The sequence below is a fragment of the Symsagittifera roscoffensis genome, chromosome 9 (assembly GCF_963678635.1).
Source record: "Symsagittifera roscoffensis chromosome 9, txSymRosc1.1, whole genome shotgun sequence".
In the NCBI taxonomy this organism is placed as follows: domain Eukaryota; kingdom Metazoa; phylum Xenacoelomorpha; order Acoela; family Convolutidae; genus Symsagittifera; species Symsagittifera roscoffensis.
The window spans coordinates 38,284,806-38,356,894 of record NC_087070.1 but is presented as its reverse complement, the minus strand read 5'-3'; the positions used below and the strand labels follow the sequence as shown (position 1 = coordinate 38,356,894).

Here is a 72,089-nt window from a genome sequence, read left to right as displayed (position 1 = left end):
CCAAATTGAATGGAGGCTAGCTTATCGGATCGGTCGTATTAATTTCATCCGACTCAACATTTCACATTTTGATATTGTTGAACACTTATAGGTTTTTAATTTTTTTCCTAAAACTATTCGATATGAATTAAGGGACAATCGGAACATTCAGGGCGTTGCCCTGATATACCAGCAGTCTTGTTGTCGTTTGAAATTGATTAGCGAAGGATTCAGGTCGACCAGTCCTCTAAGTCAACGTACAATTAAAAGTGTTTTTAATTTTTTATTTTCCTTTTTATTTCAATTTTCAAACGCAAGATAACCGAATTTTTTTTCTGAGCTTGAATCCACTATAAGCCAGCATAATCCTTATTTCCGATTACTTCTCTAATAAAAAATCCGAAACAATCAGATTGTGTGCTTTTTAAAGGCTACTTTCAATTCGTAACCCATTTGAGAACTCAATTTTAAAAAAGCACGCAAAAGATTCAAAAATCAAATGACAACATGACTGTTTGTATATCAGGGCAAAACTCGACTGAAATTTAAGGCCAATTAAAAAAATTTTTCTGTTTAAAAGTTGACGAAATTGTTGAAAAAATGCTAATTTTCCTTTTGTTCTTCCATTTATACCCACATGCTTATGTAAAGTATAAAGGGCTGTCTTTAGCGTATTGTATTCTAATAATACGACCAAATGACTTGCCTCAATTCAATCAATTCAAACTGGAATGCATTAAACCTCCGCTCACGCTTGTTATAAGAACGCAATATCTTGATTATATATACGAAAATTAATTACAGGTAAAATATCTTTTTAATTTTGAGCTCAAGACAACAACATCTTTCGTCAAAAATTCGTTAAAAATGCTTAGTTAAAAAGTCGAAAAATGCCTGAAAAAAAAACCACCCCAAGCTTAAATAATCATCACTTTCTTGAAAAATCGGAGGAACAGTTAAAACAAAATGATTACGTTGAGATAAATACTTTAAAAAAATTTAGTTCACGACGTTTCCCCCCAAGATGATTCCTTATATCCTCTATTTTTGATTGCAAGTGTCCTCAGCTCTCCCTTTCCCCCGAATGATCAATAATGGAATCCCATTTCCCCATCGAGCTGATTGCACCTGAGCCCCCAGTTTTTGTGATGATTGAGTTTTGGATCGCGGGGTTCAACTCGGCTGGGAGGTCAGGCAGAGCCGTATACTCATCCGCTGGAAATCCAAAGCAAATTCTTTTATGTTAGGCATTTTATGTTATTTGTTTTATATTTTATTGAAAAAGAATGTTATTGCTCCGTAAAAATAGTAAAAACGCAATCCATTTTTTTAGTGAAAAACAAAGTTGCTCGCATCAAGGAGAAGCCCTGAAAGTTCCAACTGCCGTTTAAGCTCTATGCGGAGACGAATTCGCTTTTGATTTTTTTCAAGTTGTTTGGAAAACCATCCCCAACACGCTATTTAAAGTACAAAGTGATTTAATTAAATCAAATACTATTAAATCAAAGGGATTAAATCGAATACTAAATAGACCAAATAGCATGCCTCAATGTTATTGGAACAATTTCTGAGACAAACAAAACTGCTCGTACATCAGATTAAGGCCCTGAATTTTTCGACTGCACCTTAATTGGTATCGAATAATTGTTTGAAAAACCGCAATATAAAGCATCATAAGTCAGAAATTGATTAGTACAAAATTATCACGGCCAATTAGCTGGCTTCAATTCAGTTTCAAAAAAATTTGTAGAGCGAGATATCGCCAAACTTTTTCAGCATTAGTAAAAAAACTTTCGCAGTGCAAATAAATTAGACACGGCTGAATTGGCAATTTCAAGAACTAAGAAGTCGCACAAAATGATCAAACGTAAATTTTTTCTACTTTCGATTTCAGAGAGTCGATATATTTAATGGAGTAGAAAAAGTGTTGGTAAAAACAAATAACTCAATCGCTCAAAGTTGACAAAAAACTCAATCGCCAAGAATTGCTTGTATCAAAGCTAAGCAAGGAAAGTTTTGCTTGCTTTTTGAGGTTTGTGGAGTTTAGTTGAATTTTTAATAGATGAACTTTAAAAAAAGAGAGAATAACTTTGCATATAGCAAAGTATTAAGTAGACTAAATAGCATTCCTTAATTCATTAAGGAACAATTTTTGAGACGGATTAAATACCTGTTTATATTCAATCTCCAAATGATATAAAAAATTTGTCACAAAGGCTTAATTTGAAAGCTGAAACTCGTCTGAATAAAAAAACAACCCGAGCACAAAACTTTTGTCAATTTCTTCAAAAACCACCTAAAGCATAGCAAGACTACTCGTATATCACTGCGAAACCATGAATGTTTCGACTGTTTTGTTTTGATTTCAATGAGTTAGTGTTTGTTTTAAAAAAAACGACGCAAGCTTCAAAGAAAACTGAATAATTATATAAATTTTTTGAATTTCAAAAAGATTCCCCCACACGCTATTTAAAATACAAAAAAAAAATTTTTTTCGCAGATTGCTAACTTTCAAATAGACTAAATTGCTTTTCTCAATTCAATTGACAACAAATTTCAAAACGGAGTAAGTAAAAGCTTTTAACAAATCTCCGAATACTATAAAAATTCGTCGAAAATGAATAATTATAATACCCAATTTTGTCTGGAGAGGAAAACAACCACAGGCCCAAAAATTTTGTTAATTTGTCGAAATTCAAAAGAAAACCCACCCCAAGGATAGCAAGATTGCTCGTATATCAGGATGCAACCCAGAACGTTCCAACTGCTTTTTAAGTCCAATTGAGAAAAATTTAGTTCGAATAATTGAATAAATAATTGAAAAAAATTAAAATAAATTTTAAAAAAATTCTTCAATTTATCCCCCACATTCTTTTTAAAAAAATAACGGGTGTGTTTTCAGTCTCGTATGATTTTGATGCGACTAAAGTGTTCGCCTCACTTAAATTTGGAACGAAATGATTTGCCTCTTGCCAGTGTTTTAAGAAGTAATCACCAGTTAACTTTTTTAATTTGAGCTCAAGACAATTTTTGCGCAATCTTTTTCAATATTTTTTTACAAAAATGAATCTCTCAAAAAATGAAAATCACCCCAAGCACTTATAAGCAAGACTGCTCGTATGTCAAAGCATAACCCTGAATGTTCCGACTGTCCTTTAGCAGGTCTCCAATACTTTTTGTGTATTAATAATTTGATGAATTAAAAATTTTGGACTTTCAATACCAAATATAAAGTGCTAAAATTTGAGTCAATTTAAATTGACCAATTAGTTTGCCTTAATTCAGACAGGAACAATTATGTGTGAATGATAATTTGCCTTATTAAATCGCGCGTTGAAACTATTAACTACAATTAGAGCATGTCCATTGGCATTTAGGCTAGTATAAGCATACACGCTGGGCAATTCAGAGAGTTCTGTATCGATGCCCATTTGCCGTCAATTTTTGTAAAATTGGTCGGAATAAAAAACAATCAACTTAAACATATATATTTCTCGCGTTCTTAGAAAGTCGGAACAATAATCCGCACTTTTTTCGAAAGTCAGAACGTTTAATCTCCGCTTACGCAATGAAAGCGCTGACGCAATAAAATCTCTGCTTACCCGTTAATGATGCTAAATATATCGCTAGTTAATTGTCCCATATTTGCCAAATTTGCACTTTTAAGCCCCCCGAAACTGATCAGAGGCAAAATATTGTTTTACACTTGAAATTAGGACAAGTATACTTTTCCGATGGTATTAAGCGGTTTAGAATTCAAAATTTGATGGGTAAGAACCACCCCGAGACATATTCCCTCACTTTCCTTCTAAAGTCGGAACAATAATGGATTATTTCTTAGTTTCAGAGAGACATGTATAAAATTCTAGAATATTATATAACTGATTATTGCCCAAGAAAAATTCTTTTTGGGAAAACCGCGTGCTGCGTTTTTTGATGTGTCGCTCTGTTAACATCCTGTCAGAGTGGGGAAAAGATAATTGATTCTATTGACGTCTGTGACCCTGAATGTTCCGACTGTCCTTTAGCAGGTCTCCAATACTTTTTGTGTATTAATAATTTGATGAATTATAAATTTTGGACTTTCAATACCAAATATAAAGTGCTAAAATTTGAGTCAATTTAAATTGACCAATTAGCTTGCCTTAATTCAGACAGGAACAATTATGTGTGAATGATAATTTGCCTTATTAAATCGCGCGTTGAAAGTATTAACTACAATTAGAGCATGTCCATTGGCATTTAGGCTAGTATAAGCATACACGCTGGGCAATTCAGAGAGTTCTGTATCGATGCCCATTTGCCGTCAATTTTTGTAAAATTGGTCGGAATAAAAAACAATCAACTCAAACATATATATTTCTCGCGTTCTTAGAAAGTCGGAACAATAATCCGCACTTTTTTCGAAAGTCAGAACGTTTAATCTCCGCTTACGCAATGAAAGCGCTGACGCAATAAAATCTCTGCTTACCCGTTAATGATGCTAAATATATCGCTAGTTAATTGTCCCATATTTGCCAAATTTGCACTTTTAAGCCCCCCGAAACTGATCAGAGGCAAAATATTGTTGTCAAAAAACCCCAACTAATGTATTTTGGACTTCTGTTTCATCGCTGTCTTGTATTTTTTGGATGGTAATTTGAAGTAGTGCATCATTATCTGTGGGCGGAAAAAACCACAAAAAAGCAAATCATTTGCGTTCATAAAAGTGTCGAATAAGTAAAACTAGTGATTCACACGATTTGTTAAAGCTAAGGAAAACTGCCCAATTGCAGTGATAACCTAGAGTGAATAGCTCATCGAGTGAAAAAAATGGAGCTTTTTGGACAAAAATGCAATGAAACTTTTAAATTCTAACGCGCGAAGCAAATTTTGAAGTTTCGCGGAACAAAAAGTTCTTTGGTGTATCAATTTTTCTACTACAAACCGCAAATTTTTGCAAGACGCCTATTATTTTATTAATTGTGAGAAAAAGTGTCTCTAAAAAACGCAACTTTAGTCAGAATCTTACCAAAAATTATATGATTAGGAAAAGCTGTTGTTGAATACGATCTGATCTGCTCGGTTTATAGGAGAGCTCGGAAACACATTTTGGCATGTCAACAAAACTGGTGTGAGACATGAAGACATTTAAAAAAAGTGTTTTTGTTTTAAATTCGTCTGAGTGACTATCGATATTCCAAATGAATTGATTTCACGCATTTTGTTTATCTCCGATAAATTATTTCCTAATTTTGCTCTTTAAACCGGGGTATTTTCCTATGATTAGAAGAAAATTATTCTAGGTAAGAGTCTTTGGGGATAGATTAGTAACACATTAAAAGGAAATTGATACCACTGCTTGCCCTTACATTACCCTTTTGTAATGAGGCAATACCTTGGGTTTGATTTTAGATAAATCGAAATTTTTCCTTATGCATTTCAACCTCAAACAAAAAGGCTCAAATACGCATGTCGAAAACATGATACTCTAAAGCGGCAGTATTTTTCTATTTCTTCATTTTTGAATAATTTTTAATATAAAACTAGAAAAATCCGAGCTAAGTATGCATCTTATAAAGGCCAGTGGTATAAGAAGCAGAATAAAAGCAACATCACCCGCATATCAGGCGAACCCGCGAAACTTCCTTTCCGAAAATCCACTTTTTACTATTGTTGTGCAATGTTTTTTTAGGGCCTAGATTTTTTCGAAAGACAGCCACGGTATTATTCCGCATATGCTAATTCTTAGGAAAAAATAAATTCATTTAAGCTGTTCACAAAAAGAAAATCACTTCTGGTATCTCAAGGTTACTCACTATATGCTAATTCAAACAGACAAATTTCAATTTATCTACCCTTGAAAATCAGCAACTCTGAACAGAATTCTTGAAAAAAAAACTTTACCATCTAAAAAGCCGCTCTAAGGGGCATGTTAACCTGCTTAGAACTTTTACTTTCCACAGGAAAAATGCTATGACATTGAGTAGCGCTTCCTGCAAAAAGAAACAAGTTCAACCTACGATTATTCAGCCTCCGTAAGCAAAACAAAATTTCCCTTATCAGGGCAAAGCCCTAAGTGTTGAGACTGCACTTTAAAATCTATGGAGTAAGTGATCGCATTAAAAAATGGATGACATTTCTTAAAAAAAAACTCTTTTTTTTCGAAAACTCACGAAGTTTTATCTTTATTGATTTAATATGCATAATATTTTTTGCCATACTTTTTTTATTGTTCCGAATTTTTTCGAAAAAAAAGACAAAATAGATGCGCTTGGGGCGTTTCTTTGTCAGAGAATTTTTGACGGATGATTTTTTTGTCGTTCGAAAAGTATTGATGTCTGAGTTCAAATTAGGGTTTTGACAATTTTTGATATCATCCACAATTTGAATTTAAAGTACAAAGGTTCAAAAGTTGCCTCTCGCTTTTTCAGATAATTATTCTGAGTTATATTTCTGGGTTCGACGTAACCGCATAGTTTAGACAGTGAATTTATTCGTCTTGCAAAGCAACCTAAACTAAATTGGGACACGCTAACTTTTCCAAATAGTTCGTTGAGAAATATCCATTTTAAAGTTGACATTGAGCGTATGCAATTTTTCATTTTCAAAGTAATTTTATGAAAATTTTTCAATCAAAATTTTTTTTAGATAAAACCAAGTGCTTTTATATAGAAAGTTGAGTATTTACCTGATTTTTGTAATCTTAATCTTTGATTATGCAAAATTGCGATGAAAGCCGAGTAGTCCCTAAGCCCAACGAGGATACTAACTCACATAGTCGAAATGTTATAGAAGTTTGTACTTGCGACTACTTTTCATGAAGCATGGGAGCTTGAAAATTACCAGTTGAACCGAATTATTGAACTGAAGTAAGCAAATTTTCAGAAGTCATTTTGGATGCTCAAAGTGTAACGCTAATTATTAATGCGTAACAAATTATTCTATGAAACTATGAAAATTATTTATAAAACACAATTTTATAACTTTTGTTTCATGGTTCACCCTGATTAGCTTTAAATTACAAGTCTTCGACGATTTAGGAAATATTTTGTCAGAAAGTCGAGGTTTTGAATCAAAAATCTTAGGCTTTTATCTATGGTTGTTCGATTATATAACAAAAAAACTTGAAGTTTCAAAAAGTGAGTTAACCTTTTGTAAGCTGGCAGAATCAAATTTTGAAGCATACCAAACAAAAACCAAGAATGGCTGGCTGCTGTGCAAGTAGCACAGAATGATCCGACCACAGTAAGAAGACATTTTAAAACATTTTTTGATTCTGTGTCGTTATCCATTCGTGGTGTGATTGGAGAATCTAAATAAAAGCCTAGAACTTAGGCAGATTCGATACTAATGCTAAGCAAGACTGCTCGAAGCCTGGAATGTTCCCACTGCCTTTAAAGGTCTATGGAGCAGTAATAACACAAAAAAATCAAATGTAAAAAAATTAAAACTAATTTTTTTTTCTAAATTGAGAGTTTCGTGAAAATTATCACCCCACACGGTATATAAAGTAAAAAGTGATAAATTTCGCTCCTATTAACAAATCAATTATGGCACATAAGCTTCCTTGAACCAATTTGGAACGATTTAGAAGACCCCTCATCCAGTTTCAAGCGTTAATAATCGATTATATTGTGATTTTAGTACCAGTCTTACAAAAATTGAGAAAAAAATTGATTTTAATCAATTAATAATCGATTATAATCTCTCTTTTTGTCATAATCATTTGCAATACCTTATAATCAATTATAATCGATTACTTCTATCCGAATTTCTCAGTCATTTGTTTTGCAGAAAAATTCTATTATAATCGTTTATAATTGTTTATAATCCCTTTTGTTTTCGACCTTCCACCTGTGTTGCTTATATTTTATGCTTTAGTAGACGTTGGCTTATTTGAAAAATGGGAAAATTTTTTAAACAGTTCTCAAATCAATTCAAATTTATAAAGATTTTTCTTTCAATTCTTCTTGATTATAGTTGCTTCATTATGCACATTTTAAGTTTTCTTGAGCCGCAAAATATCAGCACATTGCTTAAGGTTCATGATTTATATAGAAGTTTCATATTTCACTTACCGCGGGATTCTTTTGACTAATTTGAAGGGATTCCTATGATACGTTAGTTTCGTGGTAAGACTTTGTGTTCAGATGAACCAAAGAGTGACAAACTATCTCACTTTTAGAGATTTTCGACAAAAAAGATTAAAATCTATTAGAACAGATTATAACAGATTATAAGAAATTATAAGATATTACAAAAAAGTGAAATGTATAATCAATCATAATTTATTACAATTTATTAAAATGCCACAAAAAATTATCAATAAAATGGATTATAAATCGTTTAAATATCTAAATTTGGCGCTTATAATTAATTATAGTTTTGATTAAAAAAAACAATTATAATTGTAATTTAATCGATTATTTTCTCTTTTTACTGAGTGTGGGACGCGTTTATAGCGTTTATAGCGTTTATAGTGCGGGACGCGCTTAAAGCGCAAATTATATCGCGCGTTAATTGTCCAAAATTGGCCTAAACGGCAATATTTAAACCCCCATAACTTCACGAAAAATGAACACAGGTAAAATATCTTCCAAATTTAGGCTAAGGACAACAATACCTTTCTAAATGATTTTTAAAAAAAGCTACTTAAAAATTCGAAACTTTTCTGAAGAAAAAACCTTTTCCGAGCACAAATATTATGTTGCTTCGTTACGAAAGTCGGAATAATAAGGCATGCTCAATCAGTCTTCCTTGACATAAATAACACTTTAATTGCCTCAAGAAGCAAAATTGACAAATTTCATGTCCTTTTAATTTTAGAACAAAAAATCAGAGAAAAACTGATAATTGTATTTCGAACTTGTGACGTCATTGTGATTCAATATTGGTGAAAGAGTCAAAAAAATTTCTGGAATAGAAAAAATCACGCCCAGGCAGCACAAATTTTCCATTCCTTATTTGGAAAACAATTTGTCGAATCAGCAGTTTGTTTCATTCGCCAGTTTGTCGCAATTTGTTCAAAATTTTAATTTAACCAAAAGGCAATTTATTTTCTACCATACATTTGGTATTGAATCCCCCAACTAACCGCTAAGGCAAGATGGTTTTGCGCTTTGCATTGGGTAATCAACTACTTTTGATTTAATTATCTTTCCAAATTCCAAATTGCTCTGTTGTGGTAAATTGCGCTTGTCGCCATAAAAAGCAAGGTAATTTTAGCTTACTTCTAGTTGCTCCTAAGGAAAAATCGGTACCAGTCAATCATCACACTTTTTCAGAAATCAGTTTGCACTGAAAACACAACTGACAGCTTTCTGGCGAACAAAAAACATCTATTTTCTAGCAACATCAAGTTTTCGAGAAAAATGCTTCATGAATTTACCCCATGTTGCAACAAAAAAACCATATAATAAGGAAACATGTTTCCTAGCAGTAATTTCCTCAAATTTTGAGGTAAAAGTTTACAATTTTTATCAAAACGATCATCCCTGATTGGTGTTTGGGATTAATTTGTTTCCTTTCTTTTCTGTTCTTTTTTTGGTTGGGTTGAGTGCTCATTTAATTACTAAGGGATGACAAAAAGCATAACCATGTATTTGTTTGCCGGTATGTATATTTTCAAAGCTTCCCCAGAATAATTTTTCTCATACCAGCTCGCAGTAATTAACAATTTGGGGAACTGGCTCGAAGCTTAAGACTGAGGCTCTTTTCCACTTGCCCCCAAATTTTCTCCCAAAATTGATACTTCGTAAATTCACGCATTTACTCATAATAACTCGCAAAACATCTAAGAAACAAAAACTTGAAACAAAAGGAACGTAGAAAAAATGTCAATTAAAGATTCGCACTAAACCGAAAAGTTCTGGTGTTGGATACAAAATCAACTGCTCTTATCATTTTTAATATTATTAATAATAAATTAGTTTTCAAGAAGGGGCCAGACTTGGTTATTATTTACATAATTCAAACAATAATAATAAAAAATTTCCAACATGGTAGAAATCCAAAAATTCCAGTGAGCTGCCTATCGAGTGGTGTCATTCCGAGCAAACAGCAAAGAACATAATTAATTTCCGATTACCAAAAAACATTCATCAAAAAACTCGTTATCAGAAATGCATAGATCCGGTTATCAAATGCAGAACTGAATTTAGTTGATTATTTTGACAGTTCAATAAGTCCTCAATTAACTTTTTGTCTAGGGAATGAAGATGATCAAATACTGAACAAACCCTATTTTTCAGTTTTTTCTTGTTGTGGCTCGTCATTTCTCTGTGTTTCGTAACCTGAATTGACGTTTGTTATTTGAAAATGCGTCAAGAGTTTCCTGATCGGTGATTATTTAGAAAGCCTGATTGCTGCTTCTTTATGATTTTAGTCATTAACTTAATAGTTCCTATATATGCAACTCCCTGATGTAACAGAACTTAAACTTGTCTTTTAGTTCCCGGAGATTGTCTCTTTTTCGCAAATTGAAGCAACTTCGAAGTATCAGCTTCTGTGGTTTCTCAATTTTCACTAATTGTTCCGATTTTTGTAACGAAAGTAACGAAATATTTGTGCTCGGGGTGGGTTTTTCTCTTCAGACAAATTTCGACTTTTTAATTGGCCAATTTTGGCAAAAATTTCTGATATCATTAGAGGGCTAATGTTGCCCTGAGCTTAAATTTGAAAAATTTTTACCTGTGATTGTTTTTTGTAAAGTTATGGGGGTTTACAGATTGCCATTTTGGCCAGTTTGGGACTATCGTCGCGCGATGTATTTCGCACTATTAAAGTGTAAGCTGAGGTTTAATCCCTCACAGAAATCGTTCCAAATTGGTTCAAGGAAGCTTATATGCCATAATTGATTTGTTAATAGGAGCAAAATCTATCACTTTGTACTTAATATGTCGTGTAGGGGAAAGTTTTCGTATTTTTTACATTTAAACTTTTCATGTTAATACTGCTCCATATACTCTAAAAGGCAGTCGAAACATTCAGAGCTTCACCCTGATACGAGCAGTCTTGTTCGGTTTTTGTAATCGTTCTATATATCAGTACAGCATACTGATATATTGGTTGATCATAAGTTTTGTAAAGAATAAGAAGTTGGTTTTAACATTTTTTTCACATATCGTGTATAAGACACTCAGAATAAAGTTAAAACAGTGATGCTTTATCAATTTGAAACCTTGAATGATCTGAGCGCGCTTAAAGATCCAAGAAACAATAAATTTTTCCCATTGTAGCCCCTCCTTTTTTCACTCAGCCAAATAAATAACCATACTCAGTGTAATAGCACAGTGTTCCTTGCAGGGGCGGATCTAGGATTTTCTCGAGGGGGGCGGATTTTCAAAAAATTTCCAAAATTTTGACGACCTTTTTTTTAGGTCGACCAAATTGATTTTTTGAGCTCTCCCAAAGCACTATTTTGCCCCTTTTTGGCTAAATTTTCTGCGCCGCAGGCAAATTTTGAAAAAAAAACAGTCAAAAAAGCCGTTTTTGGGCACTTTTTGAAAAATTTTGACAAAAAAACGCGTTTTTTTTTGGCTCCCGCTCCCCCTCAAAGTTAGTACATATTGGCGCCAAAGGCGCCCTTAGAAAAACTTTAGGGTCGATCGGCCAAAAATGGATTTCTGAAAAAGTATCAAAGGGGGGACCCTTTGGGTCGGCAGGGGGTCGTCAGGGGGTTTTAAACTTGCTTTTGAAAAACTTGTCAATTCGGAACATTGAATTATTTCGATGTTTTCTTTATTTTGAATTAAATGTCCTCACGGCTTCTTTGAAGCATTTGGCCTAGCGGTAATATCAATGCCTTGGAAAACAAAGGTCTTGAGTTTAATCCAGCCATTGCCTGTTTTTTTGCAAAAAAAATTTATCTAAAACAAAACTGTCACCTAGTTGTTCCTCGATTAAATTTTCTGAATGCCTGATTAACATTAGTGAAATGTTTTCCTCGGTGCATCTACAAAACATTTTCATACAAAACAGTCCAATACAAAATAGTCCGAAAATTCATGTAATGGAGAAAAAAACAGTCCGGTTTAAGGTTGCCGGTGCGTGCGTCGCCGCTTCGCGGCGATAACCGGCTCTAAATTTCGTATTAAATCCTACCCTCTGTTGGCAAGCTCAAAACGTTGGCGCGACGCGGCGGTCACTATTTTGTTCATTATGTTTGTTGAACAAAAGACAATTCTCGGCCTGCCGGCTTGTTAAAACAATTTTTACTTGGGACTGTTTTTCGGGCTGTTTTGTATCGGACTGTTTTTAGTTCATTTTCATACTTTTCCGGACTGTTTTGTATTAGACTCTTTTGTATGGGACTGTTTTGTACAGACACGGTTTTCCTTGAATTGAGGCAAAGGTATGAATTTTTCTACAGCTATAGTTATGTCATTCCGCTAGCTTACAATGCTGCTTTTGTTTTGTATCTCAAGTTGAGCGAAACTTCGTATTTGTATATCAGTATGCATCTAAAAAGAAAATTTTCCTTTCTGTTACAGTTCTTAAATTTAACTCGAAAGGAATTTTTCAGCATCCGATTTTCGGTAATGGTAAAGAAAAGAACAGTTTTTCTCGAGTTTTACTGTACAGTAACAATAACAAGACAACTCGTATCAGGGCAAAGCCCTGAATCTTATTACTGTCCATAAACTGGTCTCGAATGGTTTTTGATTAATTAAATATTGACAAACTATGAATTTTTAAGCTGAATGTTGAAAATTGTGTTTGGAATTATAAGACCAAGTAGCCTGCCGTGACTGGATTCGCAATAATTTTGTGGTGCGGGAGAATTCGCCACTCATAAATAATGCGGGTTAGACTTTCAGTATCAAAGTATCACAGCGATCTTTTTGTAACGTTAGTCTATTAGTGAGCGTATAGTCAGTCAATCTTTCAGACAGGAAAGTCTAGTAGAGGTGAGCGCGCCCTTTCTGGGTACGCGAAGATCCACGGATCGATCATCCGAGAGAAAATTATTCCTAAGTTAGTCTGAATAAAAAAACACCCCGAGCAAATATTTTCTTAACTTCTTCAAAAACAGGAGCAATAACAACTTTATTAATGAAAACGAAGTAGCTATCTTCAAATCGGTTTGAAATCCTTTTGAATTGTATCAAATGTAGCTTTTCAACAGTTAGTAGCTTGATATTGCAGCTTGTTTTCAATTATGCCTTACTGGCCATTTTGCATTGTTTCGAAAAATTGGATGAAACTTGGGGTTTTCCATTAAAGCCCTATATCAAAATAATAGCCCCATTATCGTTGAAGTTAAAATGTGGGGGCTATAATTTGTTGTTATTAGGCTGTTTGGAAGCCTAATCATGAAAAACATTCGAAATTGATAATGAGGGATAAATCTTTTTAATTTCGAGCTGCTCAATATATGGATTTCGTCTCTTTTTATCTCCCCATACTTCATATTTGCAATAGTTTAATGATATAACGAGTAATTTTACGAAATTAGATATGCAAACCAAACATAATTGCAATAATTGTTTCCGCATGTTAATTTTATTAACAATCGGTCAATGTGGACAAACAATTACTCGCAAAAACTTGCAGGAGGAGAGGGAGGAGAGGGGGATAGAAAGTCTATAAATTATTTCAGATGCTTCGAAAAATAAAATTTCTGCCAAAATTGGATAAAAGTATATTGTTTTCTGCAGAAAAAGTCCACTAAACAAAAAGCCACTAAAATTTTTTCAGGCTTTTTCATGCAAAAGGAAGCAATATTTTAAGTGAAGTTTGGGCGATAATTTTCCGACGTAAATCGCAGTGAAGCTTATGAGCAAATACATGGTTGCCAGCTTGGAGTTCGCTCGTGTGGTACAACTGCAAGTCGGCTGTTAACTAACTTACGGTTCAGGGGTTCTATTGTGCTTCCCTTTTTAAGTTGAAAAAATTTAGGTTATCATAATGTAAAAGAATGCATGATGATAAAGCTACCTAATGGGAGCATATTTTTTCTTTGTATTGACATCGTAACATCACTCAGTCAGCCAAAAAGAAACAACAAAAAATTGAAAATTCAACATGTGATAAGCTTGAAAAAACTCGGGTCAGGCCTCGAGCTGCTTAGCTTAATAATATACTTTATAAAACAAATATATGGACATTAAAACTTCAAAGTGACCAAATTGAAGTACTTGATAATCACCAAGTTTTGTTCTAATAAAAATTATACAAGAAAGCTAACAGCAAATTTAATTAAGCAGTGCTTTGTTCTCTTTTTTGTTTGTCTCACTGACCTCTGATCTTCAATAGTCGATAATTTTTGGCAAAAAAAAACATTTTGAATTTTTTTTCAATTATCTTTGTTCAACTTTCTCATCGATACGCATTGTCAAATAAAAAGTTTTTTTGCCCATTAGTGTGTATTCTGATAAAGGAATTTATCTCAATTCATTTCTAATGAAAAACCAAGTAGTGAGATTCAAATCAAATATAGATAAATGTTGAGTTGAATTGCTTGGCTGTTAATCAGTTAATAGCGCGATAGAGCTGCTTAACTTTAATTACCCTGAATTGACCATATTACAGAAAAACTGTAAGAAAAAAGGGTATTGATTTTAATTTTTTTTCTCCACGCCCTAAATTTACCACTTTTTTTTGATGTAACGATGCACTTTACAGGAGCAATTACTACCAAAACACATAACTTTACGCTTACCAATTAACACACCGTCAATAAGAAAAACGTGAGCTCGTGAAAAATTGCAAGTGTTGCGGGGAATGAAATAGAAACATCCATAAATTTTTTCAAAAATGGGTAGATAAAAAATTGATTTAATCTGTGGGAAAAAGCAATTAAACACAAATGATGTTTCTGTTTTTTTTCAAAATCAGAACAAAAATTTAACTATGGTTAGGGCAATAAATGTCCATTTTAAAGGGTAGTGAAGCTTGTGAACATAATGTTTTGAAGTAAATATGTGGAAAATAAAATTTTAAAGTTACCAATTTGAAATAACTGTTTACCCCGAAGATTTTGCGAAGTTAGTAGCTGGTGAAATAGTTTTTCACTGATTTTAAGATAATATTTTGATTTTTCTGTTTAAGAAGTGTTTATTCAAATGATTTACAACTTCTTTTATTAATTTATCTCGATACAAACTCTTAAATCTTCCCAAAACTAAGCTAAGGACAACAATAAATTTTGAATGAAATTTAAAAAAAATTCCGTCAAAATGGCTAGTTAAAAGGTTGAAAATTGTCTACGCTCTCCGCATTATGAATAAACGCATCAATGTGCGCATAATTTAGTTCAGAACTTGGCAAATTTGGCAATTTTCAAACCCCCAGAACTCTACAAAAAATAATCGGAGGTGAAATATCTTTTTAGAGTTGAACTCATGAAGTCAATATCTTGAATGGGGTTAAAAAAATTGTTGAAAATTTTTATTTCGATCGGTGAAAATTGACTGAAGGAAAAAACCACACCGAGCATAAATATTCCGTTTTCTTCGAAAGTCGGAACTACAAGATTAAATTACATAGTGTTCGAAAAAAAAGGAAAAAACAACGCTCTTCTTCCATGTTTCTCACTGACCTCTGACCTTGAATGTTTCCAAAGTTTTTGACTATAGAAAAGAATAAAGGGCTCTTGAACGTTCTGAAAACTCAAAATTGTTAAAATTCATGTGCTCAATTGTCTACATAATAGACGTTGTCAATTGAAAACTAAAATTTTTGCCTAATAACATATATTCCGATCAGTCAGATTAATTTTTATGAATTCTCTTTGGAATAATTTTTCAGCCTAATTAAATTACCAGGAACGCTACAAGTAAACAAAAATATAGAAAAGAGCTGTTTTAAATCCTCATAACACATTACAAAATTGACTGCAGATTTTTTTTCAATTTGCGCTAAAATCTAAAGGGACAACTTCTTCGAAACTTCTTCGCCGATTAGTCAAAAAAGCATATCCTAAAAGAGAAACAAAGGGCGGTGCTTCCTCAGAGATTCGAAGCACCGCCCTTTGTTTCTCTTTTAGGATATGCTGAAATTAATTTTCCCATCTGCAATTCATCGGCAAAATTATGTCACGTTTTGTATACTGGGTAATATTGTGGGGTTTTATGAGGTGTCATTTTCGGGTTGCTCCCTCAGGATATTTTCTGGCTGGCTCCGGATATTTGCAGTTGTTCTGCTCAGTTCTTGACGTCTTCCAGATTGTTAATGGCTTATACTCCATTGTTTAGTGGTCTTTACAATAAAAAAAAACTGGTATTTTTATAATTTTCACAAGACAAATACACTAAAAAGATGATAAATGTCGAATAAAAACAATATAGAAGTCTTTGAAAGGATAATACGAGCACGCAAATATTTTGTTTTCAGATCATTCAAACATTTTTTGTTTGCATCAGTACTTTGAAAAATTTTTCATAAAGAGTAAAAAAAAAGTTGAATAGGAAAAAATGTAAATGCTGGAATAAGAGAGGGAATCTAAAACTTTTAAAGAAAAGATTTGCAACAACATCATGGTGATGACTTTTTGAATTGTATGGTACACGCTTGCAACTATAGGAGCTTAACAATCATATGGTTGTCATTGCGCATAGTGTTTTGATCTTAGATGTTTCGACTCAATGTCTGTCGGCTTTTGTTTCATCAGTTCCTCTCATTGTAGACTCTACTAATTTCCAGTTCAATTAGGGGGTAAGTTTTTACCCGGGTTGCTGAAGTAGAAGAAAATGATATACTTGAAGACAATGTTCAGTCATGCAATTTTCATTGTATGAAATTGAGTGACTACTGTTTTTTTTTTTCATTAGCTCTATTTGTGAAATTGTATGACTAGCAATTTTCTTGTGTAGAGGTCAAGCCGGGTAGTTAATTGTGAACTTTCAAAATGAAAAGACGCGATGTTCCAAAATGATTGCCCGGACAAAAATGATAGGCTTTTTGAACAAAAGCGAAAACAAACAGAATAATCTTTGAAAAAGTTTTTTGTATTTGGGGCTTTCATGAAACTCAAAATTGATCACATCGTTGCGTTCTAAAAATATCCAGATTATGAGTAAAACATAAAATTCACTGTAGATACGTTTTACTGTATGTATGGTCTATTTATTATTTCAAAATAAAAATTTTTCAAAAAGTTTTTTCAAATCAGTAGTTTTCGTTTCATAATAAAGTTTTTTTACTTTGAATAATACTCTCTAATTCGATTCATGAAATTGCTTAAATATGAAATGAAAATGTTATAAAATTGAAGTATGAAAAATTCTCAATATAAAGTTCTATGATATCTTTTAAGTTTTACAATTACCTAAGTTTTCTTACAAATTTCTGGCCTAATTCCGGTGGTTTTCCTAATTTTCTTTTGGTTTGGCAATTAATTTTTTTTGCTTGTTTTCAGTGCATTTTGCTTCAGGTGTCATAATTATACTTGAACGGATTTCCTCCTAGTAGTTTCCTACTAGTTATTTTGTTTCAATAGACGTTGAGTGGCATAAAAAAAAATGATATTTGCAAAGACTATCGTTGTGGACCAGGTCAATTCAATTCTCAGAAGTACCAGCCAAATTGAATTTCTGAGCAAACCAAGGTTTCAAGAACATTTTATCTACTGTTTTTATTCTTTTTTTGTTTTCATATAAGGTTAATCCGGAAAAAACATTGCTATCAGAGATTAAACACTTAGCAGCTCAATCACCTATGTTTTTTGGGCATGGGAAATCAAAAATATTTATCTAAGTATTTTTCTCATAGTCATCTTTTAGTTTCTTGCGATTTTGATGCTCCAGGATCGTGTGATTTCTAACTCACCAATGGAGACCGTAACTGTAGCATAAAGATAAAATAGCTTAAAAATTTGAAATTTTTGAAAAGAGTTCAATTACACATTAGTCAATCAGATTTCATGATACTACCGCTATCCGGAACATTCCGGCCATCAATCTCATTATTTTAAAAACGAAAACTGGTTGTACTGGATAGTTTTTCTATTCAACGGGCACTGGAATTCTCTGGATAAGAATGAATAAAAATGAGTTTCTTTTCAGCGTCTATACAATTGAAAACTAATCAATCTTGATCATCTAAAGTGGATTGTTTACTGTTCTTCAAAGAAGCTTCAAAATCCATTGCAAATCATTTATAATCGAATCTTGTTCACTTTCAAAGAAAATATCAATAAAATTCCATTATAATTGATTTTTTTTTTCATTTATTGAGATGCGAATTTCAACGCACACAAAGTTGTTGGCATGTTTTAATATAAAATTGGTTACCTGTTGTTCGATTTTTTCTTCGATTATGAAGACAAACTGTCATCTTGGTTGTCTATTGAGGATACTTATGGACTCCCTATTGTTTACTTCAACTAAATGCTTAACAATTCTCTAGACAAAACTTTTTCTTGTTTGTGATATTTTTTCGTTAAGTTATAGGGGGTTCAAATTGCCATTTTGCGAAAGCCTTTGCGAAAGCCTTTGCGAAAGCCTTTGCGAAAGCCTTATTGGATTTTACAAAAGCCCTGATTTTACATGTAATTTCTTACATACAAGCTAAAAATCCGAACACAAAATAAAATTTCTCATTAAAGACATCTTGTTTCCTGGAGATTTTAGCACTTTAAGATACTCTATACTTTGTCTGGAAGTTGATGCCATCTTCGCTTTTTACATTATCTGATCACTTGTTTTTTTTTTGTTTTCCACGCAGAATCATGTACCACAAATAATTATTGGACTGAGTTGAGTGATATATCATTTTGAAGCCCTTTCAGTCGTAATTCACACGACATCAAAAAATTCTAATTTTGAGCTAATAAGGTGACCGTATATGCTTACAAAAGCTTATACAAGCTTAATTTTAGCCCTGAAAGCTTAGTTTTAATCAAGTAAAGGTATTTTCTGAAGTTTTTAAGCAAAATTTTAGGAATAAAAACTTTTTGCAAAAAAAATTGAAACAATTTCTGAACATTTTTTTTGAAATTTTTTTTTGTTTTTCTTGTCATGTTTCTTTAAAAACTATTTTCCAATAGACCTTTTTTTATTTTACTTGACTCAAATATGTCTAATTTCTGCAGAAAAAAACGACACCAATTTGTAAAAAAAAAGGTTTTTGTGTTTTGTCTAAGACTGTGGTCGGAACTTTCTTTTCTACTTGCGCAATAACCGGCTATCCTTGTTTTATTTTTCTAACTAGCATAATTGTATCAGTTATTTTACTGTTTTTTCAATGTAAATAGTAGGTTTTTGTTGATGTATTTTCGATGAAAATGAACGTTCATTATTGATGTATTTTGATGCAAATAAACGGTCAATTTTTTTTTGTAGTAAAATAGCACTCTTGCATGAATTGTATGAATTGTATTTTGCAGCAAAAACTTGCTGGTTTTTAAGAAAAAAAAGCAAAAAATAATGCAGCTAGTATGTGTCTAGTGTCTTAGGATTTAACTACAAAGCGAAAGCCGATTGTCGATGTAAATTCACCGATGAATTCGGGTCCGCGACAAATACCGGCTGTTTTTTTGGCATCTACTCTTCGTTGACGGGTGGTATTTTGTTAAAAGTTTTTGGTCAAAGTCCACGATAGTCGGTGCTTCTGGTTTTGTGTTGCCGCCGTTTCTATAGAAAAAACATTTTGATGTTTACAATGTTTTCAATAAAATGCTTTTGAAGTAGCGATAAAAAATTGAAAATATGCCTGAATTTTTTTTTAATTTGGAAAATTAACTCTTCAAGAAAAGTTTGTCCGTTTTGGCAAAAAAAATGGCAAAGAGTAAAACTAAAAAGAAAAAGTGATAAAATTAGTTATTCGAACAGAACGAGGCACTGAAGATGCCACCCGGTTCACTCATCAGTAGCGTTGTATCACAGAACCCGAGAGCCTTTTTTGTCCTCTCGTTTCTTTTTAAGTTTAAAGAGTTTTTTAATTTCTTTTTTTATTTGGCCCTTCCTCCTACGACTTTATCACGGGGAAAAATAGTTCTTGTCAAATAATGAGCGCCTGGTTTTTAAATGATCAGGTCTTAAAATTCAGTCCCGCTTTTATTGTCAATTCATATACACTTGAGCTGTTTCAATTATTATGCGACTTTTTTCATCAGTGTAGTTAAGAAATGTTCAGAAACAATCCTTTTCGTCGGTTTTCTACACTTTCTTTGTTTTTCTATTTTTTTGTTGATTGTTTTTTTCGGACTTTTTAAAGGCGTTAATTTGATTAGACGATAATAACTTTTTCACAGAAAAGCATGAAAGCTGAGCTACTCGGTCCAATTAATCTCTAAACCTAACTCTATTCACAATTGGGGGAGCGCATTAGACAAAGTATTCCAAACGATTTAATTTGAAAGAGAAAGATGTCCATCAATTTTAAGCTGATGGATTGAAGAACACTTCAAACTATGATTAACGCACTTTTATTGTGCGTCCGGAATGAAAATAGCTCGGGTTTGAATTAGGCGGCAATTGTTTTTCAGTTCAGGTTATCCTGGTCCATTCATTGCAAAACTATTCAAAGAGAAACATTGTTGTTTAAATTCAACCTTACATGAAAAGTCTCATAGTCAGAATTTCAAAATAATATGTAATTACCAATAGACTGGCAGCTCGCTTCTTTTAAATATGCCATTTTTTTAATTCATGAAACTTTTCCGACTTGGACCCGGATTTTTTTTAAAATTGGGTAAATAATTTCGGGTAATTAAATGTAGCTAGACTTCACATGAAAAGTTTAAATACAGCATACAATTAGGAAATTTTATCCTCGGGAAAAAAAGAAATGTAAGGCTTATGATGCGAAGCTGATTGATTGATGGTTACTTCAGACTATGATTAGCAAGTGATTGTTTTCATATTTTCATAAAACATATCAACGAATTCCAGAATTATTCTGAAAACATTGATCAAACTTTTCAATTTTAAGGACATCACATACCTGTTTTTCTATGAAATAAAATCAAATATTTTTTCAAAAACTGTACACAAAGTACCTTAGAGTCTATCGAGCCATTATTTTTTTGCTGAAGTTATCAAAACTGGTATTTGTCATAACTCACGCTTGAAAACACAAATTGAAATTCATGTTTAATGCTTTCGAAACTCATATGCGATCAAAGTTAACATTCATTTGTTTCAGAAACTTTAGAATGTGATAATCCCTAAATCTTATCTGAAAACTAGACTAATAATACAGTTGAATTAATAGTAAAGTTTAATAAGCAAGTATGGATCATAGAATAGAAGATATTTATAATCTCTCAATAGTTAACACAGAGTGAGTTTCAGTCTTTAGCACCATCAAGTTGTTAGAACAATCAACGTGATTGACAGGTCTTTATTTAGTGTTATTCAAATGATCTCTAACATTAATAATAATAAGTTATAACGTCCTCTATCTTAGGTGGTCTACTCACTACCACCACATTTCCCCCTCTAGAAAATTTCAACAACGTTTGAAATTCTCTTACAAGATCACAATAAACAAAATTCAGTCAATGAGTTTAAAAGTTTTTGGGATTAAGTTTTCTTTCCTTGTAGAACCATTTTACTAGTCGAGAATGTTGGTCTCCTAAGTTTCCTTCTCGGTGATAGTGACCTTGTATCTTCTGATGATAACGGAATTTCCCCTGGCGAAATTGGAATAGTTTGTGACCCTTGTTTCTCTTCTACGTTTTTGACCGAATGTTTTAATGGGCTTCCAAAGAATTGTGTCTGCCGCTTGCTTCTGCCCGACGACCTTGAGTTGTTCGACACCTGTTAATCGTTATCGCCTTCTCCGTTTCTTTTCTCCCTTTTCTTCTCTGGTTTCCTTCTATCTGCTGATTTGTCTTCCTCCGATTTCTTTTCCGTCGTTTCTGATGTTATTCCCATCTTTCCGTCTAATTTTTCTTCCTCGTTCTGTGAAGTATTTGACTTCTCTGTTGCCGTCTTACTCTGGGTCCCCTCCATATTGTCTTGCGACTTCTCCTTCTCTGTTGTCGGTACTGAGGGAATTGGACAGTTTATGCTTTCTTTCGATTGATTCTCAATTTGCATTTCTTTTGTTCCGGCTGGTATTATGGAGATTGGACATTCTTCTGTCGACTGTGCCTCTAATCTATTTTCTGCTGATTGTAGTACTTGCACCTCGTGTCTGGGGAGCTGCTTGATGACATGGTTAGGTCTATTACTCCTCCACTCGGTACTTCTTTAAGTACATTTGGCGATGCTACATATCTGGAAGCTAACGTTGGCGGGTTCTTTCTCGCTGTCTTCGTCAGCGTGGAATATAGTTTCATCGTCTTCGCATGTAGTCTATCCAGTTTCTCGAATAGTCTGAATTTTCTGTTGACGTTGAAACCGGTGAGACGTCTGGTCTCGGCAGGATATGAACCGGTCTATTTGGTCCACTTGAGCTGCACTGATGTAATGATTTCCTCGGCGTGCTTGCGGCTGGTGTCTTCTTTCCTAAAACTGAACAATATACTGACTTGAATTTCGGTTTAATTGATATGTGGTTTTTTCTAATTACTTTCCCATTATTGGTAATGTAAGTATTCTTAGTGACTTTAACAATTTTCCCATTAAACCGCTTGAATAAAGGACGTCCCGATTTCCTGTCTAATATTTTCCGGTATACCACTACTTTCTCCGGATAGTGAATAAGATTGAATTCTAGATTACTTGTTTTCGTCCTGTGCTCTGGCACCTCCGGTTCTACTCTAAATCTTAGAGTTCCTTGATTCAAGTGGCTTCTGAGGATTGCTGCTGATAATGGGTTTCTTTCAGTCAGTTTTCTCAGTGCCTCAGATCCCTCCTTGTGTGAAAGATGTCTCATGTGCAATTTCCAGTCCGATGCTGCCTTAACCAGATTTTCCAATGCCCTGATACTCTCTGGTTCTTCTCCAGTCCTCTTCATTTTTGGTGACACGTCTCTGCTTTCCATCCTTTTCTTCACCACCTTTAATCTAGTCCTTGAGTCCGCCGATTCTCGCATCTCCTCCGGCTTTAATAGTGATCTCTCCAGTCTCTGTTGAGCTAGATTTAATGAACATTTTAGTTTATCCCTGAAATTAGACCATTCCGTATTCGGTTTCCGTCCAAAATGAAGTTCGAAAGGTGACTTCTTAAGGATGCTGTGACGTGATACTCGAATATCTTCCAAAATTGGCTTGACTGCCGTCTGTATATCCTCAAAATTTGGGTCCAATTGCATTGTGCCTAGTTTTCTTTTTATGGTTTGAACACATCTTTCTACTAATCCACACCCCGGTGGTCTCCTACTGGGCAAAAGCTTTGATTTATTCCCTTCGATTTAAAAAATTCTGCTACTTTCGCTTTTTTGAATCCCGAATATTGATCTGTCCTTAAATTCTTTGGTCTGGTATATTGGTGTATGCAGTTTTTTTAAAGAATTTGAATATTTTTCCGCTCCCCGACTTCCTGGTGATCATGGCGGAAGGGTATTTTGAAAATCAATGAATAGCGACTAATATGAATAGTTTCTTTCCCTTAGAATCGAACATTGGGCCAGCAAGGTCTATTTGTAATTCCTCGTTCACCTCTGATAATTCTGGTAAGGGTTCTGCCGAATTGAATGTTTTAGACGTTTTAAGGTTTTTACCATACGCTGAACATGATCTGCAGGTTTGGCATGAATCAATGATCTCCCTATGCATTTTCGGCCACCACAGATATTGTGCCGCGTCCACCATTGCCTCTTGCCCTGGGTGTGTTCTGTGCAATCGGGCCATTACTGCTTTCCTCAGACAAGTTGGTATTGCCACTCTATTGTCAATAATGATGCAGTCGTTGATTACTGAGGCGTCGTCCCAAAAGTTTGCCATGTAGCTGCCCAATCTCAAGAATCCTTCTTTATCCTTCGCTAGGATGTGTTTCCTTAGTTGGCCTAACTGGCTGTCTTCCGTCGTGAGTTCCCCCAATAGATCCGCATCGAGTCTGTTATGGAGGCCTGTGGTGAATGATTTCTTGTTTGTGTTCACTGGAGCTTCTTGTTCTTTCTTCTTTCCAACTTTATCTGCTATCATGTTGACCCTCACTGTCCTTTTCATTCTGTTCGTTCTGAAGTTTGCCAGCATTCGGGCGTAGTGCATCTTGTTCTTGTTTACGATATTGATCCTTTTCCTTTTCCTGCTCTCGGTTATTATCTCCACTGTCTGTCTTGTTTCTGCTCTATTTCTTTCCTCAATCGGGTTTATCGTCTGTTTTATGGATGGCAGGATGAATTTACTCATTTTCCTCTGAAAATTTTGTTTTGTTGAGTTGATTATGAATTTATTTGAGCTGTTGATGTTTAAGTTTAAGGTCGGGGACAATGAAATTTGTATATTTTTGGCTGAATATAACTCCATTGCTTCTGATTGGTTGGATTTTGTTACGACGCCCTCTCGTGGTGAATTGGTTAGATATGGCGTAGTTTAGAATAAATTAAAATTTGACGAATCTGATTGGTTACAATTTTCACCGCATGGCTTTCCGCCCTCTCGCGGTGAGTTGTGCATTTGCATATCTTGTTTTGATTGGTTATTGTTTTTGCCGCATAAATTTCTGATCTGTACTTGAGGGATGTGAATTTGCATATATTGATCTGATTGGATAGTGTCAGTTCCGCATGACGATGCGCCCTCTTGCGGGTGTGTGAACATTTGCATATCTGATTCTGATTGGTTGATACTTGCTCCTTCCGAATCGGATGTTTTGTTACTTTTTGCGGTTCTGCATCGAGGATCTGCTTTGATAAATTCTTTGTACGAGATATCGACGCCCCCTTGCGGTGCTTCGGAAATTGGGTGTTCTCCTACGTTCTCCCTCCCAATTAGTGTAAATTTCTTTGGAATTATCCTGTTTTCCTCTAGGTGGGCCTTGACTAATTGAATTTTTTCAATTTTTTTTGTCGGCGCTGGAGTGTTAATCACCCTACATGCCTCATCAAAGTTTTCGATGGCTTTGACTACAAATTGTTCGTCGTATTTTGATGTAGGTGGTTCCTCAAATTTAGGGCTTCTTGATAATTAATCTGCCATTCCTATTTTAGCTCCTGCGATGTGAGAAATTGTATGTTCGAATGGTAGCATTCTGTCTGCCCATCTTGTCAGTCTGGATTGATATGTTTTAATGCCCCGGTTTTCTGTTAATGCTGTACTATGGCCTTGTGGTCGGTTAATATTTGGAATTGGTTTCCCAATAAATAGTTTCTGAAGAATTCACATGACCATACCACCGCTAGTAGTTCGAGCTCGTCAGTAAATGAATTTTTCTTTGATATCCGCTTTCAATTATGGGCGTAATGGTTCGGTGTGTTGTTGGAGATTGGGTATGAATCTGGACATGTGATTTAAAATACCCAGGAATGATCTCAGTTGTTTCAGAGATTTTGGTGGTTGTAATGCCATTACTGCTTCTATCTTCGAGTGTTTTGGTCTCACTCCTGTCTCATCTATCTCGAATCCCAGCCAGATTAATTTTGTTTTTGAAAATTCGCATTTGCTGAGTTTTAACCCAAATCCTTTTTTGTCTAACCTTGGCAGGACTTTGTCAACTATTTCATTGTGTTCTGTGACTGAACCTTTTGATACTATTAGTATGTCATCTAAGAAACAGAAGACTCCTTGAAATCCTTGGATTGTGTTGTCCATTGCCTTCTGGAATTCCTTTGGCATGTCTGTTAGTCCATAAAATCCGGTTTTGAATCTGAACGTTCCAGTAAATTCCCCGCATACGATGCTGAAGTTGCAGTGTTTGCTCACGGATTTGTCTAATGGGAGTTGACTGAATGCGTATTTTAGATCTAATGACGTAAACCAGACTGCGCCCTCTGTCTTGGTTGTAATTATTTCGGCTGCTGAGTAGACTAGTTCTAATAAATTTGGCATCTGAAATTTATTTTTGAAGATCTGTGAGTTCATTGGTTTTGCGTCCATTGCTAGTTTCACCGTGCCGTCCTTTTTTGCTGTTATGACTACTGGAGCTACAAAGTGATCACTTGTGCATTTATGTGGCCTTCTTTTATGAGTTTCTTAATTTCCGCTCCCACTTTGGTTTGAATATGGATTGGCACTCTTCTGCCTTTTTCCTGAATTGGGATCAATGGTGATTTAAATGACGTGAATACCTTGTGGTTCTTTGAGCGTCCCAATCTATGGAATACGTCATTGTATTTCTTAGTGAATTTGTTCCTCCAAAAGGTCGATTCGACTGATTCATTTTCTTGCTCTTCTGAAATTGCATTTATTGAATTTTTGGGTGGTTTTAGTTGAGTTGTTACTATTCCCAGGTCTGGTTGGATGTCTAAGTCCAATAAACATCTGGTTCTACTCTCGGAAATTAAGAATTTCGCTCCTTGTAGTCTCCATTCATTTGAGTAAACGTCATTTTCTAGTATTTAGAAGAGTTTTATCGATTTGTGGTTGTAATCTACGTACGTTGTGGATAACGGATTCTTATCTAGTGATATGATCTTTGCGTTGGGCTCTTTCTGTAATAGAGTTTCAGCTGTACGTTTGTTTACAAATGATGCTGGGCTTCCAGTGTCGACGGTGGCGCTAAATAAAGAGCCTCTTGATTTTAGCGTTGTTCTTAGACACTTAGTTTTCCCCGTTGCAGAGTTGATTACTTCTAGATTCTTGACTGTTTCCGTTTGTAGTGATGCTACCGAAACTTTTAGGACTGAGTAGTTCTCTTCGCTGTCTGAGTCTATGAAGTTACAGTCCTCTTCTTCGTCTGGATCTGGTTGTTCGACATTGGCCACTTGATTACTGTTGCAGCATTTCGCAAAATGTCCCTTTTTCCCACAGTTTATACATGTTGCTTCTCTGGCTTGGCATTTAGATTTGTGTTCGGGTGTGAATCTTCTTCCACAGAATTAGCATGGTTTAGATTGAGTGTTCGACTGGTCTTGCTGATTTTTGGGTTTGAAATTTCCTTTCGCTAGCCCTCTATTCCTTCTGTTTTGGACATTGTTTTTCGACTGGATGGACATCAGTGGTTCTTGTTTGACCCAAAACTGGTTAGATGAGTTTGTGAAGTTCGCTGAATTGCTCGTTATAGATGGGTTCTGCTTTTGGAGAGTGCTCGCTGTCACGTATCCCTTCTCCTGAAGTAATGCCGATTTGAGAGTATCATCTACTGTGGCTCCTGGTCTAATGCAAAGTTCTCTTTGTATGTCAGAGAATCTCATTTTTGCAATAAAGATGTCGCGAATGACTTCCTTCTCTATCTCCTCTGTCCATCCACATTTTGAAGCTTGTCCTGCTAGGCGGAGGTAAAATGATTCGAGGCTTTCCCTGTCCCCGTGCGGTGCGTTGTAGATTTGCATCCTTTCTATGATATAGTTCTTTTCCCGTTTGAATAGTTGTTCGCAAGCATCATGGAAAAATTTGAATTTTACTGTGTTTAGGTTGGTATGTGCATGTTGTTGAAGGAATCTTTTCTTCCCTTCGTTTCCCAAGGCGAAGAATAACCTTGACTTAATCCTTGCATCTGCTTCGTGAAAATACACATTTGGACTTATTTTGGGTCCCTTCTTTCTTTGTTCTTCGTTCGCTTCGTTTGTTCTCCTGATTGCCGCTTCATTTCTTGCTGTTCTACTGTCCGCTTCTTCTGCCGTTTCTGAATTTGGAATTTGTTCAGGTCTTGATGGGGGTCGTCGTGTACTTCTGCCGGATCTGTAAGTAGAATATTCGGGTCACAATTTTCTTTGAAAGATACGGCGAGGAAAAATTGGCCTATCCACACCTCCCAAGGATAAGGAGGTTCGGCTGACGGTTTACCCCAAAATGAAGGGACACCTAGCAGTTCCGTCCTGTCTTCAGAAGAAGAAACTGCTGGCTGCGCCATGTGATAATCCCTAAATCTTATCTGAAAACTAGATTAATAATACAGTTGAATTAATAGTAAAGTTTAATAAGTAAGTATGGATCAAAGAATAGAAGATAACTATAATCTCTCAATAGTTAACACAGAGTGAGTTTCAGTCTTTAGCACCATCAAGTTGTTAGAACAATCAACGTGATTGACAGGTCTTTAATTTGTGTTATTCAAATGATCTCTAACATTAATAATAATAAGCTATAACGTCCTCTATCTTAGGTGGTCAACTCACTACCACCACATAGAAACTACAGATAAGAAAACTAAAGCATCATCTCTTTGTTTTATACTTAAGAAATAAAGAAAATATCTAAAACCTGGCCAGCAAAACGACCAGCGCAAATTGGCCAATAAACATCTCACGGAAAAAAACTAATCCTAAATCCTGTCCCACCATAGTTAATTTGGCGTATTTTTCAGCCCATCACAACAACAACAAAGAGGATAATTTGACATGCCAAAAACTTCTGCAGAGTTAACTTAAACATAATTAGGCTTGCTGTTAAATTTTGAACTATATCTGTCAAAACTACGGTCAGAATTTTCCTCTGCAGTAATTTTTGGCAAAACAATTTATGTCAAAACTGTAAAAAAATCAAATAGAAAACAAATCACAAGACCGAGTTCAATCAAAATGGTTGCAAGTTACGTGAAAATGTCCAATAAACAAAAAAACTGATAATTTATGATAAAATAAGTGATTAGTTTTATCTTTTTTTAGGTAACACACATTTTAATGTCGTTTGAAGCCAGCCTCTGTTGCAGTATTTTGACAAGAAGATATGAACATAACTTTAAACTCGCACTTTTGGGGTTTTAGCTGTCGAAATTTTTTGAAAAAATTAATATCTTTGACCATATACCTTGAAAATTTCGAGGACAGAGTTATTCTCAAACAGAAATAAAAATAATAGAAGAAAACTGTGAAATCTTTAATAATAGAAGAAAGTGTAAAATCTTTGGGCAAATGCATACGTAGTTTGAGATTAGAGACGACATGGTGATGAGGAAGCAACCGCACTTAAGTCAAAAAGAAAAAGTGTTAACGGTATGCGCCCTGAAGAAGCAGGTGAAAAGCTTAGTTCAATGCTGTATCTTTCCCTCAGATCCGGAGGACAAAAAAACTTTAGACACAAGTCCCTTAAAGTGAAAATTATGTGCATATAATTAGTCTGCATGTCAACTTTCATAACAATTGGACAACGTGACTAATGAATTTAATTGTAAAAATTTGCAAGGGGAGGGGAGAGAAAGTGCCCATAGTCTCCCTTTGGTACCCTCTTTTTGACACCAATTTCTAGTGTATCAACCTCATAATTTTTTCTGTGGGCATTTTAAGGGGGACCCTCAAAATCAATCAAAACTGTTGGAACAAAAAATAGAAAAAAGTTTTTCCAAAATTTTGTCGACAACCCGACAACTCACAAAGCACCCCCCCTCCTCCTCCTCCTTCCCCTAGAAAGATTTCCGAGCACGCCACATTGGGCATCGTACATCTAGGCACATTCAAAACAAACGCCTGTAACCCAGTTTCTGTTATATTCGAATTTGCAAACATGTTAGCGATATCTTCCCTTTTATCAAGTTGTGGGAGAAATGCTTCATTTTACCAGTGAAATAAAATCGAGATGCTGGAAAACTGCTTGGAAAATTTAAAATTTGTTCTCTCGATGATAATATGTTTTTTTGATGTTTCAATCGGCTCAATGAGCACTCGGCTGTTTCAGGAGCTCCGCACTCCGCGCAACCGTGTGATTGTGAGTCTGGCTATTTCCGATTCTCTTCTGGCGCTGTTTCAAGTGGCCGAAACGTTTCTGCGGCCCCTCTATGTCGGCTGGTTCAGCTTAGTCACTGCTATGCCGCAGGTGTTTGTTCTCAACAGTTATCTACACCTACTTCTGCTAGCTGTAGACAGGTCAGTTCAACTAACCCAAAGGTGCGAGAAGCCAAAAATCGATCGGGATTGCCCAGATGAAAACAATTTAATATCCTCCCGCCCCCTCCCCCTCTTTTTCCTCCCAGTTAGACCATGTTAACACCTTTCCATTCCACTCGATTTTAAAATTGCACTGAAATGGCTTATTGTCGCCTGTAAAATCTTCGAATTTGATTGGTTGAAAATTTGAACTTAAAACAAAATAAAAAAAACCCTCTCCACTAAGATCTTTTTTTTGGGCGGGGGTTGTTGACTTGGTCGGATCTACTAAACAATAGCCCCATTTTGTAACTAAAACTGAAATAAAATTAAAGATATATAAGGTGCGGTATACATAATTATCGGTTTCTGAAAAATATTTTTAAAGTTACTGTCGTACAACGAATTTACCAATGTACGAGTACTCTGATAATGATAACCAATTGGTTCTATTCTCCAGGCTAAATATGAAAACAAGGTTTCACGAATAGGTCTATTAATGCTCGCAATAGCGTAAATTGCCGCCATTAAGAAACGTGTTAGACTTGGCTGCTTACAGCTTACCTGGCGCCGCAAAGACATCTGAACATTCAAGGCCGAATATAATTTTTCGGCCAAGTCCTGAATGTTGGGACTGCCTTTTAGGGTTTATGGAGCAGTAATTACATAAATATCATTAACATTATAAATTCAATAAAACAAAATGAACCAATTTTTTTCTATAATTTGAAGTTTTTTCTATGAAAATCATCTCCCCAAACGCCATATAAAAAACAAAGAAATAGATTTCGCTCCCATTAACTAATCAATTATGGTAAATAAGCTTCCTTGAACCAATTTGGAACAACTTCTAAGCTGGATTAAATCTCCGCTTACGCAGTAATAGCGCGAAATACAGTGCTGATTTAAATTATCCGGACAAAACGAACAAAACTTGAATTTTCAAACGCGTTTTTCTCAAATTGGGTTAAGATTAGACAAAAAATGAAGAGAACAAAAACTGCTCAAAATTTTATCAAAATTGAATTGGTGCTATTTTTTCTCCGAAATTCTCAACCAAAATTTTACCCCAAAAATGGGTCAATTTGGCTTTTTTCGATTAATCAAGAATTACACTGAAACCACTATGTCAATTTATGAAAAAACTACATCACAAGAAGTCTCATACACAGCCCAACAAAGTTTAAGAAGGGTTAAATCTCCGAAAGTTTGCGCAAATTGTTTAAAATTTGTTTTTAAACAGAGATTGTGGGTTTTATTTAGTAAAAATCACATTTATTGACTATCAAGAAAAAACTTTTTGTCTTATACTGGTTTTTGGAGGTTTAACCCTTCTTAAAGTTTGTTGGGCTATGTAGGAGGCTTCTTTTAATGTAGTTTTTTTATAAATTAACGAAGTGGTTTCAGTGTAATTCTTGATTAATTGAAAAAAGCCAAACTGACCCATTTTTGGGTTAAAATTTTGGTTGAGAATTTCGGAAAAAACATAGCACTATATTAATTTTGATAAAATTCTAGTCAACTTTTGTTCTCTTCACTTTTTGTCTAATGTTAACCCAATTTGAGAAAAACGCGTTTGAAAATTCAAGTTTTGTTCGTTTTGTCCGGATAATTTAAATCAGCACTGTATATCGCGCGTTAATTATCCCAGTTTGGCCAAAATGGCAATCTTTAAACCCCCATAACATTACGAAAAGTGATCACAGGTGGAAAAAATTTCAAATTTAAGCTCAAGACGACAATAGTTTTTGAATGATGTAAAGTTCGGTCAAAATGGCTAGTTAAAAAGTCAAAATTTGTCTGAAGAAAAAAAAACCCACCCCGACCACAAATATTCCGTTATTTTCGTACCGAAAGCCGGAACAACAACTTAGGACTCGGGTGGGTTTAAACAAGTAACAACATACTTGTGCTCGGGTGGGTTTTTTTTTCTTCAGACAATTTTCGACTTTTTAACTAGCCATTTTTGACGGGATTTTAAGGACGGGGGTTTAAGGATTGCCATTTTGACCAATTTGGGACAATTAACGCGCGATATATTTTGCGCTATTAACGCGTAAGCGGAGATTTAATCCGTCTTAAAATCGTTCCAAATTGGTTGAAAATGCCTTAGTTTTTTGCATAGCGTGTGAAGTGACTAAAAAAAGGAAACATTTTCCTTTCTGTTCGACAAATCTCAAAAGTGCTTGCAATAGTACGACTGCATTGTATATATTCAATTTGACCAAAAGCCCGATTATTGTTCCAACTTTTGATACTAAAGTAACAGAATACTTGTGCTCGGGGTGGGTTTTTTTTTTCTTCAGACAAATTTCGACTTTTTATCTAGCCATTTTTGAAATATTTTTTTATATCATTCGAAAGCTATTGTTGTCCTGAGCTTAAACTTGAAAAAAGCTTCACCGGTGATTATTTTTGTAAAGTTATAGGGGTTTAAAGAATGCCATTCTGGCCAATTTGGGACAATTAACGCTCGATATATTTCGCGCTATTAACACGTAAGCTGGGATTTAATCCATCTTAGAAATCGTTCCAAATGGTTGAAAGAAGCTTATTTGCCATAAGTGATTTGTTAATAGGATTAAAATCTATCACTTTGTACCTAATTTGACGTGTGGCGGGTTGTTTTTACAAAAAAAATCTTAAATTTAAAAAAAAAAATTTTTTACATTTAAATGTTTCTTGTTTTTATTGCTCCATAGACCTTAAAAAGCAGTCGGAACTTTCAGGGCTTCGATCTGATACGAGTATTCTTATTCTCTTTTTCTGTTTTTCCGTTACTTCTGGCAGGCATTGGTGATTGTGCCGATTTTTCTTGTACTTTGTTTGTCTCAACGTTTTTTTCAAAGCAGATAACGTTTTGACCGGATATACTTTTCTGATGTTTGTGCGCCCTTCGGATTTTAATTAGCGCCTTCTTCGAACACCTTTAAAAAATAAGCCTAGCAATTTTTTGTCATTAATTATATGCCGGTATTTCTTTAGGTCATTAGATGCCGGTATTTCTTTAGGCAATTTCAGGAACATATTTGAGCGCTGTTTATTTATCTGAATCGCCGCTCGATTCATTCGAATCTTTTAACATACCCGTGGTAATTTGACTACTCCTTCTAATATATCTCGAGAAACCATTAAGAAAGAAAGAAAATAAATTTAGTTAGCAACCGTTTGTAAAATTGAAGATTCGGAAATAATTGTAATTCTGTATGAGATCACACAAATCCCGCATTCAGACTGAAATTGATGTACAACTGAAGTCGACACCCCGTGCTTCCCAAATGAGGTCACGACCAACCAGTCGCGCAAAAAAGATGGGCGTTCAAAAATGAATTACGCGTTCGAGTCGCGCAAAAATTAGTCGCGTAAAAAAATAGGCGTTCAAAAAATGAAGTACGCGTTCGAATTTGAGGAAAGCTTCGACTTACTGTCGCTCAATGTCCGCAGATCAAAATGACAAACAATCGCAGCAAAAGTCACGGAAACGTGACATAAGCACAGTAACTCGGGTCGAGGTGCTCGACTTATGTTTCGACTTTGATAGTCAAGCAAGTGTAGTTTTGCGACTAAAATTCCGCTGTCGGAAGCATTTTAGTCGCAAAACAAAGTCGAAACCCGATTTTGGTCGAGAAAGTTGAAACGAAAGTAGAGAAAGCCGAAACATACCTGAGTGAGGTCGAGAAAATCGAAAGCCGAGCACAAGGGGGAGATTCGTTACTAGGTGCATAATTCACATATGCTTAACTGTCGCGTCGAATGATTTCATTACACGGTACAGCGGTGGCAATTCGTTCCTCGATACCAAAGTGAGGGAAATAGTTAAACTTGATCCTATTAAGGTCACGATACAAAGTCACGTAGAGTCCAAACTTCAACACATTACGGTCGCAATATAGATCGCACATAGTCGAAATCAGCAAAGAAATTCAGTAGTCGGATTTTTTGCTAGCAGATATGAATTTTTTACAATTTTAAAATGCCTATAGCTTGAATCGCATTTTTTATTACCGGGTTGATCTCCAATTGATAATCATAACTGAATCAGTAAAAACTTATCGAAGAACCTTGATGATGCATCAATGGAAAATCGCATTTAACCATGATTATTGACTTTTCACCGTTATGAAAACATTTTGAAAGGTGATGAAATATCAATGAAGTGCTTTGATAATCAAAATGTTTTCAAAATATATTAATTAATGTTTTTGTTCCAAAATTTGAGCTGAAATCTCCGCCGTTGAGCAAAACTCTCTAAAAAAAGTTTTCTTCACTGCACAACACAATTTTTTGATAGATCCTTCTAACATTTTAAATTCTAATGGCTTCCGCAGTTAAGCAAAAAGTGCAATGTTTTGATAAATGTTTTAGAAAATTGTTTTTTCAATAGTTTTGAAGAAGTCTACTTGTGAAGAAAAGTCTACGTAGTTAATCATTCATGCTTTTATTGCTGATAAAACTAACCAAAAATTTATCAATAATTCATCGATGGATTATCGCTAATAAGTTGTGAGCCATGAACTATTTTGAAATAACTAGTTTTGCTAATTCGAATTGTCTGAGCGATCAGTCCATGGAATAACATTGAATAATACTTTCTGTGTTGTTGTTAAAGTTAAAATAATTGATAATAACCTCAAAAAAAGAAAAAAAAATCAAAATTTAAGAGTTTTTTGAAACTCGTCCACCCACACGCAAAGTGATGTAATTGCATTAAGCAAAGTATTAATTATACCAAGAAGCATACCTCGATCCAAATTGGAACTGTTTCTACTACGGAATAAAGTTTCTGTTACGCATTAATACCGCCAAATATATCGCGCGATAAGTGTCCCAAATTGGCCAAAACGGCAATTCTTAAACACCCAACCTTAAACAAATGATCACAGGTGAAATTTTTATTTTTGAATTTTGAGCTCAGAAAAACAACATTTTTTGAAAGATTCGTCATAAGTTGCTAGCTGAACAGTCTAAGTTTGTCTGGAAAAAAAACACCACACCGAGCACAAATATTCCGTCATTTTCTTCGAAAACTGTTGGAACAATTATTAGCACAACAAAGTCGTCGCTGACAAAACAGAACACAAGCAAGTGACACATAAAAACTTTAGAATAAATTTTTCATCAATGAGCAGAACCATTAAATATTACAAACAGCTAGCTTTTGCTTTGAAAACTCAGAAGCCAAAATTCTTTTGAACTTTGACAATTTTTTGAGATTTCATCTTAAGCAAGATGTCGGTCCCTCGCTCTTTTTAGCAATATTTGTCAATAAGAATGCAGAATTGGACAGGTCGTGAAGGCTTCAAAACAGGGCAATTGTTTTGAGAAAGTTATTCAAAACCAAACTAAAAAAAAACCATCATATTTTCGACTACTGTTTGCTCTATGCGATTTAATTGTTTTACTCTAATTTGTAAAAAAATAAAAAAGAAATCATATAATTTTTCCTATTTTTTAGGTTTTGCTATTTTTTCCGACTCTCGAAGAATGACGTTAATTTGTTTTACGTTAATTTATTGCGTATGAAACTTGCCAATTTGTTCAGTTTGTCATATAAATAACGCGCGATATGTTTCTCGCTATTTTAGCGTCGGCAATCACAAACGTACATGGCATAAAAACAGCAATACAATTTAAGGTAAAAGATAAATAAAAAGAAGTTATTTTGTTTGAATTAACAAGGGTCATTTTTGGGTGCCAGCAATTAAGTTGACGATGCAGACAGGTTACACTGAAATGCAAAAATAGGGTTCGAGGAAAATTTTTTTAGCTTAAGCCAAATTTGACTTAATCAAATTTTTTGAGAACAAAATTGATATTTCAGTATGCTAAAAAAATATACATTATTTTCAACGTACAATATGCGTCTTTCAAAAATTGATTAATTTTACTATCAATAATCTTTACTACTAATTTCATTTGGAAATAAACAACTATTTTAACCGGCCAAAATCTTGTAACCGTCAAGAAAAACAAAAATGTGCTCATTTTAGCATGTTTTTAAATAATTAAAAATGAAAGTTGACTCGCTTTTAAAGCTTTGCAGCTTTTTGTTATAATTGCCACATAAAATAAACTTGGATTTTGGATAATTAATGGTCACATTTTTAATAACGGGTGAGTACTCGTATGATGGAAAATGCTGAACAAATCGTGCAGATATAAAAAGAAGCTTTTTGAATTTTTTCGACTATCTTTTAATTCGGCTTCCTTGAAAGATGTTTTTTTTTCGAAGCGTCTTCAATAAAGCAAACTTTGAAAGTTTTTTTGCTTGCTTGTTTTGCAATCTGTCAGTTTTAAGTTTACCTTCAGGTTTTTGCAGTTTATTTAAAAAAATTCAAAACTCAATTCTGATTGGCTGAAATTATTTTCCATCATAAAGTCTCTCCATCATATGATACTCCATTTTAGTAACGAGATACAACGCTAACCATCTATTTTTCCGCTAGGCCCTATTAATATTGCCACACATCGAGGAAAAAATTTTCCCAAAACTAGACACGGTTTTTTTTACCAGCCCACGACAATAACTGTCTCAATTCTCAAAAATTGTCTCAGTCAGGGAAAAGATAATTTTTCCTTGAAGCAAAGTTTGTTTTTATTTTGTCTGCAGAGAAACGTAATTAAGAGGCAAACTACTCTGATTCACGCGCACAATATATCTCGTGTCGAGTGTAGCCGCGAGTACTTCCGTGTGAAGAAAAGTCTACGTAGTTAATCATTCATGCTTTTATTGCTGATAAAACTAACCAAAAATTTATCAATAATTCATCGATGGATTATCGCTAATAAGTTGTCAGCCATGAACTATTTTGAAATAACTAGTTTTGCTAATTCGAAATGTCTGAGCGATCAGTCCATGGAATAACATTGAATAATACTTTCTATGTTGTTGTTAAAGTTAAAATAATTGATAATAACCTCAAAAAAAAAATTCAAAATTTAAGAGTTTTTTGAAACTCGTCCACCCACACGCAAAGTGATGTAATTGCATTAAGCAAAGTATTAATTATATCAAGAAGCATACCTTGATCCAAATTGGAACTGTTTGTACTACGGAATAAAGTTTCTGTTACGCATTAATACCGCCAAATATATCGCGCGATAAGTGTCCCAAATTGGCCAAAACGGCAATTCTTAAACAGCCAACCTTAAACAAATGATCACAGGTGAAATTTTTATTTTTGAATTTTGAGCTCAGAAAAACAACATTTTTTGAAAGATTCGTCATAAGTTGCTAGCTGAACAGTCTAAGTTTGTCTGGAAAAAAAAACACCACACCGAGCACAAATATTCCGTCATTTTCTTCGAAAACTGTTGGAACAATTATTAGCAATACAAAGTCGTCGCTGACAAAACAGAACACAAGCAAGTGACACATAAAAACTTTAGAATAAATTTTTCATCAATGAGCAGAACCATTAAATATTACAAACAGCTAGCTTTTGCTTTGAAAACTCAGAAGCCAAAATTCTTTTGAACTTTGACAATTTTTTGAGATTTCATCTTAAGCAAGATGTCGGTCCCTCGCTCTTTTTAGCAATATTTGTCAATAAGAATGCAGAATTGGACAGGTCGTGAAGGCTTCAAAACAGGGCAATTGTTTTGAGAAAGTTATTCAAAACCAAACTAAAAAAAAAACATCATATTTTCGACTACTGTTTGCTCTATGCGATATAATTGTTTTACTCTAATTTGTTATTAGCGGTCTCTGGTTTCAATCAAAAATTCAAAAACTATGATTTTAATTTTTTTTTGAGTTTGTTCAAAAACACAACAAGACTGTTCGTATATCAGGGCAAAGTTTGGAGTGTTTTGGCTGCCCTTTAGTTAAAACCCGAGTAGTTCGAAACTAAAATGACCAATTAGCTTGCCTCAATTCAAATTCAAATGGTAACCATTTTTTACTTCGAGACACGCTTAAATAATTGGCTTTACGTTTACAACATCATTATTAAAATTTCAACAGTGCGCATAAATTAACCCAGAGCATGAGCAAATTGGCAGTTTTCAAACGCCCTAAAAATAATCGAAAGTAAAATATGTTCAGTGGGATATAACAGTTTTTTTGTAAAAAATATTTAGTCGATGGCTTTATTCAAATGAATTTATTTGAATAAAAATCACACCAAGCGAAATTACTCGGTTTTTCAAAGATCGGAGAAAAAAATTTATTTTTCCTTTTTACCGAGTGTAACTATTGCGTGATTTTCAACTAGCTGAAATATCTATAACTGATCAGAATTAAAAACTTATGACTCCGCAGAAAGTCAAACAGGATTGCTTTTGAACAACTTTGAAGTAGCAATCATTTATCGAGGCACGATTAAATTTTGATGCTACCATCAAAAAATTTATGTCACACAATTTCTCTTCCACAATAATTCATTTTTAAATTCAAAAATATGCTTCGATAACACTTTTGGACGTAGCGCAGCAATTTTTTAGACAACTGGTTGGCATGTAATTGCATTGTTGAGGTTTGTATGACTCAAAATTTTGACAGTGCTTGAGTAAAACAAATACTCACTGCCTAAAACTGAAAATATTTTTTCCAGACTAATTAAATATTTTTGTGTAAAAATATGAAACTTGGCACACTAATGAGCATGAAAAACAACAAGAAGCGCTTACTTAAATGTCTAACTAACAAATGTTTCAACAATGATTTCAAGCAAAATTATTATAATTGGTTGCCCAGAGCTTTTACGACGTGCGCGCATTGATTAAAATAAACTAATTATGATACCAATACTGTAAAAATTTCCCATTGCGACAGGAAAGACTAGTTTTTGAAAATATACCAAAGTTTAAAAGCGATTATTAATGGGAATATCGAATTTGATGGATTTCTAAAAAGTAATCTCAATTTTTGTAATTTTTTTTAGAAGTATCAGTTGTTTTGTCCGACTATCAAGCAAAGATAGGAATATATTTTCCGCACTCTTTATTGTTCCAAAATGAAATGAGACAAGTTAGTTCTGATCAAATTTTAGCGCTTTTATTTGATAGTGGAATGAAAAAATTTTTATAAAGGAAATTTATTTGGGAAAAGCTTTTTTCGAGACCAGAACAAGGGCAATTGAAATATTTAGGTTTTGATATACGAGCAGTCATGTTTTCATTCAGTTAGTAATCAAATTTTGAACCTAGAATTTTTGACAAAAGTTTTTATACCATCTGATTGATTTTGTTGCCTGGAGCTTGAATGTATTGAATTATTTTATGTGTGATAAATTTTCACTAAACTGTTTTGGTTTAAATTTCGGACTTCTTCGGCAACTATAATTTAAATTGGCGTACCAACGGACATCCCAATCCATTTTGGCTAAAATTTCACCATATTTAAGCTACATTTGCTCCTTTTTTGTCTTTTCTCCCTATTTTAGTTGCTTTCCAATGTAAAAAACTACCTATATATTCACTAAGGAAGTGAAAAAAACTTTATATAATTTTTCCTATTATTTAGGTTTTGCTATTTTTTCCGACTCTCGAAGAATGACGTTAATTTGTTTTACGTTAATTTATTGCGTATGAAACTTGCCAATTTGTTCAGTTTGTCATATAAATAACGCGCGATATGTTTCTCGCTATTTTAGCGTCGGCAATCACAAACGTACATGGCATAAAAACAGCAATACAATTTAAGGTAAAAGATAAATAAAAAGAGGTTATTTTGTTTGAATTAACAAGGGTCATTTTTGGGTGCCAGCAATTAAGTTGACGATGCAGACAGGTTACACTGAAATGCAAAAATAGGGTTCGAGGAAAAATTTTTTAGCTTAAGCCAAATTTGACTTAATCAAATTTTTTGAGAACAAAATTGATATTTCAGTATGCTAAAAAAATATACATTATTTTCAACGTACAATATGCGTCTTTCAAAAATTGATTAATTTTACTATCAATAATCTTTACTACTAATTTCATTTGGAAATAAACAACTATTTTAACCGGCAAAAATCTTGTAACCGTCAAGAAAAACAAAAATGTGCTCATTTTAGCATGTTTTTAAATAATTAAAAATGAAAGTTGACTCGCTTTTAAAGCTTTGCAGCTTTTTGTTATAATTGCCACATAAAATAAACTTGGATTTTGGATAATTAATGGTCACATTTTTAATAACGGGTGAGTACTCGTATGATGGAAAATGCTGAACAAATCGTGCAGATATAAAAAGAAGCTTTTTGAATTTTTTCGACTATCTTTTAATTCGGCTTCCTTGAAAGATGTTTTTTTTTCGAAGCGTCTTCAATAAAGCAAACTTTGAAAGTTTTTTTGCTTGCTTGTTTTGCAATCTGTCAGTTTTAAGTTTACCTTCAGGTTTTTGCAGTTTATTTAAAAAAATTCAAAACTCAATTCTGATTGGCTGAAATTATTTTCCATCATAAAGTCTCTCCATCATATGATACTCCATTTTAGTAACGAGATACAACGCTAACCATCTATTTTTCCGCTAGGCCCTATTAATATTACCACACATCGAGGAAAAAATTTTCCCAAGACTAGACACGGTTTTTTTACCAGCCCACGACAATAATTGTCTCAATTCTCAAAAATTGTCTCAGTCAGGGAAAAGATAATTTTTCCTTGAAGCAAAGTTTGTTTTTATTTTGTCTGCAGAGAAACGTAATTAAGAGGCAAACTACTCTGATTCACGCGCACAATATATCTCGTGTCGAGTGTAGCCGCGAGTACTTCCGTTTTTGAAAGTATATTTTTAATTGACTGAAACACTTTTGGTCAACTACCTGGTCGGTTTCGTATTTAAAAAATGGTCTAGTTAAAAGCCAGTCTGGTAAAAACACCTAGCTTCATTGCATCAATTTTGATTGAAAGATGAAAAAACTGACGAAATACAAATACAAAAAAAAACAAATCATGATGTTTCAAAATACAAGACTGCTCTGAAATGTAGAATAGAAGACTGCTTTTATTGGGCGACCTTTTCAGTTTTCCGACTGCTCTGTAACGTCTAATGAGTGGTGGAGTGGTGTTCGCCCTAAAAATATCGGATGTTATTCTCGAAATGAATGATTTTTTAAAACTTGTTGACAATTGTTTTGAAAATCATACGCCACTGGAAGTGCAAAGTAATTGTTCCGACTTTCGATACGAAAGTAACGGAATATTTGTGCTCGGGGTCGGTTTTTTTCCTCTTCAGACAAATTTCTACTTTTTAACTAGCCATTTTTGACGGAATTTTTTTATATCATTCAAAAGGTATTGTTGTCCTGAGCTCAAATTTGAAAAGATATTTCACCGCTGATCATTTTTCGTAAAGTTACGGGGGTTTAAAGATCGCCATTTTGGCCAATTTGGTACAATTAACACGCGATATATTTCGCGCTATTAACGCGTAAGCGGAGAGTTAATCCGTCTTAGAAATCGTTCCAAATTGGTTAAAAGAAGCTTATTTGCCATAATTGGTTTGTTACAAGGAGCGAAATCTATCCTTTTGTACTTTATATGGCGTGTGGTGGGATGATTTTCATAAAAAAATTCAATTTTTAGAAATTATTTTTTTTTCATTTTGTTTTATTTCAGTGAATTTTTTAATGTTATTACTGCGCCATAAACCTTAAAAGGCAGTCGGAACACTCAGGGCTTCGCCCTGGTACGAGCAGTCTTGTTTCTTTTAGCGCTTAAATTAGAATACATAGCGTGCTTGCATTCAATTTGGAACGATTTGCGAGTCGGATTGGTTAGCCGCCCTGAATGTTCTGAATGAATAGTTTTTGGAAAAGAAATTAAAAACCTATAAGTGTTGAACAATATCAAAATGTGAAATATTGAGTCGGATGAAATTAATACGACCGATCCGATGAGCTAGCCTCAATCCAATTTGGAACGATTTTGTTGTGCGGGATAATTCGTCACGCACAACTAATTCACGTTACGCTGTCAGCAATATGAATAAATTCTTCAAGGCGCGCATAATCTAGTCCAGAACATAGCCAATTTGGCATTTTTAAAACCCCCAGAACTTTTGGAGGTAAAGTTTTGGTCAAAAATTAATTGGAGGTAAAGCATTTTTTTAAATTTCATCACAAGAAGTCAATATCTTCAATGGAGAATAAAACAATTTTGCTGAAAACTATTACTTTGATTGACGAAATTGACTGAATAAAAAAAAACACACCGAGCATAAATATTCCCTTTTCCTCGAAAGTAGGAACAATAATAACCGACCACCTAGACTACATTTTAGTTAAGGAAATTACGTTCTAGTCTATTTTTAACATAAAACTTCAGTGTGGGCAGTTTTTGATGCTGCTCCAAACAATAAATTTCACTGAATCCGATTAAATTGAATCAGTTCGAACCTGCTATTTGAATAAAAGTATACCTAGTTCCTTGAATAGGAAACGTATAACTTTGGCTAGCCTCGGTTGCTATAGAAAAATTGAACAATCTGAGGCTCAAAGTTGCTGAGTGATTGCTGAAATAATTTTGGGTGTTTCCAATTATTCGGCCAAAAAAATTGTTAACTTAGCAGCACGAAAAAAAATTACGCAAAACTTAAACTACATTTGCTGGCTGTTCATGTTTGCACTTAAAACCTTATATTCGTTTTAATTCCTATAGCTTTTTGATGGGATAGAACTGAAGTTTTATATGGTATCCCAAAATGACGCTGATGACAACAATTTTTTTTTATTTGGAGTGTTTTTTTAAACAAGAATTTTTCCCTAGGATCGTTACTATCAACTTGCTCCCTTTTTGGAAGATTTCGAGGCTCGGTTGCTTTCAATGAGTTTCGGACAATATCAAAGTGTCAAATTTTTAGTCGTATGAAATTAATACGACCAATAAGCTAACCTCAATTCAATTTGGAACGATTTTGTTGGGCGGTAAGATTCGCCACGAATAATTATTCCGCGTTATGAATAAACGGCGAGCAGACAATTCAGCCTGAGACAATTCAACTAATTTACAAAACTCTAGGTTCGAAAGAAAAAAATCAAAAAAAAAACGGAATTGGAGCTATTTCCCGGTTTAAGGTCGCCGGTTTAAGATAACCGGCTCTAGATTTCGTATAGAGTTTTACCCTCTGTTGGCAAGCTCGCAACACGTTGACCCGACTGCGGCGGTCACTATTTTTGGCTGAATTGTCTTTGGCTGAATTGTCTGCATACTATTGGCTGAATTGTCTGAAATTCAAATCGGCTGAATTGTCTTTGGCCGAATTGTCTGGAAGCGGAACAAACTATTCAAAGCGCTTAAATTAGTCCAGAATTTGGTCAATTTGGCAATTTTCAAACCCCCGAGCTTTACAAAAAATAATCGGAGGTAAGATATCCTTTTATGTTTGAACTCAGGGAGTCGATATCTCAGACAATTCAGCCTGAGAGAATTCAATCAATTTACAAAACGCTAGATTCGAAAAAAAAAATTAGAAAAAAATCTGAATTGGAGCTATTTCCCGGTTTAAGGTCGCCGGTTTAAGATAACCGGCTCTGGATTTCGTATAGACTTTTACCCTCTGTTGGCAAGCTCGCAACATGTTGACCCGACTGCGGCGGTCACTATTTTTAGCTGAATTGTCTTTGGCTGAATTGTCTGCATACTTTTGGCTGAATTGTCTGAAATTCAAATCGGCTGAATTGTCTTTAACCGAATTGTCTGGAAGCGGAATAAACTATTCAAAGCGCGCTTAAATTAGTCCAGAATTTTCGTCAATTTGGCAATTTTCAAACCCCCGAGCTTTACAAAAAAAACGGAGGTAAGATATCCTTTTATGTTTGAACTCAGAAGTCGATATCTTCAAAGGGGTATAAAAATTTTTTGTTAAAAACTATTTTTCCGATCGGCGAATATTGACTGAATAAGAAAACTACACTGGGCAAAAATATTCCGTTTTCTTTGAAAGTCGGAACAGTAATAGCAAAAATCACAATAAAATCACATAATATATCTCCAAAAGTTTGAAATTTCTGTGAGCAAAGCTCACACTGAGCACGGGTCTAGGACAACAAGCCGACGGGACTTCAATCCGAAGGGACTTCAGGCCGAACATTACGAGGCCAAATTGTGCACTGGAGAGACGCACAATTTTTTTCTGTATGCTCATGGATTCCAGAGACAATTCTTCAAACATGTTAAAAGTTTGTCAAAACGATCAATGAAAATGAGATTATAAAAGAAAAACAAAAGGAGCGTCCTTGTTGCGGATTCCGCTTAAATGTCAAAAAATTCACCGTTTGGCCACGTAACGAAATATAAAATTTACAAGCACCTCAAATCAATGAATCATTAGGATTGGTATCAGTTGATAATATCAGCCGGTTTTTGAAATGCATAAGTTATAAACAAGAAAATTGCCGCCAATCGTGTTTTATTTTTCAACTTTCCTTATAATCATTTGAAGGCTTAAATTTTATGAAAACGCCAATAATTATTGAAAAAAGATCATGAAATTGAAATGTTCTTCGAAAAAAATTTTCAAATTATTTATATTTCATGGCTTAATGAGAAAAATTTTGGCTTCAAGTATTTAATTTTACGGTTCAGCTTGAAGTCCCGTCGGCTTGATGTCCGGCACCCAGTGAGCACAAATAATTGGTTCTTTTCGGTTATAACCCCTAAATGGATAGATTTAGCCATTCAAATTTCCAGCTGAAATCGAAAGCGCGAAAGCGAGTGAAACAAACAACTAAATACCACTCGCGTGCAATTAGTAGCTGCTCGATTAGGAAACCTAGTGATAAAGTTGCCATATACTTTTGTTTCCTAATCGAGCAGCTGCTAATTGCACACGAGTGGTATTTTTTGTTGGTTTCACTCGCTTTCGCGCTATCAATTTCAACTCGAAATTAGAATCGATAAATATATCCGTTTAGGGGTTATAACCGAAAAGACCCCAAGTTTTCCCTTCCATGACAATTTTTTTTTTGAATCTTTGTATGTTATGTAGGTACTATCTGGCGATGTTCCAGCACGAAGACTACCAGAGCAGGACTGCCCACCTCACCCGCTGGGGCATCCCTTTCATCTGGCTCCTCAGCTGGCTCCCCCTCTTCCCCATTCTCCTCTGCTTCTTCTGGCAACACAGCCTCCAGCTAGTCGCAAAGGTCAGCCCCCCCCCCCCCTATCCAGTGCGCACCATCCACCCCCCCCCCCCAAAAAAAATCCCAATCCCCTTCGAAAATGAATCACCACTAGTAATGTAGATTGAAATTTTCGCTGAGCTTTGCGGCTTTGTTTTTTAACCCATGAGGTTTTTTTCAAATATTAATCGAACTATTTATAAATTTTTAAAAATTATAAATGAAGAGGTAAAAAAATTTCAAAAAGTTTGCTGCCAAAATCGAGCGGCGGATTCAAGTTTTTCACAAGAAGGGCAGAGGCTCAATTTAAAAAAATTCAAAGGTTTTATCGGCCCCTAATTTAGGTCATCTAAGCTGATTTTCCGAGTTTCGAAAAACTTTAAAAAAACCCGATTTCGACAAAAATTTTCTATTCACCCAAATAATTTTACCAAAAAATGAACTTAGGGGCTGAATTGAGAAGATATTTAACATTTTTATTCAACATTCAATTCAACTGACAATGTTAATTAATTGTTTTCTAACAGTGATTTTAGTTATTTCTTAGAATGTGGGTATTTCTTGGGAACACATCCGCATATAACATTTTTTCAGATTGAATATCTTTCCGCTGTGCGGGGGGGGGGGGGGGATGTGATGGATTTTTATGAGTGCTGATTTTTTTCAGATCTGGATTTTTGGTTTATTTTCGGAATTCTTCAACGTGATGTATTCAATTATGGGAACCCGCAGTGACAAAAATGATAAAATTGGTTTTATACTGAAAAATCTACAAATTTACATAAGTATAAAATCGATTTATCTACAACCCTTTTCCGAACAATAATCGATTCCATACAGATAGAATATAGATTTTAGTGCCAAAATAATCAATTTTTTTATTCTATAAAACCTTTGAATAATCTGTAAATAATCTGCATATAGTCAGTGTATAATCTTATACAATGGAACCTGTAGAGAATCTGTATATAAACTGTAAATATTTTAGATATATAATCTGTATAAAAATAATTATAGCCCTAAAAAATATAAGGGTTGCAACCATTTGATTTTTCACCACTCAAAAATTAAATTTATGATTTTTTTTTCAAAAATTCAATCAAAATTTATAATAGGGAATTTTTTTTCTCAGTGTAAAAATGAGCTGAACTCACTGGCGCAAAATTGTTCACCGCAAACTACAAATTTCATGAGGTCTCTCTAAGATTTTGCAATCTAAGGGTTTCGAGGCAAAAAAAAAGTAATTTCTTGAAACACTTTCTCAAATTTCATTTAAAAGATCAACATTTTCAGCGCAGTTTCGAGAGAAAACATCCATAAAAAATCAAAAAAAAAAATAACATAGAGCATTAGTTTTGTTGCAACTGATTTACACAATAATGATCATATATATATATATATATATATATATATATATATATATATATATATAAATATATATATTTTTTTTTCAGATTGAACATCAGTACGAAAATTTCATTGAAAAGTCTACATTATAATTCTGTTTCAAAATACTCATTTTATCTGATTGGCGAGAATGTTGAGAAAATCAGTATTTAATCTGTGTTTATATTGTTTATAGTCTGTATATAGTCTGTATATAATATGTAGATAATCTGTACTATGTATAGATAATCTAAAATTTTTATATAGTCTGTATATAACCTTGGCGTCGAGAAAGCTGGAAAACTGGCTTTTGTTTTCAAGAAACTTAATGCTTCTTAATGTGTTGAATTATTCAACAATTTAACATAAATAATAAGTTTTTTTTCTATAGTTAACTGTTATTTTGTTATTTTCAAAAATGACATAAATTTTGCCAACCCTTGTTAGGGGCACTTCTTGGAATTTTTGAATGGTATAACGTTTTTTTAAAATCGAATCATAAAAGACTTGCTTTAAGTTTAACATCAAAACACAAAATGATAGACTAGTAAATTTTCTAATCGAACATCTATAGCATAGGTCAAAAATCTTTGAGCCCTGTCTGGATTCGAACCCCAGTGTCTGTGTTTATAGATTATGGCCGTGTTGTGGATTGTGTTCATCGTGCTGTTTGTGAGTAGTGTGGGCTGCATCTACACCCGAGTGGGCACCCATTTGTTTCATTTGGACAGTCAACATGTGTGGCTACAAAGGCCAACGGAGAGACGCAATTACGGACGCCTCATTCGACAGATGAAGGTACGTCCCAATCTATTACACACCTAAGAACCCCACCTCACCCCATCCCAGTACCTCTCGTACCTCTCACTACCCCCCCCCCTCCCCCCACCCGATAGGTGATTTTAGCTATTTTTAATAGTCTGTTTTTACAAAATGTGCATTGCTGATGCCCATGTGAATTGGATGGGGTCAGTAATAAATTCTAATCCATCGGGTGGGAGTTTGTTATTCCCAATTATGTCAAGTGGCGGTTTGTAGGTACTTTTTCCATTTATATACAACGCTGAACTCCCTTTTCCTCTTTATCTTCATTCAACGTTTGTTTAGTGTCATCTTTTTTTAAATCAATTTTCATCGGGAATTTCAATTATCCTATAATCAATCGGAACTGTTTCAATCTCAAGAACTGAAACTACATCTAAATTGACAATGGTATTTGAAAGTTTCAGAAAAATTTTCAAAAACTGCAAAGCAAGTTTGCAAAACAGCGGAGGGCACTGTATTAGAGCATTCAGATGTTAACCACCTGGATAATAGAGGCGGATCTAGATTTTACAATTATAGAGTAGATGTTCCATATAGCCGTTAATAAAAAAATGTGAAATGCTTTTTTGTGGTCAAATGTTTAAAGGTTTTGATGCTCCAAGATTAATAGAACCACCTAACGAGAAATTGTTTAGAAAAAGATTATAAAAGCGTTAGATTATAATAGAAAAAAACAATGGGTTGTTTCGTACGTGAAATCAATTATTTAACCTCCCCTCAATGTTTTCCCCTCATCCCGGTGTCTGTAAAATATATATTTTAAAAATAATTTAAGAAACTAAAATTTTTATTTGATAACTTGTTGTATTTTTCAAACTTTTATTTCTCAGTATTGTTAGTCAGTTTTTGGAATTGCAGTTCAGTTTCTCTCGCCTGCATATGTATCACAATTTAACTGAAATTCAAAACTTCGGATGAAAGCAATAAGCATAACTCATGACTACCCCTGGGTCAGATAATGAAGAGCTCCATTTTTCAGTGAAACAGTTTGAAAATGCAACTTTAGCAAGTTATCAGCCAAAAATGTAGCATTTTTACCTGAGCCTCATTTTGCTAGTACTGTTTTGGAAAATTGGATTTCTCGAGCACTCAAAGCTCCTCGAGTACCTGAGAAATCCAATTGGCTGACAAAGAAGGCTAGAAGTATTTTTTCATACGGGCAACAATGATTTTCAACGAATAATATAGTCTTATGGTTTTATATCGAGTTTAAATCGACTAACATTATCAAAATAAGTGTTTTTGAGAGACAAAAGTTGACAAGATTTTAAAAAATGAAAAAAGACGTTTTTTTTTCTATTTCAGTTTTCTTTGACATATGCTTTCAGAAACTATGTCGAAATGAATTTGAATCCTCTAGTTTACCTCAATTCACTTTAGAAATATTTTGAAGAAGTATGAAAAAAATGAAAGAAAAATTCAAAACTTGACCTTTCTCAGAGCAGAGGGCAATGGTAATTTCTTGTTGATCAAAATGCAGAAAAAATAGCCTATCTTTTCCGCATTTTTCATCAACCAGAAATTACCATTGCCCTCTGCTCTGAAAAAAGTCAAATTTTAAATTTTTTTAATTTTTTTTTGATATTTCGTCAAAATATTTCTAAAGTGACTTGAAGTAAGCTAGAGGATTCAAATTCATTTCGACATAATTTCTGAAAGCATATGTCAAAGAAAACTGGAATAGAAAAAAACGTCTTTTTTTATTTTTTAAAATATTGTTAACTTTTGTTTCTCTGAGGCCGAATTGTCTGTGCGCCTTGTCTATCAACGAATATGCTTTTCTATAAAACTTGCTTTTTCTATAGAACTGAGTTCTATAGAAAAAGCAAGATTTATAGAAAAGCATATTCGTTGATAAACAAGGCGCACAGACAATTCGGCCACAGACAATTCAGCCAATTTGAAATTCAGACAATTCAGCCAAAAATATACAGACAATTCACCCAATTTGAAATTCAGACAATTCAGCCAAAAATATACAGACAATTCAGCCTGAGACATTTCAGCCAGTTTTACAAAATGCTAGATTCGAAAAAAAAATTGGAATTGGAGCTATTTCTCGGTTTAAGGTCGCCGGTGGCGCGCTACGCGCGCGCCGCCGCTTTGCGGCGATAACCGGCTTTAAATTTCGTATATAGTCCTACCCTCTGTTGGCAAGCTCGCAACACGTTGGGGCTACTGCGGCGGTCTTTATTTTTGGCTGAATTGTCTCTGGCTGAATTATCTGCAGACTTTTGGCTGAATTGTCTGAATATCAAATCGGCTGAATTGTCTTTGGCCGAATTGACTGGACGCGGATAGAAAAAACTAGTCGACAAGCCGGGGAAGATTAATTTATGTCTCTAAACTTGGCTTACATCAGCTATATTTGTCATTGTTCACAGTCTGTACTGTGAAATGAATTAAAATTCATCGTTTTCAAGCAGTCAAACGAATTTATTGTTCCGACTTTCGATACGAAAGTAACGGAATATTTGTGCTCGGGGTGGGTTTTTTTTTTCTTCAGACAAATTTCGACTTTTTAACTAGCCATTTTTGACGGAATTTTTTAATATCATTCGAAAGCTATTGTTGTCCTGAGCTTAAATTTGAAAAGATATTTCACCTGTGACCACTTTTCGTAAAGTTATGGGTGTTTAAAGATTGCCATTTTGGCCAATTTGGAACAATTAACGCGCGATATATTTCGCGCTATTAACGCGTACGCGGAGATTTAATCCGCCTGAGAAATAGTTCCAAATTGGTTCAAGAAAGCTTATACGCCATAATTGATATAATAATAGGAGCGAAATTTATCTTTTTGTACTTTATATGGCGTGTGGGGGAATGATTTTCATTTAAAAAAATTCAAATTTTAGAAAAAAAGTTTTCATTTTATTTTTTTTATATTCAATTTTTTTTGTTATTACTGCTCATGAAATCTCAAAAGGCAGTCGGAACATTCAGGGCTTCGCCCTGATTTGAGCAGTCTTATTTTCCTCCAATTCTTATCTGATTCTTTGTGAAACCCAAAAAACTCTGTTTCATTTCAGTTTTGGTGAAATAAATTGAACCTTTTTTATTTCACGTGACATTTTTTAACTCATGATCATCAATATCTCCAAGAAATCAAGATTTTTAAAGTTTTTTTTTCCGCAATGGAAAACTATTTAACTGATTTTTGTATGAACATAGTAATTTAAAAGTATATCAGTCCCTTGTAAGTAGACTTACTTTAACAAGTGGGCTCTATTTAACGTACTTGCGTCCCAATTTTTGGGTAGTTTGGGTGATTTATTTTATATTCCGGCCAATTTTGGCAAACGAAATAATGGCAAACGACTTTTTTAAAGACTCAACTGCAAATATTGAACTCCAAAGTGAACTCCAATTCTTTTTGAAGAAGTTCCGAGGATTTGTACATTGCCAGTTTGTACATTTTCTGCATTCATTGATGGGTTGCTTTGAAAGGGTTGTTAATGCTGATGAATTCATTAACGCGAACCATTTATGCTTGGCGATCTATTCGGTCCTAAAATCAAACCAAAATGAATTGAGGCAAACGAATTGGCCACATTGTTTCTCTTCAAAACATAAATTTTGATTTATTATTTCATAACAGCACTCCAAAAGTTTGAAGCTAACCTAAATGTCCAATCATTAATTTTTCTGGGTCATTTATGGGGCAGCAGTAATTACATTCAGGAAAATTTGCCATGACATACGAGTAGTTTTTTTATTCCGACTTTTTCCGAAAAAAAAGAGGAAAATTTGTGCTCGTTCTGACTTTTCTTCAGACAAATTTCAGTATTCTGGCCAGCCACTTTTAAATGGAGTTTTTGTCATCTCAAATTACTCACGGGTTGAGTTTAAATTTTTTCTGTAAACCTTTTTTTCAATTATACGAGTTTGGAAATGTCCAATTTGGCTAAACGCGGGAATTCAGCACTTAAGCTGTTTCGCTCTATTACTCCCTGAGCGGCGATATGATTCGGCTGAGAAACTGCTCCAATTTAATCTGTGGCATGTTTTTTTTTCAAATCCATCAATTTTTAAATTCGCAAAAAATAACAGCCCTTGGAACTTCAAGAGCAGTATAAACATCCAGAGCCTTACCCTGATATGAACAGTCTTGCTATTCCAACCCTTGAACAAAGTAGGGTAATAATTAATCTCGGGTGTGTTTTTTCTTCAGAAAAAAAATCGAATGTTTAACTGGCCTTTTTTGACGAGATTTTTTTCGACGCGAATAAAAGCACAAGATTTTGCAAAGAAAAGACTTTTTTATCCATTCGTTTTTTTTAAAGTTTTTTGAATTAGCAGTTTGAAAAAAAAATTACCATGTTCAAGATATTTTAGTCCGCCACTCATATGTTGAAGGATATTTTAACTGTGATTCTTTTTCATAAAATTCTAATAGTTCGAATTTGAGTTTGACGTCTATACTTTAAATTGGGATAACTAGCGCGCAACTTACTTTGTTCTATTAAAAGCGTAAGCGGTAAATTAAATCCTTCCAAATTGAACAATGGCAAGCAATTTGCTCTTAATAATACTTTTCCCACGCACAAAATATCACTTAGTGTTTTATGTAGGTTGTGGTAGTGGTAAATAAAATAAACGAAAAAAAAAGAATTAGTGAAGTAAAAGGATGTGATCGATCGACGATAGAGGGCAGACGGAACGTTCACGGCTTTACCCTGATATAGGAGCAGCCTTGTTTATTAACACGTAAGCGGCGAATTAATTCATTTCAGAAATTGTTCCAAATTGAATTGAGACTTGACATCTGTTGAGTGCAAATTATGTATCTTTTTGTCATTCAAATAGTGTGTGGGGATAATTTCATGATGCAATTTTTCATTTTTTTAGGTTTCATCATTTTTCTAAGTCGAACTGTACTCCATAGACTTTGAATTGCAGTCGGAACATTCAAGTTGTCGCCCTAATACGAGCAGTCTTCTTTACTGTAAAAAAACTAACCAAAAACTGACTTAAGTCGTTCATAATTTCAGTTTGCTTGAATTATTTTCAGCTCGCTTGTGTTTGTATATTTTGATACTTGATATGAAAAAATTTATATGTAAATACTTGATTCAAATTGTTGCAATAAAACATCGGAAAATCATCCAAACATGATTTCACAAGACAAAAACAAAGATTCCGCATGCGGGTGAGTTATTGTTGTTCCGACTTTCGATACGAAAGTAACGGAATATTTGTGCTCGGGAGTTTTTTTTTCTTCAGACAAATTTTGACTTTTTAACTAGCCATTTTTGACGGAATTTTTTATATCATTCGAAAAGTATTGTTGTCTTGAGCTTAAATTTGAAAAGATATTTCACCTGTGATCATTTTTCGTGAAGTTATGGGGGTTTAAAGATTGCCATTTTGGCCAATTTAGGACAATTAACGTGCGATATATTTCGCGCTATTAACGCGTAAGCGGAGAGTTAATCCGTCTTAGAAATCGTTTTCAAATTGGTTTAACGAAGCTTATTTGCCATAATTGATTTGTTACAAGTAGCGAAATCTATCCTTTTGTACTTTATATTTGTTTTTTTTTACATTTAATTTTATAATGTTATTACTGCTCCATAAGCCTTAAAACGCAGTCGGAACAGTCAGGGCTTCGCCTTGATACGAGCAGTCTTGTTTGAATTTTCTTAGCGAGAGTAACGGAATATTTGTGCTCGGGTGGGTTTTTTTCTTCAGACAAGTTTCAACTTTTTAACAAGCCATTTTTGGCGGGATTCTTAAATATTATTCAAAAGGTATTGTTGTCCTGAGCTTAATTTTGAAAAAATATTTGAAGGAAGCTTTTCTGCCATAATTGATATGTTACTAGGAGCAAAATCTAACACTTTGTACTTTAAATGGAGTGTGGGGGGGGGGGGGTGATTTTTCCAAAAATTTCAATTAAAAAAAGTATCTTTATTTTTTCTATATTTAATTTTTCATGTTATTACTGCTCCATATACCTTATAAGGCAGTCGGAACTGTGGTTGAATTTTCTTTATAGTGGAGGTAATTCGTGATACGAGCAGTCTTGTTGGGTTTGGTATTTTTTTCGTTCATATCTTAAAGAAGATTGCTCATAACAGGGCGAAGCCTGAAAGTTCCGACTGCCTTTTAACGTTTATGGAGAGGTAATAACATAAACAACTTTAAAAAAATTGAATGAAATAAAATAAAATGAAAACCTTTTCTAAAGTTTGAAAATTTTTCTGTAAAAATTATCCCCCCACACGTCATATAAAGTACAAAATAAAAAATTTCGCTCCTTGTAACAAATCAATTATGGCAAATAAGCTTCTTTCAACCAATTTGGAACGATTTCTTAGACGGATTAAATCTCCGCTTACGCGTTAATAGCGCGAAAAATATCGCGCGTTAATTGTCCCAAATTGGCCAAAATGGCAATATTTAAACTCTCATAACTTTACGAAAAAAATCACAGGTGAAATATCTTTTCAAATTTAAGCTCAGGACAACAATAGCTTTCGAACGATATAAAAAAAATTCCGTCAAAAATGGCTAGTTAAAAAGTCGAAATTTGTCTGAAGAAAAAAAAACCCACCCCGAGTACAAATATTCCGTTACTTTCGTATCGAAAGTCGGAACAATAATTGAACCAATGTTGCAGAAGTATTGATGCTTTATGGTTCCGAATTTTGTTACAAAAGTAATGGAATATTTGTGCTGGGGGTGTGTTTTTTTCTTCAGACAAATTTCGACTTTTTAAATAGCCATTTTTGACTGAATTTTTTGACATCATTCGAAAACTATTGTTGTCCTAAGCTATAATTGGAAAATATATTTCACCTGTGATCATTTTTCGTAAAGCTATGGGGGTTTAAATATTGCCATTTTGGCCAATTTAGGACAATTAACGCGCGATATTTTTTGCGCTATTAACGCGTAAGCAGAGATTTAATCCGTCTTAGAAATCGTTCCAAATTGGTTCAAGGAAGCTTATTTGCAATAATTGATTTGTTACAAGGAGCGAAATCTATCACTTTGTACTTTTAATGGCGTGTGGATGGATGGTTAAGCTATTACTGCTCATTAGACCTTAAAAGGCAGTCGGAACATTCCGGGGTTCGCGCTAACACGAGCAGTTCTGTACACAAAACTCGATTCTAATGATTGGTGAAAAAACTTGGCCATAAGTCAGCATCCTCTCAGTAACATTCTCTCATAGTTAAAAAGCCAATTTAGAAGGATGGATGCTAAATTGCTCGGATCAAATTAGTTATCGACTCGTAATAGAAACTCGTCGAATCTTGTATTTCATTGTAATGAATCTTGTTAACTCCCCCCTTATTGGAAAAGGGTAGGGTAGAGTCGTTACAAGGTACAAACTAACAAACAAGTACAAGCTTAACAGCTGAATTATTACTTTATAGTGGTGGCAATTTGTTACTAGGCGCCATATGGGGGATTAGTTAACGAGATCCATCTAACCTATAAACACTTTGTATTCCTACCCATTTTTATTGGATTCGTCGGATCTACTTAACGATTACCCCCCCCCCCTCTCTCTCTCTCTCTCTCTCTCTCGTCAAGAAATGGAGGATAATTGTTAAGTAGATTAAAACAGCCGAATTTTCTAATTTTCAAAAACACGTGTTGAGTAACATACACGAAAAAATCTTATCATGCAGCTCCAAACAAGAAAAATGGTTATTTTACAGTTTCTTACACGGAGTGTATGGAAAAAAATGTTTATGTAGAAGTGGTTTGGTAAGCAATGTTTACCTAGCTGCAAAAAAAGTTTCGTTCCCCAGGTAAAAATCCAAATTTCAGGGATAATACTTTTGTCAATTTATGCTAAATTGGGCTTTGAAATTTTCGAAAACAAAATTGCATGCAAAATTGGTTATTTCCGTCTATAATATAGTCTAGCATGAAATGTTCATACAAAACAAAATAATTGACTAAGGGTTTTTTGTGCAAACCCATACTTGAAATTTTTGAATGCTTTATATTGTATTTTTGGATTTTAATCAACTAAATAACTGTAGGCAAACACGTGCCCGTGGCTTGAGAATGCTACGTTCAAAATCTGTAAGATCTAACTGCTTATTACAATCGGTTAGCGTTAAAATGCTCAAGTTTTTCAAAATTTTTTTCGGCTAATAATCTTTTTCCAGAGAACTTGAAAGATATGTCAAAATCTCAATTGAACTCATATGTACAAAACTTTAAACGTAATTTTGTCTCAGATAATTTTGAACTCCTTCACTTGATATTTGACAAGTGAACTAATTCCTGCCTTTTCTTTCTCCTCAACTTATTCTGTAAAAGTCTACCTTATGGGACGTCTCCTCGAGGGGCCTTAGGGCCCGTGAGTCGATCCCTGTGAGTATCTTATGACTGATGCTTGTTAGTTATATGTGCTCACTAAATAATTCAAACAAATAATGTAAATTATACTTCAATTTGTTCAAATAAAACCTTGTTGCCAACAAGAAAAATTTAAAGTCTTTATTCATAATTCTGAGTGATGTTATACAATACTAAAAAATTGCGATTTTTTCCCTCGACCATTGGGTTTTGTGTTAGGAAAATTTTGGTTGTTGTGTGTTCGACCACACCACAAAAATGTTAGCAAAGCTCGAAGAAAAATAATTTTTTGGTTCACAGCAAAATGCTTGTCATATAATTTTCATATTTAAAAAAAATGCTTATCGTAGAGTTTTTTTAAATTTTTTTTGTACCTATGGAATTGTACGAAATTGTATGATAAGCATTTTTGGTCAACTCGGGCAATCAGAAAGCAGCAAAAATCGAACTAAAAATAGAACGCTATAGTTCTAATTATTACTTCTTTTATTTATAGGGCTGGTAATTCTGTAGTAGATATTATGGGCGGATTGTAAAACAGATTGGAGTCGTCTCCACTGATATAGAAGGGTAGCCAAAAGTCTTTTGAAGCTCAACATTTTTTAATGTCTCGCATCAGTGTGTGCTTCAGAGACAGAGCATTTCCGGGTACTTTGACTAAACTTGTATCATTTAGCTACTTATACAAGAATCGTTAGTGATAAGTACTGATAATGAGGTGTATTATCAAAACTGGAGTTCTGCTCAATAGGAATTCGAAGGAAAACGGACGCTATCACATTCTCTTTTAAGTAAAGGAAACACTTCCGGTTTTTTAAACTAAATTTGGATCAATTGGCGACTATCTTACAGGACTCCTTAGAGATAAATACTGATATTGAGGAACCGTAACTTTATGATAAACATAAATAGCCTAAAACTTTCCAATTTTTCAAAAGATGTTCAACTACATCCCGGGTTGGCCTCCATAGAAGAAAAATGCTTGTCATACAGTTTCATGTATGAAGTCAATGGAAAAAATGCTTATCATAAAAAATTCATACAAATTTTAACAACTGTATTAAAGGTTTTTAAAGAAATATTTCTGTTATATTTCCTTCTTCTTTTATTGAATATTTTTGGTATGATTGTCTTTTTTGAAGCACTCTGGTTATTGAAAAAAATGATTTAAAATTTTCGATGGAAAACGCTTATCATACAATTTTCATGTATGAAAATTATAAGATAATCATTTTATCATAGAAAAAATAAAATTTTTTAAAAATCACCAAAAGACGTCTCTGGGTAACTTTAAGGTTTGAATAATTATATCTACGATAGAGGGCATTTTGACCAAAATAAACATAATTTTAATTTCAGTCGCAAAAAATGCTTATCATATAGTTTTTATATATGAAAATTGTTTGATGTGCATTTTTTTTCATAAGCAAAAACACAAATTTGAGGTAAAAAGCTTTAAATCACTTTTTAGGTTGCAACTTTGCTTCTGTGCCTAAACATTTTAAGACAAAAAACTTTGCATGGAAAATTTGACTTTTTGTGTTTATAACGCAGTCCAGAATGTGTTTTTTACCCAAAAAACCCACAAAACAAAAAAAAATGTTTTTTTTTTGTAAGCGCGATTAATAATTTTTGTTTCATTTACTAAGATAAAAATCTGCCAATTACCCTCTGGGTTTTCGTATGACAAAAAATCTCTGGTCAGTGTTTCGGATGAAATACAGATATCAAAACAAAATTTTTTTGTGTTTTCATTTATTGAAAAAGTGCTTGTTATAAAATTTCATAGTATGGAAAAAATGCTTAAATTGCTTTTTTCATACACCAACTTTTGCTCAATGAAATTGTATGAAAGAGTATGCCAAGCATTTTTTTCAATTATGAGAACTGTGTGTTAAGCATTTTTTGTCAACCGGGGATATTAGCCAATCAAATTTAATGATAATACTATCCACATCATTCCGGCTACAGATCTCATTTTTTAAATTAAAAATTTGTTTGTAAATGAGCACAAAAAAAAGATATAACTCAGTCTTCATTCAGTTTTTGTTTAAAAAAATAGCAAAAATGAATAAAAAGTCATGCATCTGCCACTAAAAGGCCATGCCGAAATGTTCATCCTGTTCTTTCAGAACCATGATTTGTATTGCTGTTCCAGAAAGGCAAAATTAATTACAAAAAAACCGCAAAATACACGAATATAAAGCTAGCAACCGTTTATGCGTTCTTGGTGGATATTCAACCACTATATCTACAAACTTCCATATCTTAAAGCCAAAATTAAATCAGAATTATATAACAATTGCATAATAACAGTGGGCAATCTGTTGTTATGCTGCATAATAAAATTGATTTTCGGCTTATTGGAATGGTGCTCTTAGTTTCGATTTAATGGCCCTTCGGCCTGTTGGCCCACCACTGCTTACTTGTCTATATGCTTTTTATACACTCTGATTTTCAGGCACATTATCAAAAACAGAATTCTGATCAATAAGAATTACAATTCGACGGAAAACGGAATTAAACTATCGCATTCCCGATAAAATGACTGAGAAAACCAAAATAAAAATTAAATGCTGTCACAATGAATTCTGTTATATGGATGCTTTCTTCCGCTATCTGATAGTTTTGAATTATTAGCGGTATCATTTTTTCATTCACAGCAGTTCAACTGTGACTAAAAAATTGAAGTTTACAGTTTTTGATGACAATGCATGTCGAAATCAAAACCAGTAGCTAGTTCGGGCTCAAAACCATTGTTTAGGCTCAAAATTACTTTTTTTTGCTGTTTGACTTTTGAATTTTTTTAAGATGGGTTCGTTTCATTTGTTAAAAGGAAGACAAACTCCACTATAAAACAGCAAGCATCTGAAGGTCACAATGACGTGATCAACTTCTTGTTTCGAAAATAGATCTTAATTAAAGCCAGCCAAATAAAAAACTTACTTTTTGATCTTTTTTTCTCAAACTGGGTGAGTTTTACCAAAAAAAGTCAATCAAAAATGTTTCCCGAAAATCAAAAAAGTTTAATGTCAAGTATTTCAAAATTTTAGACTTTTCAAAAACAAGTTAGTTTTTTTTCTGTTTTTTTAGTCCATTGAATCTTTTCCAAATGTCTGTTGGCTATTTTACAATTTTTTCAAAAAAAAGTTTTTGTGGCATTTAGAGAGCTCAAAAATCTAACTTGCTGGCATGGATAATTTGAAAACTGTGAAAATTGCCTCCGTGAAATTACTGCGTAGCTTTTTTATTGCAAGGCTTGTGGATCATGTAGATATATGTACCAAAAACGAAACTAACATTCGAAATCTGTGCTCCTCAAAGCAGTTTGGAAGATGTTAACTTGGTTTTATGTTGGAATTTTCAGCTAATCAGAATCGAGCATTTTCAAAGGTTTTAGCAAATTTAGTGTGAATTAGATACTGGGATTGAAGATCTTGACTTGACCTAAATGCGGGGGTAGGATGTCAACTTGGTTCAGGATTTTTATTTCGAGACGAAGGTGGAATTTCAAGAAAAAAGTCATTTCGAGGTCTTCTTTAAAGCTGAAGTCCCGTTTTTTTCTTTTAATATTTGCAATCTGGATTCGGATCAACTTGAAAATCCCTACCCCTTGCAAAAAAGGGGAGTAGACTGCTAAGTAGATCAAAATAGTCGATTTTTCTACCAATCAGAAAGCAGCAAAAATAGAAACCTCTATTCCTCTTTTTCTTATTGGGGTTGATATTCTTAAGGGAAGAGGGATTGATAAGTAAATCCCTGGAATCAGTAGTTTTTCATTGGCGACCTTAAACCGTTTCATAGAAATTTTTTGGAAATATAGTCTAGAAACAGCCAATGAGCAAAAGCTGAATAAACAAAACCTGATTGGTTTAGATGAAATTAACTATCAATTTTACCCCAGTCATAATTTTAATTTTAGTGAAAATCAATTTACACAATAAAAGACAATATTTTAATTTTAAATTAAGGGTCTTTTTTGTTACACGGACCAAATTATCAAACTAATTATTTGAGCTTCCGTTTTCATTGAAAACGCTGAGAATCCTTTTTTCCTGGGTTTTACAATTTGCCAATCAACTTGCAATTTGCCAAAACGCTGAGAATCCTTAAAATCAGCAGAAAACTTCTCAGCGTTTTTAATGAAAACAGAAGCTCAAATCTCAGATTCGAGCATCATTAACAAACTTTCGAAAATGCAAAATATTTTTTTGGCCGTATTAAAGAAAAGAGCCAAATTTAGTTTCAAACCGATAATTGTTTTCTTAAAATTAGTGTTTAAAACGTTTTTCTGATTAGCTGAAATAAGAACTTTATTTGCTAATTGAAGTTGATTGGCAAAAAATATGGAATTTGAATGGATGGAAAAAAAACTCTTTTAACATAGTGGAACAGTTTCCTAATTGAAAAAAGAATTTTTTTATTTTGTCGCGCAACATCAAAAAATTTATTGTTCTTCGCTTGGACGTTTTCTGTTCTACGATTAGTAGTCTTATTGTACTCTTCATTATACACTGTGATTTCAAACTGTTTAACAAACAATTGATAATAAGTAAAATAATTTCAAAAATATCTTTTAAATGGTCAAATAGCAAAAAACAGTGATCATAAAGTAGACAAGCCATAAAGTGGAATACTATTCTAATAATTAATCAAAATTCAGATTTAAAAAAGCAAGCAAAAAAAATTTATATCTCATTGGACAAAAACGTAACAAATAGTCTGAACACATGCATGAAAAACTCAAAAAATTTATATTCAGACTTTCTTTTTTTGCGCGATATGATGAGAAAATTACCCAAACGCGCGACACGTTAGAAAATTGGTCATAAATCACAAAAATAGGTTTCTGAAAAGTGCATATAAACAACAAAAGATAAAAAATATTTCAGAAAAATTTTTCTAGATTTTTTTCCTGGTTTTTTGCAGAATATTTTTTAAAAGTTTCATTACGCCAACTGATGGGAAAATAGGACTTATATCAAGAAACAAGATTTTTCCAAATAGGACCTCCTCGTTCGATTCCTTCCAATAGTTATTCGCGGTACATAAAATAATTGTGGCATCTGATTAAGCACAAAAGTACATTTTCGATTTTTTTATGAGGCCAAGTAAAAAAAAAATTATGATCCTAAATTCCCAAATGAAACATAAAAATATTTCATTATGCTTGCTTAGAATTCATTTATCGAATTCAATGACAATCGTTTTTGATGTTTTTTAAGGTGGACCGTACCCGATGATAGTGTAAGACCGGAACAATCCGTGAATCAACTGAAGCAAGCTTCGGTGTCAACTCGGGAAAAAATAATTTCAATATTGGTGCCAGGCAATGCCCAGCATGCCAGACATTAAGCTGACAAGAACAGATACTACACATGATCTTAGCCAAAATGCCATTTTATTGTTTGATAGAAATTTCACTTGCAAGGAGGCTAACCCGGGAAAACAGTCGGATTGATAAAACTAAAAATTTTCTAAAACCTTTTTTCCAAAATGCATTTAAACGAACGAAAACGAAAAGTATGTTTCAGAAGACTTTTCTAGGCTTTTTTCTGTGTTTTTTTCCGAGTAATCATATTTCACATGTGATCAGTTTTCGTAAAGTGCTTGAAATCATTCTTATTCTCAACTGCAAAAATATTCAAAATAAATCCGACACTTTAAGTATTACATCTGAAATTTTTTATGAAAGCGGTCGGAAATTCTTTAATAGATGCCCGCACTGAGCGCCCATGGTTTCTAATCAATTATAATGGATTACCGAGATAAAATTAATCTATTATAATCCATTAAGTTCAGACCACGAAATTGATTATATTGTCATTAAAATCGAAGGTAAAGTAAACTGGGGGAGGGGGCTAAGGTAAACTGCGGATGTGGAGGTATTGGGGTTGAGGGACTGGGGGGATGGAGGGACTGGGGGGATGGGGGCAAAGTAAACCGGGGGGAGGGGGGAGGGGGCAAAGTAAATTGGTGGGGAGGGGGTTGTTAACGTAAACGGGGGGGGGGTGATTAATTAGAATATATAAGACAAAAAAAACATATTTTTTTGAATGTGAAATGTAACATTTTATGAAACGTACGTTGCAACTGAACTAAACAAGAAATTATATAACTTTGAGGGGCATGGAGGGACTGGGGGATGGGGTAAAGCAAACCGGGGGGGGGGGGGGGGGGTAAAGTAAACTGGTGGGGGGTAAAGTAAACTGGTGGGGGGGGGGGGGGGGGAATTAATTAGAATATATAAGACAAAAAACAACATATTTTTTTGAATGTGAAATGTAACATTTAATGAAACGTACGTAGCAACTGAACTAAACAAGTAAGGATATAACTTTGAAAAAAGATGTAAATGTCATGAATAACGTCTTGAAAAAATCCAACATCATCAATTATTTTTGATTATACTAGATTATGGTGGCATAAAAAATGTTGCGGTTATAATCCAATTTTATTGGGTTACATTTGATTATAATGGATATTAATCGATTATTTTGTAAATTTGTAGATACTGACCATATTATGACAATATAATCGATTATGATGCATGGGCGCTGGGTGGGGTTGTTTGCTGTAGCGACTTTTTGGTGTCTTTTTAGCTACCAGTGAATTACTGACGACGTATATTTTCTTCTAATCAGAACCTTACGAGACCAAAGTGTGCTTTTGGCGAATGTAAGCGGATTCGGCAACAAGAACACTCCCTTTGTTCTTCTTTTGTTTTGTCATTTATGTTGATCTTTCCGACAAAATTCTAGCATGTTTAAAGACTTGTCTCTGGCATCCATGAACATACAAACAGAAAATTGTGCGCCTCGTAATGAAATGTTGTTAATTTTTTCGTCCTGCCCTTGGACGCATTCTGCGCGGAGATCATCATTTCGGCGCAATGTCTATATTTGAAGTTCAGTGTCATCGCATTTCGAGTTATTGAAAGTCATGAACACCCAGACACTTCAAAAACTTCTTCAAAATTTCGATTTTTATGGCCGGCGAATTGCGTTTTTTTAACTTCAGTGTCATTCTATAATTAATTCTTCAAAATGAGGAAGTTTTCTGAAATTTTATGTTTTTTCATCGCAGCGATAATAAGGAGCAAATTAGCGTTCCATACAGTTATTTTAATAATACACCCTGGTCGATGACGTCACGTCGCACAGCAAATCAGAACTGTTCAAGAATAGCAGATAACATAGCTGATATCTGTAATAGCAGATATCTGTAAATAACAGATATTTGTAACGTAGCTCGAACAGAGGCAACTATAAAACGCCATCTAAATTCAAAGATTCAAACGAGATTTGATTTCCCGGGTCGAGGTCCGCGAATTAAGAAAAGACCGGCGCGACCCAAATGTGGCATTTCCAGACCGGCGTGACTTTATATTGGCAATTCCAGACTGGCGCGACCAATACTTGGCAATTGAAAACCTGCGCGACTGAAAAAAAAACAGCGTGACCGGCGCGACTCAAAAAATCGTCGGAACCGGCGCGACCTAACGTAATGGCTCGACCGGCGGGCCTGAAAATTTTCAATTCGGGACCGGTGCGACTGAGGATAGACCGCCGCGATATACACGATTGAGCAAAACACCAAAAGATTTTTCTGAAGTCGCGCCGCCAGTCTTTTCTTATGTCGCGCTTCGGTCTTTTCGTAAGTTGCGGCGTCAGTATTTTTGTAAGTCGCGCCGCTTAGGTCTTTTCTTGAGTCGCGCCGTCGGTCTTTTCTTAAGTCGCGCCGCCAGTATTATTTTATGTCGCGTCGCTTAGGTCTTTTCTTAAGTCGCGCCGCTTAAGTTTTTTCCGCCGCAATATGCGCGACTGAGCAAAAAACCAAAAGTCTTTTCGTTAGTAGCGCCGCCAGGCTCTTCTTAAGTCACTTCTTTGGTCTTTTTGTAAGCCGCGCGGTCAGTCTTTTTATAAGTCGTGGCGTCAGTCTTTTTGTGAGTCGCGCCGCTTATGTCTTTTCTCAAGTCGCGTTGTCGGTCTTTTCTTCAGTCGCGCCGCTTAAGTCTTTTCTTAAGTTGCACCGCTTAAATCTTTTCTTTAGTCACTCCGCCAGTCTTATCTTAAGTCGCGCCGCTTAAGTATTTTCTTAAGTCGCGCAGCTTAGGTTTTTTCTTAAGTCGCGCTTTCGGTCTTATCTTAAGTCGCGCTGCTTAAGTCTTTTCTTAAGTCGCGCCGTAAGGTCTTTTTTTAAGCCGCGTCGCTTAAGTCTTCTCTTAAGTCGCGCCGCTTCAATCTTTTCTTAAGTCGCGTCGCTTAAGTCTTTTCTTAAGAAAAAACTGGCGTCACGACTTAAGAAAAGACTGACTGCGCGAATTGAGAAAGAATTAAGCGGCGCGACTCAAGAAAAGACTGATGGCGCGACTTAAGAAAAGACTGACGGCCCGACTTAAGAAAAAACTAACGGCGCGACTTAAGAAAAGATTGATGGCGCGACTCAAGAAAAGACTGACGACACGACTCAAGAAAAGACTTACGGCGCGACTTATGGTAAGACAGACGGCGCTACTTAAGAAAAGAGTGACGGCGCGACTTAAGCCCGCGGCGCGATTGCAAAATCTAGTCTGAAAATGTTATGCGGCGTGACTTACAGAGAATTTTTTAAGAAGCAGACCTCGACCCGGGTTGCAATACTGGATCAGAAATCAGTTCATGATCAATATGTTTGCTGTTAAAAGCAATAAACTCTATAAATGTGGTTTTTCATTTTCACTGTAACTCTAAAATACAGTTTAAGCTCTCTGAAATCGCTGAGAGTTTTTCAACATATTAGCCTATTTGAACTATAGTTAGATAAGAATTGGGATCTTTTACAATACTTCGATTTGATTTCTGATTTTAATTCTGATCAGAGTTGAAGTGGTTTTGTAAAATCTGTACAGAACTCATCTCGAAAGTTTTTTGAAACCGTATTGATTTTTACTGCAAGACTAATACAATACAAGCAATCGGAATGTAACTTAAAAAAGTAAAAAATTTGTTTTATGTTTGATTGTATTTGAGCACGGTATCAATTCTCAACGGTTATCACACTTGTTGTTGCTCCAAATTTTGAAGAAAGTGACGGAATATTTGTGCTCCGGGTAATTTTTATCCAGAAAAAAATCGACTTTTTAACAAGCAATTTTTGTCGGAAAGGTTTTATATCAACCAAAAATTGTCGTTGTCTTGAGCTCAAGTTTCAAGTAATCATATTTCACATGTGATCAATTTTGGTAAAGTTATAAGAGTTTAAAGATTGCCAACTTAGGATAATTTTCTCACGATAAATTTTGTGCTAATAACGCTTAAGCCGAGATTTGATCCGTATAAGAAATCGTTCCAAAAAAGATTGAGGCATGATCTTTGATCTATTTAAAACTTTGCTATAAATGGGGGATAATTTTCAGAGAGGAAGAAAAACATTTAAAAAAATAATTCTTTCAGTTTTTTTTTCGAAAAATGCATCAAATAACTTATTTTAAGTTACTCCATATAAATTATAACGCAATCGAAACTCTGTGTTTTGCCTTGATACGACAAGCAGCCTTGTTGTTTTGGATTTCTAGGAGAGTGACGTAATATTTGAGCTCGAGGTTTTTTTCCCAGACAAATTTCTACTTTTTAACTAGCTATTTTTGACAAGATGTTTGTTATCAACCAAAAGTTTTTGCTGTCTTAATCTCAAATTTAAAAAGACATTTCGTTTGTGATTGTTCTTGTAAAGTTTTTTTTAAGTTCACAAATTTTTGTTCCCCTAAGAGTGATTCCAAACTGCACTCTAATCATCAGCAGATAAAAATTTAACATGAATTTATGTACATTTTATGTATGACATACACCAAGATGAATTGGCCGAGCGCTATTGTCTATTTAAAGTATAGAATTCTTATATGTATGTTTGTATAATCCCAAAAACTTTTCTATACATACATTTTTTTTTTAAAATCTTAGTTTTTAGTACATATGTACTGAACTGAAACCAAATCTAACTGCAGTTTGGAAAAATTCGAAACAAGTTAGAAGCTAGTTTTTCATGGTGGAGAAGTTTTTGCAGTTTTTGCTAGGTCGACGACTTGAGAGATATTGCGAACGCCCATAGAACACTATAAAGAAAAAGTCGCAGGCAAATATTTGAATTTTTGGAAATTTTGGACCAAAAAATTGCGTTTTATGATGCGCGACGAAAATTTTTTTGAAGAAGTCTTTGATATTTTTTTCTAATTTCAAACCCAAAAATGCTCCAAAAATCTCAAAACTAACTTAACTGGAGTAAAACGAAACTGTTTTGACTTAAACTGAATTAAAAGCCAATTGTGAGCTTGAATATACCCTCGACTTTGAGCAAACTGTTTGACGTTTTTTTAAATTTCATTCGAACCAGGACTATTTTTTTTCAATTTTTCATAAGTTCCTATTCATTGATTATTTGTAACACCTAAATTAATGTGAAAAAAAAGATAGAAAAAATGAAAACGCATCCAAAAGTAAAACCTCCTCCCCATTTTGAATGGTCGGAACAAAAATTGTTCAGAACACATGATGTATATAGGTATCCAGATTGGTCTGGGAGTGCAAGTCAAATGTTTTTCAGTAATGGTTCAATAAAGTTCCAGCAATGCTTCAGAGATGAAATCAGAGATAATGTCGCACTTTTGTAACGGTATAGATTAAATATTATTTTTCAACTCTGATACTACACAGGTTTAACTAACCGATTATAACAGATTATTATGCTGTTTACATTTAGCAAAATTCGATTCGTAAAAGATTCATAATTGAACATGTTTGTGATATTTTCAATGACATTTATTTATTTCAGAAGAAATGAAAAAAATGTTTAAAACTGAATTGATTCGTAAACTGCTACAACAATTTTGCAATTTTTCACACAAGCAAGCAATTATGTAAATCATGAACATAAGCAATTTAGATGCAAGAATGAAGACAAAAAATGCTAACAGAGCAAAAGGCATTGTAATCGATCATAATCGATCAAAATGGACTTTTTGTGCATAACAAAAAATATGGAAATGATTAAAAATTATCGATTGTATATAATTATAAAGTAGCACATAATTATATAGTTGAAATTGATATTCAGCTAAATTTTTCATAATCTCGTTTTTTGATCACTTATCTAGTATTGCAAAACTAAACCTAGTTAAACTGTATTTCTTCAAGAAACACTCTTAAAATGTGTTCACTCTAAGTTTGATTTTTCGCGTTTTGATTTTTTTCAAGTTCAGCTCATTTCAATTTTATAAGCAGATCAAATTTCACTATCGAACAGCAAAAATGTAAGAGTCACGGAAAACGTGATCGACTTCTATACTGGAATGTACTTTTGGTTTTCAGATTTCCCGGCGGAAATTTTTTTTAAATCAAATTTTCTCAAGATCATTGAACTTTTTCCAACTGTCTGTCGGTTAATTCGGTAACAAAAATAGTTTCCAAGCTGAAAAGCATGCCCCTATTTCTTGTCTATGGGTCCAATGTCAAATTTTTATTCACAATTTGATTATTTATGTGGAGTTTTCTAGATTTCAGGTAAATAACTTAGTCTGATAGGTAAGCAACTAGTCTGATGATTTTTGGTAATGATCAAAATTGGGCTGAAAAAATTCTACTGGAATCTACTGCGAAAGTCGTTTCTTACCAAAAAAAAATTTCCAAAAAAATTGTTAGCCACAGAGTTATTGAAAAACTTTTTAAAAAAACACTTGGGTAAAAGATATTTTTAGTTGTTTTTGTTTCAGGGTTTCATCGCCATCATTTGCGTGTCAGTGATCGCTTTTTTGCCCACCCTCTACATTTTAATCACCACCCTCACCGGCAAACCCCAGACTGTGTTCGATGACGTCATGATGGAACTCATCGCTACGTCCATTCTGATTGGCTGTGCTATCAACCCAATCGTGTACGTTCTCATCTTGCGTGAGTTCAGAGAGACGTTCAAACATATAATCACGTGCCAGATCACGTGTCCGCCCGAGAGAAGAGTGGTGGACGAAATTGAACTGTCGTCCGAGTGAACAGTCGGCTCAGTAAAACAACCTTTTGTCGTCATTTTGGAAATGAACTACATTTAATATACATATATATCGAAGAAACTTTCGTCGTTTAAGTGAGCTTAATAGCAACATATGAACCAATGCTTGTCATGTCATGATAAAATTCAGCTACATGAACATATTATGGCCAAAAATAGTCTCTCAATTTGATGTTTGATTGTTGATTTTTCGTTTTATCTGAAACCATCCATCTTCAACTACCCTGCTTACTCTCTCAATTTTAGTGCCAATAACGCACTGGATCCGGGCAGAGGTGTCAAAGCGGTAGAGATAGCTGCGCTATTAGCGGGAGTGTTTCGATTGACCAATAGCGAATAAGTTAGCGGCGGATTGTTCGATAGCGCTGTCATCCGGGGTGTTTTCTGCATAGTGCTGATTTAAATTAACCGGACAAAACGCGTTAAAATTGAAATTTAAAACGCGTTTTTCTCAAGTTGGGTTGAGTTTAGGTGAAAACTTATGAAGACAAAACTTGCTTAAAATTTTATCAGAATTAATATGATGTAATTTGTTTTGCGAAATTCGGGCCCGAAATTTACCCCAAAAATGGGTCATTTTGGCTTTTCTTAGTTAATCAAAAATTACGCCAAAAATACCCAGTCGATCACAGACATAATTATATCAAAGTGAGCCCCTTACGTAGCCCAACAAACTTTATGAAGGATATTTTCTCCAAAATGTTGTATAAATTAATTTATTTTTGTTTGATAGACAAAAAGTTTGTTTTCACTATATAAAATACCAACTTTTTATTTAAAAACAATTTTGAAACAATTTGCAATTCTTTTGGAGAAAATACCCTTCATAAAGTTTGTTGGGCTACGTAAGGGGCTCACTGTGATCGACTGGGTATTTTCGGCGTAATTTTTGATTAACTAAGAAAAGCCAAAATGACCCATTTTTGGGTTAGAATTTCGGGCCCGAATTTCGCAAAACAAATTACATCATATTAATTCTGCTAAAATTTTAAGCAAGTTTTGTCTTCATAAGTTTTCACCTAAACTCAACCCAATTTGAGAAAAACGCGTTTTGTCCGGTTAATTTAAATCAGCGCTGTATTTATACAGCTCAAAACTGATCTTTTCGGAATTTTGAAAATTTAGTGGAACCTGATCTAAACTACATTTTATGATTGGATAAACTAGATATTTTACCAATGTAAAGTATTTAATATTAACCAATCATGATCCATCTAACTAACAACCCACTTATTTGTAAGTGCTGGAATTACTTGTAATTTCAGCACCAGAGAGATTTGAATTTAACTTAGAAATTAGTTGACTCTCCAAGAAGACTTCAGCAACCGCAATAAACCAGTATACCCTAGATCTATTGAGCCTAGCAGAGACTAGTTAAACAACCTGAGACTAGATAGTATAAGAGTAAGATTAGGATCGGTATTAGACTAAGAAGTTGCACGAATCTATCCGGCCGAAAATAAGATAGCGTGACGAGCAGACGGTGTACCCTATCCGAAATTACTCTATGAGTTTTACCCATCGGTCTTAACTCATCTGGTGCGACCATAAGTCTCGAACAAGACCTTAATAGCTTAGAATTAACCAATAATAGATTAGAATTTAGACAAAACATTTACAAAATGTTATACGACAATAATTTAATCGAAATGTCTCTACGACTCAATAGATCAGAGCCAATATTCCGAACGATAACAGAACTACCCGGAATTGGAAGAAGACCTCGAACCAGAGACGACATACGACAAAGCAGAAACTTACCATATAGTTATATGATAGTTCGGCAAAAGCCAGAACAAACTTTTGTATTTAGAATACTACTAGCAATGAATTTAGATTTTCATTTGCAAACATAAAATTTTGAAGTCAATCTTCAAAATCATTTCAGGCGCTAAACAAAATTGTTAATATACAATAACGATTGATAAAAAGATCTCAGATCGTTTTCCTAAATTCTGCAGTAATATACAAAACATGTTTGAAAAATATTTATTGAAAAATCAAAATAAATATTAGTAGCATGATAATAAATGGTTAGTAATTATAAATCATCCTGTTGTTCCAGCTTCATCACCTAAACATAACAGCATTCATAAGCTCACTAATATCATAAAAACACTAAATCTTTTCTTTACACAAATTTAAATCATTTTAAACTTAAATTCACTTAATTTTAAAATCAGATCATCAAGGCTTATCCTTGGATCTTAAATCATTTTCTATTTAATTAAATTTAAAACTTGATCATCAAGGCCTATCCTTGGATCAAAAAGAACAACTTTGTTCTCCCCCACCCACTTAACTAGTGTCTAACGACCTCAAACGTCGATTCACTATCCAACCCTTTCTAAAAAAAACGCAGGACTAATAGAAATTTTTGAACAAAACTAATCATTCAAATTAGGATAAACAGTGAAGAACTTCGGTTATTCATCCTTCACTTGATCCCCCCTCTTACCAGACCCAGGATAAATCTTAGACTTAGTAAGTTTAAAATAGTATCTAACGAACTACTCGCGTTCTAATTATACCTGAACCTTGTGGATCGATTTACTATTCTCCAACCCTGAACACAATCACTACCCTTAAGTAAGATTAAGTAAGTTAACACCTTAGCTTATACTAGCCACGAGAAAGTATAAAATCATTCTTCGGAATTGATATACTTTTCTCCCCAACCCTGAACAAATAGACCCAGGTTAGGCTAACAAAAAAATCGTAAGGACTAACAGTTTAAGCAAATAGAAATCATTTAACAACCTTTTGCACCCGTCATCCTAAACCTTATGTCATTTAAAAACCTAGGAAATAAACAAACAATCGTTTTACACAATTGTGAAATAGATAACAAAAAATACGACCTTGTAATCACACCTCATACACAAACAGTTGGATACATTAGAACAAAACGACAAACATTAAAGAGAAAAATAATAACTAAACAAAGACAAATAACACGAAAAAGATTTTCAAAAAATCAAAACGCATTTTCAGAATCAGAAACCAACAGTTTAGACGAACTTTATAAACTAAAAGAATCAATAGATAAAAATTGCCCAATTCACGATCAATTATATTTCTCTGACTCAGAAACAACTTCAAATTCATCAAAAAGAGGAAAAAGAAGAATAAAAAAGCAGTATAAACACAAACCAGTACATTTATACAATTGGAATCAACCAATTAGACACATTGATAATTACATATTAACAGTCATCGAACGAAAAAATGAGCTCAACGCACACCCCAGGTGAAGAAAGTCCAGATGATGATGATATCTTCCCCTTTATCGTAGATGCAACCACTGATAGAGGACAGCATATATTTTGCAAAAATTTACTCTTAAATTTGTTTGAACCCGGAATCAGTCCATGTAAAACAGAGTTCCCAGATGTAAAAATCAAAAGACAACTTATCGATCACTATCTAAAAGATATATGTAACCTAACACAACAATACGGAATCTACTCCATAGAATTCAACTCACCAAATCAGAATCACAATAAATATATAATTCAAACAGACGACCTTGATTTAGAATTTTCAAAAGTATTCTCAGAATATATAAAAAGCATCCAATATCATAACTCACAAAGAGCAAACTCCATATTCACCAATGAAGTTTTTGCGATAATATATAGTTATATATCGATATTAGAAATCGAAATCCAGATACCAAATGTCTCACCGACAGAAACATCTAAACATATAAGAGTACGACATGAAATCACACTACTCTCTAGTTTTCTAAATATAATTAAAGAAAATTTCACGAAAGATGAAGTTTCCCAACATACAAAACACGACTTACAAAAAATTTTGGCATGGTTCATAATAGATTATTTCACACATAATATTGATTTAATTTCACAAGCAAGAAAAAATTTTAGACCCCAAAACTCAAACGATGATACTGCCATCACAGAACAATCAGACTATGTTTGGGACCCCGAATGGTCTCATCCCGCGTTCATAAACTTCCCACAATCAATCTCAAGTCAAGCAATAAGTACGATATCTTATGTAAGAGATTATGTAAGAGTAATACCATTAACCATTGATGCAACACCATTAAACTATAATACATTTTTACCCGATATGCAAAATAATAGTTTAAACTCTACAGTCATACACAATGAAAACCTCAATGGAACTAGGAATCTTACTCAACAAGATATCCAGACACCATCACACTTCATAAATGAAGAAATCGTACACACAACAACTACACAACAAAGTATTTCACCAATACGTCCCAACTTAACAACACCAAGAAATACAAACCCTTCACAAACACAGGTAACCTTACAATCAACCGTTAAACCTTCGGTTGCCCCAAAATATTCACACATGGATTACCAAACATACAGACCCATGACAATACCGCCAAAAACACGCAAAACGTTCACTAGAAACAATTTTGCAGACCATAATTATAATTACACACATCCATCAAAAACAAATTATCAACCACGAAAAAATTTTAGTAATTATACAAGATCTCGAAACTGGAATAACTCAATGGCACCACCTAATTCAGTAAATTTCCAAACAAATTTACATCCTCCACAGGATCGTAGTGAAAACTATCCATTTTTTCAACAAAATAAAAATAAAAAACAAACATCTTATCAAATGGATTACTTATCCTCAGATGATGATTTCTTACAACCAGGTATATTTGCACCCTATAATTAAGAATATCGTGGACAAGGAATACAGAAACCACATACATATCATAGAATTTTTTCTCCACAACCAATAGATACA

At 34.0% G+C, this 72,089-nt stretch overlaps 1 protein-coding gene and 1 non-coding gene across 2 annotated transcripts; one reads left to right on the top strand and one right to left on the bottom strand.

The window, feature by feature from the left end:
• Positions 1-28,776: 28,776 nt before the first annotated feature.
• On the top strand, positions 28,777-67,463 carry LOC134854838 (melanocortin receptor 5-like). The gene is made up of 5 exons (XM_063871197.1): positions 28,777-28,848; positions 29,507-29,694; positions 44,609-44,765; positions 46,761-46,925; positions 67,027-67,463. Exons 1-5 carry the CDS (start codon positions 28,777-28,779, stop codon positions 67,300-67,302), a joined length of 858 nt encoding a protein of 285 aa, XP_063727267.1. The 3' UTR covers positions 67,303-67,463.
• On the bottom strand, positions 60,501-60,685 carry LOC134854925 (U2 spliceosomal RNA). The gene has a single exon (XR_010164436.1). It is a non-coding gene; the product is annotated as a U2 spliceosomal RNA (small nuclear RNA).
• Positions 67,464-72,089: the final 4,626 nt, after the last annotated feature.

What these genes read in the sequence shown, in the direction of transcription:
- LOC134854838 (XM_063871197.1), top strand. Translation starts at nt 28,777, where the DNA reads ATGGTGATGAGGAAGCAACCGCACTTAAGTCAAAAAGAAAAAGTGTTA. An exon ending in TATGCGCCCTGAAGAAGCAG is followed by an intron (nt 28,849 to 29,506) that starts GTGAAAAGCTTA and finishes CGGCTGTTTCAG; the next exon opens with GAGCTCCGCACTCCGCGCAA. An exon ending in CTTCTGCTAGCTGTAGACAG is followed by an intron (nt 29,695 to 44,608) that starts GTCAGTTCAACT and finishes TATGTTATGTAG; the next exon opens with GTACTATCTGGCGATGTTCC.